The sequence below is a fragment of the Emys orbicularis genome, chromosome 7 (assembly GCF_028017835.1).
Source record: "Emys orbicularis isolate rEmyOrb1 chromosome 7, rEmyOrb1.hap1, whole genome shotgun sequence".
Taxonomy (NCBI): Eukaryota; Metazoa; Chordata; order Testudines; family Emydidae; genus Emys; species Emys orbicularis.
This window is the reverse complement of record NC_088689.1, coordinates 83,616,326-83,677,300: the sequence shown is the minus strand read 5'-3', so window position 1 is coordinate 83,677,300 and position 60,975 is coordinate 83,616,326. Positions and strand designations below refer to the sequence as shown.

The 60,975-nt window shown below is 55.9% G+C and overlaps 3 protein-coding genes across 6 annotated transcripts in view; 1 reads left to right on the top strand and 2 right to left on the bottom strand.

Moving 5' to 3' along the window:
- Positions 1-5,718: 5,718 nt before the first annotated feature.
- On the bottom strand, positions 5,719-18,184 carry PCBP4 (poly(rC) binding protein 4). Of its 2 annotated transcripts, XM_065407505.1 has the most exons (12): positions 18,074-18,184; positions 16,347-16,370; positions 15,984-16,016; positions 13,550-13,666; positions 12,942-13,073; positions 11,765-11,893; positions 11,026-11,100; positions 10,587-10,631; positions 9,632-9,707; positions 8,887-8,939; positions 7,429-7,598; positions 5,719-6,034 (listed from the first exon to the last, which is right to left on the bottom strand). In XM_065407505.1, exons 1-12 carry the CDS (start codon positions 18,182-18,184, stop codon positions 5,719-5,721), a joined length of 1,281 nt encoding a protein of 426 aa, XP_065263577.1. The 2 variants fall into 2 exon arrangements, with proteins under 2 accessions (XP_065263577.1, XP_065263578.1); XM_065407506.1 differs by lacking the exon at positions 11,765-11,893 and having other exon boundaries at positions 18,074-18,151.
- Positions 18,185-43,843: 25,659 nt separating this feature from the next.
- Positions 43,844-49,155, bottom strand: ABHD14B (abhydrolase domain containing 14B). Of its 2 annotated transcripts, none has more exons than XM_065407508.1 (4): positions 49,067-49,155; positions 47,754-48,019; positions 46,825-47,066; positions 43,844-44,949 (listed from the first exon to the last, which is right to left on the bottom strand). In XM_065407508.1, the coding sequence occupies exons 1-4, from the start codon at positions 49,153-49,155 to the stop codon at positions 44,767-44,769; spliced, it is 780 nt and encodes a 259-aa protein (XP_065263580.1). In that variant the 3' UTR covers positions 43,844-44,766. The 2 variants fall into 2 exon arrangements, with proteins under 2 accessions (XP_065263580.1, XP_065263579.1); XM_065407507.1 differs by having other exon boundaries at positions 47,754-47,990; positions 49,045-49,111.
- Positions 49,156-52,557: 3,402 nt separating this feature from the next.
- The window catches only part of ABHD14A (abhydrolase domain containing 14A), a 9,233-nt gene continuing 815 nt past the window's right edge, over positions 52,558-60,975 (top strand). The window contains exons 1-5 of one of the 2 annotated variants that reach the window (XM_065407562.1): positions 52,558-52,623; positions 56,947-57,217; positions 59,378-59,493; positions 60,002-60,237; positions 60,839-60,975. The exon at positions 60,839-60,975 is cut by the window's right edge and continues 815 nt beyond it. In XM_065407562.1, coding sequence (XP_065263634.1) covers positions 56,958-57,217; positions 59,378-59,493; positions 60,002-60,237; positions 60,839-60,975 — 749 coding nt within the window. In that variant the 5' untranslated portion in view covers positions 52,558-52,623; positions 56,947-56,957. Of the gene's footprint in view, positions 52,624-53,638; positions 53,997-56,946; positions 57,218-59,377; positions 59,494-60,001; positions 60,238-60,838 lie in introns of those variants that run through there. The other variant, XM_065407561.1, reaches the window with a different exon arrangement.

Genomic DNA, 60,975 nt, shown 5'->3' with positions numbered 1-60,975 from the left:
CACCCCTGCAGCCTCTGCTCCCCCCGCCTGCCCTGCCCCTGCAGCCTCTGCACCCCCCCACCCCTGCAGCCTCTGCGCCCCCTGCCTGCCCTGCCCCTGCAGCCTCTGCTCCCCCCGCCTGCCCTGCCCCTGCAGCCTCTGCACCCCCGCCTGCCCTGCTCCTCCTCGCCCTGCAGCCTCTGTGCCCCCCGCCTGCCCTGCCCCTGCAGCCTCTGCACCCCCGCTCACCCGGCAGAGGGAGAGCTGCGGGCTCCACGTGGAATCAGTCTGTGGGGGAGAAGGGAGCGACTCTGGCTGCTAGAGGCCCTAGTGGCTGCGAGCGGCTTTCAATCAGGCCATGCGTCCAATCAGCCGCGCCGCACTCCGCAGGAGGGGAAATCCCGGACATTTCTACTTCATTACAAATCCCCCCCCCCCACGGCCATTTAAGGCTGAAAAAGCCGGACATGTCCGGGGAAACCCGGACAGATGGTAACCCTAACTTCTCCCCTCATCTGAGGCTCCTGGGGTCGTCCCCCCACAATCCCCCGCCCTAACCTGCCACCAGTTCTGGAAGGGGGAGGCAAGCTGCTCCACATGCTGGCAGTCAGACCCCGCCCCAGGCCCTGTTGTAACTAGGTGCCCCAGGCAGGAAGCAGAGCCGTTTCCCTGGCTGCACTCCTCAAACACGGGGCTGCCTGGCGGCCAGGCGAGGAGCCAGGCGCACCCCCCTAGCGTGCTGCACATGCTCCTGATAAGACAGCTGCGTTCTCCCTCTTATCTGCTGGCTCGCTCGCCCCCCCACCCCCATCACACACAGGCATCTGCACAGTCCCAGCGCCTGGCCGTGCGCCAGCCCCCACCACCCAGGGAGGTTGAGCCCAGGCAATCACAGAGGGTGACCAGGAAGAGAACCTGTTCCCAAGAGGGTTGGGGCAGTAGGAACAGCCCCCTCCCCTTAGAGAGTGTGCAGGGGGGAGGAGGGGGGGGGGAATGATGACCATAATGCCTCCCCGCACACAAAAGCCTCACACAGATGATGCCGCCAGCAGAGAAGGGGTTAAACTGAAACACCATCCCCTCCCTACCCCTGAGCAATAACAGTTGCACCAGGAAAAAAGGGAGCTGACCAGGACCACCCCCAAACCGCTCCAGCTCCCTATGGGCTCTGGGAAGCCAGGCCTAGATCCTCAGAGCTATTTAGGTACTGAACTCCCATTGATTTCAATGGGGATTTAGGGCCTAAATCCACGTGGGAGTTAGATTGGGGCCTAGATCCCTCTGAGGAGCAGGGCCTCGGTTTCCCCCCAGAGAGCAAAGAATGGCTGCTGCTTGCACAGCCCTTGTGCGGGGGCGTCGCACGCCATGGGGGTCCTGTCCTTTTGAGTGGTAATTCCGAGCAGAACAATGCAGCCCGACCGACTGCTCTCCAAGGCAGCAGGGTGGCTGTGCCACTCCACCAGCCTTTTTACCCAGGTTGGCAGCCACTCCACTCCCGTCAAGTGCCCCCGTCCCCACAGCTGGGGGGTCGAGGCCCACTCCAGTCTAGAGCAGTGAGCAGCTGGCTTGGCAAGCCAGGTTGCTTTGGAAACCGGCCCCATGGGGCTTCACAACCTCTGTTGTGTTACTCTCCCCTCCCCTTCCCTTTGCATAATTTTGTTGCTATTTAATTAATTAAGGCAGCTGCAGTAGTGTGGGTCTGATTGCCTTAGAAAGCTCTTTGTCTGGCAGGTTTAAAGAGATTGGCTTCAAATGTGCTGCTGATAGGGTGCCCTTGAAGGGGGCCTTGGGGTATCCCAGCCAAGACTCCATGGGGGATTTGGAGAGTCCTGCCAATATTCTGCCAGGGGATTCCAGCTCATACCCTATAGAGAAGGGTCTCAAGGGGATGACAGCTGATTGGGTCTCTGGAGGGGCTTTCCAGGCCATCCTGATCGGGGGATCTCGTCTTTGATTTGACACATGGGCTGACAGGTCTAAACTTCTGGACGCTGCCAGACTGAATGGGCAAAGGGACAGAGCCGTGAGTCTGCACTGCCCAGGCCAGCATCCTGCCTTGGCCTGGACTTTGCAATGAGTCCAGTGTGTCTTGCCGGCTGGGATCGCTCCCTCAGACTCGCGGTCAGCCCCTTGAGTGGGCTTGCTGCTATTCCTTCTGAACGGAGCCCGTCTTCTCTCAGTGAGCCCATTCTTGCCCATCCATGTGTAAGGAGCCCACAGAACCTCATCCTAAGGAATACTGAAGGAGCCGGTAATGGGGTGGCCTGTCTCTTTAAGGGTGGGAGGCCTGCTGCTGGTCAGCCCCATCAGTAGAACCAGCTGGGTAAGGAGGAGCTGCATCTATAAAGAGCAACAGGACCTTGCAGAGAGGGGAATGTACAGGGAGAAATAAGTAGAGGCTTCTGCAAAGGTAGGGGACAGTTGATGGGAGGGACTAGGCTACAGCCAGGAATCCTGTGTTTTTAGGGAAAAGGCTCTAGGCAGGGAAATTTACCTGGGAGGCCACAGTGGGATAGACTGGAAAGATGGACTTGGGGTAGAGTTGAGAACTTTATTTTGGGACTGATATGTAATGGTAATAAATTCAGCTCTGAGTAGAGATAGTGCTGACCCAAATAAGAGGAGTTATGATAGTCTGAACTGAAGACAGGGGAAACTGAGGCAGGCTGCCTGTAGGGGGACCTCAGGCTATGATGGGGTGCTACCCATTCACACCTCCAGCTCCCATCATCCTTCTGCACTACAATTCCTAGAGGGCTTTAGTTCTGAGTTGAACTGGTCCTGTACAAACAATCATGAGCCAGCCATCAACAAACAAAAAACAAATGAACAAATAAAGGATTGGCTTAAAAATCATGAATATTTTTGGTAAAGTTTGGGTTCATTCTTGTCCCTTTCTGGGTCAAGGTCTCAAGCTTTTCTCCATTATCAGAAAAGCCAGACACTTACTTTAATTTTTAAATGCGAAGGGAGAGTCTCCCAGAAGTGAAGGACTCCAGGAGTTGAAGCTTTAAGAAAAACACCAAAAAGTGTGAGAGTTGCTGACTCGCTATGGCCTGCTTGGGAAAAACCCTTTGTGGCCGGATGGAAACCTTCCCAAATGGTGCGACGGCCACCTCAGAGCTGTTCACTGCATTGTGAGGGGACGGGACAGTGAGTAACAGCTGCGCATGCAGCATGGTGCTAATTGAGCTGTTATGTTTGCGTCAATCTCTAGTCAGCACTTTAATGCAGGCAGGATACATCTCCCAGTGTGGACTTTCCCCTGCCCCATGCCAGCCTTTCCCTGGAGCTGTTCATGTGAGTCATCCTTTAGCCTGCGAGGTCTCTCGCTAGAGAGTCACCGAACCATTCCCTTTTGCTAGGTCTGAACGGATGTTGGACCTTTCACTTTAGATCTGAAGGAGCCCACTAAACCCCACCAGAGTCCTGAGGTCACAAGCCTTGTCTCTTTATTAAACTGGTGATAAGTTACAAAGAAGGAAAAAATAGAGAATTCTATGTACAGCATTTTCCAAGACAGCTGGGCTAGGCGGGCGGGGGAAGCTTTTTGAGGGGCTGCTGGGGGAGATGTTCACCACCAAGTGGAGGATGGGGTGGAGACAGCTCATTGCACAGTTGGTGGATCTCTGTTGGGAGAGGCGGGGATAAGGGGTGATTCCTTTGTTGTGGAGGCCAGGGCCGGCTCTGCGTTTTTGCCGCCCCAAGCAGGAGGGGGGGGGGGAAAGATTCATTCTACGGCGGCAATGCGGCAAGTCCTTCGCTCCGAGAGGGAGTGACGGCCCCGCCGCCAAACGGCCGGACGTGCCGCCCCCTTCTTCATTGGCCGCCCTAGGCACCTGCTTGCTAGGCTGGAGCCTGGAGCCGGCCCTGGTGGAGGCAGAACTTCAGGAGATGCCAGGCCAGATCCCCCGTGGGTGTTTGACTTCAGTGGAGGGATACTAATGTATCCTGGCTGGGATCAGGCCCCTAGACTCCTTTGCTCTCTGCTGTTGATCACCAGGATTTGGCAGTGGGGACTACAGGCTGTTTGGATCATGGTGTTTCTAAAGTGGGAACCATGGTCTCAGACACCCAGGACAGCGCATGTTCAGTGCCAGGTGAACACAGCTGATTGCTAAGGAACAGTCTCCTGTGCAGTTACTTGACCCTATGCTCCCACTCCAGACTCAGCCAGTTTGTTAGCACCTGTAATCCCTTGTTCGGAGTCACCAGTCTCTCTGCTGGTTCAATGCACACAACCCGGCTGGATGCTTCATGATGCACCTGCTCCACCATGGAGTACGTCTAAGAATGAAACAGCCCAGCCCTGCCTCCTCCGATCCCCCTAGCAGGAAAGCATTTGAGCAAGGAAGGCCTGTCTCTCTCTCTCTCTCCCCCCTGGTTTGATCTATTAGGATAACTGGGGGAGGAGAGGGACTTTATTTAGGGCTGTTAGTCTGGTTTCCCTCTCCCAACCCCAGGCTCCACCATGAGGGAGGCACTGGATGCACCTCCAAGGGTGTAACTTCCCATCAAGGAGGAGACTGTGGGTGTCTCCATCCATCCATCACGTGGTTTTGTGTAGTCTGGGTAAGAGCCCTAGTAATGGACCCTTGGGAGGGCAGAACCTGGGAGCTTCCTCCAAGGAGAAAGCAGAGCCAGGAGTTACTCCATGGAACCACTGGGGGAAGGGGCAAAATATAGGAAGCTTTGACTGGTATCTCCATCCAATCACGACTGACTCCAACAGCCAATGAGTCCTTGGAACAAATGAGCCCATGCATTACCTGCCAGAGCTGGGGTTCTGCCCCAGGGATAGGCCAGGAGCGTTCCTGATTAGTCACCATCAGTTTCCCAGAGCTGTAGTTACTGTAGCAGCAAATAAGCCACAAGGCTAGCCCAATATATACCTGACCATGCCCCTTCCCAGAGTCACAGGAACCTGTGTGTGTGTGGAGGGGGGGTGTCTCCCCTGTCCCGGCAGAGAAGAGGGGCAGGCGCTGTGATATTCTGAGCATTTGCCTTGAATTCCCTTCAGGCCAGGCACCTTTCTGCTGGAGGGTGGCCCTCCAAACCTGACCCAGCCCGTTGCCTGGTTCCCAGCAGGGCTCTGTGTGTGGAGGGGAGGGGAGGCCAGGGCTCGGGGCTGAGTTTCCAGCTTGGTACAAGTCTACGTACTTGGAGATCATAAAAGCGCTGACTCCTGGGCAGAGTGTGACCAATTCCAGTTCTGTCCTTTCCAGCAGCCCCCAGCCATCCGGCGGCAGCATGGCATGGGCCTCGAGCTATGCTCAAACTGGCCTCTAGCCTCGCCCTGTCGCCTGCCCGCCCACCCAGGGTGAGCGCAGCCAGCACTATGCTGTCAGGTGAGGGTGCCCTCCAACTCCAAGGGCTGGGGGGGATGGGAACTTCCCCTAAAAGTTACAGCACTAAAGCTAATGGGGGCAGAGCCAGCCCCCCCCCAGGAGTGGAGAAGTGGGGGAGGAAGGGGGGGTGCAAGGCTGGGACAGGCCCCCCCCCCCATCGTCCAGAGGGGCCGCACCAGGGACGGCAGGGCTCCAGGCTGCCCTCCCCCTCCTCCACGTTCTCTACCTCTCCGTCCACCCCCGCATATAGCTCGGGATGCCCCAGCATGGGGTGGCGCTGGCTCAGGTGCCTGCCTTGGAGTGGCGCTGTTGGTGTCCCACAAACTGGGGGGGGTGGCATCCTGTGATCTCCCCCTTCCTCTCTGGCCTGCCACCCTCCCACCCATCAGCCTCAGTACGGGGAGAACTTCTGCCGCTCTGCTTTCTTGGCGCCGTTGGCTGTGGAGATCTTGGTCGTGTAGGTGGTGAGGCTGCCGTTGTGCCCCGCGGCCGAGGAAGGGGGCAGCGTCAGGAAGGGGACGGGCTTGAGGCCGAAGAAGTTGGACAGGGAGATGGCATAAGGGCCACCCAGCAAGGTGGGAGGGGGCGCGGCTACCGCTGTCAGCGTGGGGCCCGGCGATGGATTGAGGGACTGGGAGAAGGTCATGCTGAGGTCAACGGGACTGGAGATGGGGGGCGTCTGGGAGGTAGATTTGGCTGTCTCTAAACTGGAGGAACAAGGAGGGAGAGAGGCAGTGAGACGCACACAGAGTGGGGCTAGAAAGCAGGGTGGGGTAATACCCTCATGCATGTAACACCAACCCCCTGCAGTGGGGATTGAACCCTTCACCTCTGGCTAAACAAATGAGCTTCTGCCAACCCGAAAAACCAGCTCCCTGATCGTTCAGAGGCCATAGCTGACTCATAAACTCCTATACACCGGTTAGCCACTAGAGAGCGACAGAGAACCATGCCATGTAATGGTGGGTTACACACACACACAGCTACATGTGGAGTTTGCCAGATTGATTTAGGGATTTTAAACTGAGTTAGTTAAACCAGTGCCAAAATTTGTGCAGATGCTCTTAATGCAGTTTAATTTAAGCTGATTAGGAACTGATTTAAACTAAACCAAAATAAACTGCTTTTAAGCCAAACTAAGAGCATCCACAGAGGGGTTTGCACAAGCTTAACTAAACTGGTTTAATGAAACCAGTGCAAGCTTGTGTGGAGATAAAGCCATAGGCCCTTCTGTCCTGAAGGCTCCCAGCGCAGTTTGCATTACAGGGCTGTATCTGCACCTGAGGCTTTTTGCGAGATCTCTCACCAATGCAGACGCGGGACGTATAAGCGTAGACAGGGCACCAGTGTTTGTACCTGATCCAAGCAGGTCTAGAGGGATCCCTCGCCTTCCCTGAAAGGCAGCCGCTGCACAAGCAGTGCTATGCAGCAGTCTGTGCCTAGGAGTGGGAGTGCAGAGCAGTTTCTGCAGCTGGCTCTGCAGGGGAAGTGTTTGGGAGGCAGAAGGGAATGCCCATGTTGTGATTTGGCCAGATGTGGGATCTTCCAAGCGTCAGGGCTCAGTTTCACATCTCTTCTGAAAGGCAGCAAGAACTGGGGCTGGTCAGAAATTTTCCATCAAAATACCTACCGGGGAGGCTGTGGTGCATCATGGGAGAATGTAGTCTGGCCAGGGAGCCTGGCCTAGAGAGGCGAACGGGAGCATGAGGCTTGTGAACTACAGCTCCCTTGAGACACCGCTGCACATTTCTGAGGGGGGGAACCCATTTTCATCCCGCTCTAAGATGGGCTGGAGAAAGGTTGGGATGAAAGAACTGCTGGGCCCTAAGGCTCAGGGTGCGTTGGTCTTTGACACTCCAGTCTTTGTGCATGTGACAAACACCCTTGCCAGTCTGACTGGCAGACGCCCATTGTATAAGCAGGAAGAGCGCTGGGACACTGCATAGATTGTGGAAGAGGTGGCCACTCCCCGCCCCCCAGTCTCACTGAGATCCCAGCTCAAGGAGAAGGACTGACACAGAAATTTGCTTCTGCTGCCCTGCAGACCAGGGTCTGGGCTGCTCGTTCCTCTGGCCTCCCCAGTGGGGGTGCTGGTCCTTACCAGGCTGTGATGAGGTACTGGGCAAGAGTGATACTGACTGGGGTCCCCGTGATGGTCACATGGCGCTCGCTGGAGCCCTCGCTCTGGTTCCCGATTTTGATGTGCGCTCCGGACATCTGCCGGATCTCGCTGATCTTGCTGCCCTGGCGGCCAATGATGCAGCCAATCAGCTGGGGAGGAGCAGAGAGGGGTTAATTCGGGGGGGCTGGGGTGGAAGCAGCAGTGCTGGACAGAGCGGCACCAGGAGAAGGAGCTGGAGCGCCCTTCGATAGCATGACACAGGAGCTGCTCTGCTCGGCCATGTTGTTTGGAGTGTTTCAGGAGTAGGGGGAGTTGCTTTCTTAGCACCCCACCCACTTCCAACCTGCCCAGTAGCTGTGCCTGCCCCTCCCCATCGCAGGGCAGTGCCCAGTGAGGCCCCGCAGGCGTGGGCCTAATGAGAGGAGGAGGTACGGTCTCCCCCAAACCCAGAACCTAGCACTGAGCACTGGATGCTGCTCCCCCAGCAGCTAGGCCCCAATGCCCCTGATCGTGGAATAGGTTGCCCCTTGACTGCCCATCCCCCATGTCCACTCCACACTGCCCCCGTGGGTGTAGTTCCATGTTCTCACCAACGTGGGTCAGCAGCAAGTCTTTGATGCTGCACTTTGTGTCTTTTTAAAAGGCCCGAGGCAGTGGCTGGGGTGTGATGACTTTAGGGGGTGGAGTGCAGAAAGGTCAGCACTGCCCTCGCGCCCCTCCTCCCGCTTCCTGCCAGCTGTAACAGAGGCAGCTCTGTGCTTGGCAGCCTGCGCTGGCGGCTGGAGAGCAGCCCTGGGGCACCGGTGCCTGGAATGAGGCCGCGAGGGTGGGCGTGGGTAGCTCTGGCGCATTCCTCTCTGCTGGTGACGTTCCCCCCCCAGCCCCATCTCTGCTCTCTGGGCTGCACTCCCGAAGAGCAGGACCGTGGGCACAACTAAGGCTAGGTTGGCCAATGGGGAGGGGGCTCAGAGGGTGGGTAGCCCTTTTGCTGCTGCTGCACCTTTGTGCCGGGGGCGGGGCCTCCGTAGTGAGGGCTGAAGCCTGACTAGATGGGTGGGGTGGAGAGGCCCTGGTGTCCAAAGCTGGGACACTGGCTCTTTAAGTTGAGATTTGATCACGAGGGTAAGGCAACGCTGGGGCTTTGCCATGGTCCCTGCCTCACGGAGCCCATGCCTCGATCCAGGTATCTCTGCTGCACGGAGCAGGGGGAAGCTGGATCCGGGATTTGCCTTTGCCCCACTCCAATGCCGGGGTCCAGCAGCAGAGTCTGATCTGATGTTCGGGGAGGGGGATTTTTGGGAGCTGGGGTGGGTTGGGGCCATTCCCCTCTGCGCTTTACTGCCAGAGGGGGCAAAGACTCCCTGCTGAGGCTCCAGGGCAGGCATTGCACTGGTGGGAATGGGAGGAGGCTCTCGCAGGAGAGCAACGGCAACTTACGTCATTGGGCACCAGGAACTCCTGCGAGCTGCTCTGGGGGCTGGCGTCCAGGCCTGGCCGGAGAGGGAGAGAAAAGGCAGCATTGCTGGGGCTCTGCTAGTGATTCCCCTGCCTCCCTCCCTTCCATGCTCTGCTCCTGTTAAAAGCCACTGGGCTCCAGGCACAGGGAATATCTTTTCCTGGGGCTTGTCCATACCCAGCTGGGGGGGGGGGAGGGGGGGACTGACCAAACATCCCAGACACCCCTCTCTGCTGCACCCTGCCCGGAGGGTGCCGGCCACCCCAGCACCAGGGATTGGGGGGGTTAGGGAGAGTCTAGTGGAGTTGGAGGGTTTCCCCGCAGGGCTCTGGGCTGCTGGCTGGCCCCCTCTTCCCTCCAGCTGTCTTGGGAGCAGCAAGCTGTGGTCAGATGAGGGCAGCAGCCATGGACCCTCTCCCAGCACACCCAACCCCCGCCATCCTCCGGAGACACGGTCCCAGATCTCGCCATGCTGGGAGGTGTTGAGCCACTGCAGGTCTGGGGCTTTGACAAACAGACTTTGTTTCATGACGTCTATTTGGTTCTGTAGAATTGGGCCTCTCTCCTTGCCTGGGCCTGGCATAGCCCGTGTTCATCAATGCCACCCCCAGGGGTGGGCAGAGCGGATGCCCCTGCTCGCCAACAGAGGATTTTGATGATGTGCGTGCCCTCCATGAGCAGATCACCTGCTGGGGAGGCAGGGTGGGGTGGGGCTGGTTTTCTTACCTGGGACCAGGGAGGGTGCCTGGCCCAGAGAGGTGAAGGCAACGGGATGCCCAGAGAGTTGCTGCAATTTCGTCACCTGCTCCCAGGGAAGAAATTAGGGAAATAAATGCAAGAGCTACGTCTAAAGAGTAGTCGGGTCACCCACCATCCAGCCCTTTGGCTGCCAGCCGGTTGGAACCACAATGGGTGGGTGGGACAGCAGAACCCCCCAGGACAGGGGCTTTTCATAGTAACAGCAGCCACCAGCCCTGTGTGACCATGGCCACAGCCCACCTCGTGTTCAGAGCTGCACGAGGTTCCATCGGCCAGCTCTGCCATGCCTATGCGGGCTGGCCCTGAGCTGCAGGCCTACGGAGACGTGCGCCCAGTGGTGGACGGGCCTAGCACAGCTGGCAGCAGAAGCAGCAGGCCTCTGGCTCGTGGCAGGTGGAGTTGGCTGCATGGAGAGGAGGACACGGACATCTCCCAACAGGATGGCTCCGGGAGCGAGGGGCTCCCATGCTATGTCTGCTGCGTGGACCTGACTAGGGGAAGGAAGTGATGGGGGAGGGCCAGGCATGGAGACTCAACATGGAAACATGCCCCAGAGATGAGAGAGCTGTGCTGGGAAGACAAGGGAGATGGGAGAGATGGAGGGACACACAAAGGGCCAAACTTGCCCCTGGGACCAGCACACCAAGGCTGGATTTGGTGCACTGATGGCCAGGGGCGGGGTGGGGGTGGGGAGGCTTGCATCTCCCAGGTTATATTTCCTCCCTGACAAGGGTGTGGTGCATCCACGTTCAGCAGGGCCTTGCGAAGGCCGGCTCTTGCCACCCGCTCTGCTGCCGTGCAATAGGACAATGCTGAGGCTCAGTTCAAGGGCATATGGGAGGAGACGGGTCCCTTGGGAACTCCTGGCACTGCGGAACTGAGATTGAGCCCCGCCGTGCCGAGGAGGCAAAGCCGGACTCACCTCGGCTTGAGGCCCCCCGCTGTACTGGCCCTGCATGGAAAAGCCCTGGGGATGAAGGAAAGCGGAGGAACATCAGCGAGGCGGCTGGCCAGGATGGGAGCACCAGGGGTTGTTCTGTGGCCGCTAACAGTGTGGTATGAGAACGTTCCCCCTCCTCCAGCCCCCAAACTGGGGTGTTCCTTGCTAGCCAGTCCCAGCCCCGTTTAAAGGCTGGTGAGATCAGGAGCCCCCTGGTAACTAACGCTGCAGAGGGCTCACAAGGAGAGATGTCTGAGAAGGGCAGAGCATCAGGTAATGTGTCGCCTCCTTAATAATAAACAGGAAGAGAGGAAGGGGGTTGCCTGGGTGTGGGGGGATCTCCTTGGTGCAGAGCTGAGGGAATCCCGGGTGTTTTTGCTTGGGAAGTTCCTCCCTCCCTCCCTTCCAGCTGCCCCCTTACCTGGCTGGCCGAGAGGAGAGCCGTCCCCAGGGAGAGGGAGGGATGGTAGGGAATGGTGGCCCCTTTTGGCGGCGACTGAGGAGGGGAAAGCAGAGGAGAAATCAGCACGTTCTTCCAGGGAGACCCAACCCCCTTTCCCGACCCTATGCCCAGCCGGGCAGCTGGCTACATGCCGTAGCCATGCCCGCTGCGGGGGCCCTGCCCTTGGGCTGAGAAACGGCCAGTGGCACTGAAGTCGGTGGAAGGCGAGAGGCTGGCTGGCTTGTGCGTTGGTGCAGTGTGGTGTGTGCCCATGGCCTTGTGTTCAGTGGCAGCTAGGGCCACATCGTCTCATGGCATCAGGGTGGTAACTGGGGAGAGAGAGGCTACAAAGCAGAGTGACCAGCCTTTCAAGGGACAGTTCCAGCGGGGGCTGGGCTGTCGCATCTCCCCCAGCCTCGGCTGGCAGGACATTAAAACCACCCCAGAACGTCTTGGCTCTGACCCAGCCTTGCCCTGGCAGATGGTAGACATGGATGCAGTGGGGAGTGGCATTGCTGGGAGGTGGCAAAGCTAAGATATTGCACAGCAACTACCACGACATCCTCCCAGAGGGCAAACACAGCAACGGCTCCAGCCCCGAAGCACAGGGAAGGAGGCTGCCAGGAAACCAGCCCCCTGGAGCCTGCCTCCCACTCTCCAGCATAGGGGCAGAGGGCCAAGTCCATATGTCTAGTCCCCCCGAGCCCAACGCGGGTACCTCCAGGATGACTGCGCAGATCTGCCGCACACACTGGATGATGGCATCTGGCACGCCCGAGACCGTGACCGCCCGCTCCGTGGAATTGGGCAGCAGGTCTCCTGCCACCTGGACCTGTGCTCCCGTGGTCTGCAAGGAGAGATGCCCCCTTGGCAATGGCTGTGTGCGCTAAGCGGCTGCCCACGTTCCCTGGAACAACGTGGGACGGGCAGCTAGTGCTGGTACCACCTGGGTGGAGGGCTCCCCCCACTCTGCACCCCCACGCACTGGAATCAGGAAGGCAGCCACATGGCCAGTGCGGGCTACGCCTTTTGCATGGCCACCGAAGGCATCTCACCACTGAGTTTGCTGCATCCAACCTCCTTGCACTGGCATAACCTGCCCCTCCTCCACTGCTGGGGCATTCCCATGCTCGCCCCAACTGACCAGCAACACCCCGCTGGCTCTAACAGCTCAACAGGGTGCTTAGCAAGAGGGTTTGTTTGGGGCTGAGGCGGTGGCAGGGTAATGCTGTCTCCCGCAGCAGCACCCCCATCAGGGGCAGTGCTTTCCCTGCCCCTGTCCTGTGATGCATCACAGGCGCATCTACCTCAGTCCAAGGACTGGAGATTTCATGGGGCTTCCCCACAAATGGGTCTGCTTCAGATTTTTAAAGAGCCAATAGCTAGCGTCACAGCTGGGAATTGAATCAAGAGCCGAGGGTAAGTCTACAAGGGAGCTGGAGGGGCAATTGCTGGCTTGAGCAGGCTCGCCTGTGTGAGCAAGGGGCTAGCTACCCTGAATAGGATCCGGTCTGAAACCTCCAGCGCCAGTGTGGACGTACCCTAAAAGTGTGAGTGACTACAGTGAGTGGTAGAGTGGAACAAACTCACATCCTCTGTGGCTTGGTCACAGCAGGCGAGAGCTGTCATCCAAACTGTCCCGCGGGTTACACAGCATGTCTAGGACAGACATTCAGGCTTTCTCTTTAAAGGAAGGGGCTCGGGGATCGTTTCACAGACTCTGTTGTGTACCGAACTAGGAACCCAAACACAGCAGCTGGACACTGGCATGAGAAACAGGAAGCGAAACTGACCAGCCTGGTTCCATCCCTCCAGGGAAGAGATGTGCAGAAAGTAAACAAACAGCCTCACTGGGGAGAAGCAAACAGGTTTTGCAAAGTGCCCCCAGCCCTTACCTCACGGATCTCCTTGATTTTGGCGCCAGCTTTGCCAATGAGAGAACCGCACTGGCTGGCCGGGATGACCAGCCGCAGTGTCACCAGCGGTTTGGACACAGCTCCTCCGTTGGTGGCTCCTGTCCCCAGGTCCTGAAATGAGAGAGGTACAGCATTGGAATAGAATGAATATCACCATCCTGGAGCCAAAGGCCATGGCATGGTGCTCTCGGTGGAGTCTGTTGAGGGTCAGGGTCAGCGCAGAGCGAGGGTGTCCCTGTTCCCCCTCCCAGAGCAATGAGGTCCTACTGCTCCTCAGGGACTATCTTCAGTGTTCAGGTTGGATTTGTGTAAATACAAGCCCAGGCGAATGGCTGGCTCTGTAAAGATCAATTCCCCATACAATCAGCCTAAGTAACAGATCCCCGAGGGACCAGAATCTGACCCCTCTGGAGAGCAGAGATGCTCAGGGTTGAGGAGGAGCCATGGATTTCAGTTTAAAAGGGCTTGCATGTTCTGTTGTACCTCTGGGGGGCCCTCCAAATCACCCCCCTCCTTGGCCCTTCATTCTCAGTGGGCTGATGTGGTGCAGGGTGAATACAGCGTGGCGGCAGGGGCAGGTACCATACCTCCTCCAATTTGAAGGCGATCATGGAGACGGCTCTGAAGACAGCATCCGTGGATCCTGTGATGGTGGTGATCCGCTCGGGACAAGATCCCTCAGAGATGGTGATCCGGGCGCTGCTCTGAGAAAGCAAACCAGACAGCAGGGTGAGAACTCTTCATAGGGCTATCTGGCCAAGTCTCTAATCATTTCCGTCTCTGCCAGCCCTCTATTTCTGCTGCATCCTGGTTGAGATGGGGTGACATAAATTGAACACAGTGTTCTAGTTAAGGGCTTTCCTTTGAGTTGTACAATAATTTCCCTATTATCCTCCAGCCCGTTCCTTAGGCACCCCTGTTGCACATTGAGTGGATGTTTTCACTGAGCCGTCCAGGTCTTTTTCCTGACAGTTTATTTAGAAGCTTTCCACATGTGTTTGGACTGGAAGCATCTTTTTGATCTGTGTTTGTACAGCGCCTGGCACAATGAGGTCCCCATCCATGAGGCACTACCTGGGTGCTGGAGCTCCTAGGCATTGCCACAATAATAATAATAATTAATTCATCATAATTAATGGATATTTCAGATTAATCCCTCCAATTTACATTACTTTGCATTTGCAGTGAAATTGAGTATTGGCAATTATGTTGCCTTGTTTCCCTTGCGTGGTTAGGTCTCAAGTTCCTCAGTCTCTTCCAGTCGTAATCTAAATAATTTGGTGTCATCTGCAAACTTTGCTCACCCCCCCTTTTCCAGATCATTGATAAATATAATAATCAACACAGATCCTAGTGAAGAACCATGGGGCCCCCTGCTGTTAATGTCTTGCCAAGATGAATGTTGGCTGATTATTCTTACTCTGTTCTCTCTGTCAAGTTCTGATCCATGACAATATTTTACCTCTCACACAAAGCCCTGTTTGTTTCCTTAATAGCCTCTTGTGAAGACTTTAGTCAAAGGCCATTTGAAAGTCCAAATAAACTATATCAACCAGTTCTCCTTTATTAATATGACCGGCTCAAACAATACCAGTAGATTAAAGGAGTGTCTTTGGTTACACTCCGCATAGCATGATCATGGAGGTGCTTTAAATTATATTTCTGTTTCACATTTCAGCCAATTTACCTGGTACCAAAGCAAAGCTCCCTGCTCTGATTCCCAGAATCCCAGCTGTACCTCTGGTATAATAGATTTTAATGAAAACTTGCATATATTTGCTAGCTGCTCAGCAACTTCATTCTTAAATCCCATCAGAACTCTTGGGAATCTACCATCTGGGCAAGGTGACTTGCTGCTCTTTGATGTATCCATCTGTTCCAGCATCAATTCTTTAGACACCTCAGTCGCTGATAGTACCTTACCTTTCTCACCAGAACCGAGTAGGCCCATGGAAGGTATTTCCTCAGCATCCTTTGTGATGAAGACTGATGCAAAGAAATCATTTAGTTTCTCTGCAATCTTCTCATCATCCTTAATTGCTCCCTTTGCCCGTGGTGGTCCAGCAACCCACTGAGGGTTTTTTGCAGGCTTCCTGCTTCTGATATATTTCATACATTTCTTGTTATTTGTTGCTAAGACTGTGGCTATTTGCTCTTTCCTCTTAGTTCCTTTATTTTTATTTCCCTAACTTGGCAAGGTGCAATATATTCTTGCCCCTTCATCTGACACCAGTGTCCTGTTCTGACATCAGTGACGCCCTTGTGCTACTGAGCAGTAGCAGAAATCTGGGGCCTTGCAGGTCAGCTTCTAGTGGAGAATTCAGTGATGTGGAGTCTGGGTATACTCTAAGTGTAACTTGCTTTATTTACACCAGTCCTGAAATGGGATGGTCAAACAGCATGCAGGTAAATCTCTGCTTCCAATAATTTTATCCCAACACCAGTGCCAGGTTCCAGGGAGCAACTCTGCCTTGAGAATTGACTCCAGTCAGAGCCCAAGGCAAAGCACATACTCATCTGCCACTCATGCAGTGTCCTCTCTCACAAAGCTGCCTCTGCACACAACCTTTCAAAACCAGCCCGTCTCCCTAAGAGTCAAAACTTGCTCGCGAGCTAAGGAAGAGAACCTGGAAGGCTATGTATAACGGCACCACCTAGTGGTATCATCCTTAACCATACATTTGAGGCTCCGCCCCCTCGCTTTCCCTGAGTCGCCTGGGGCTGAGTGCTCTCGTGCTAGGCAGCAGGCTCACCTCTGGGAGTGTGTGCTGTGTGTATGTGGAGGGGAAGGCATCTTCCAGCCACTTCTGTAGTTGATTAAGCCTGGGCATAGGCACCATTGGGCTTGCCAGGTATTTGGGGCTCAGGGCTGATGTGGGGTGGGGGTTATATGAGGAGGAGGAGGGAGGTTTGAAGCGTATTCATGAGCCAGAGCCAGCTTTGGTCAGTTGCACAGGACGTAGCCTGGCCCCGTGAGAGAGCCCAGGAGTGCGAGAGGCGCCGCCATCCCCCACCACTTACTTGTTCCCGTATCCTCTTAACGGTCTCGCCTTTCTGTGGGAATAAGAACAGGGAGGGCGGTTAGATTCCCACAGCTTCCGCGAGACCCCGAAGAAACACCCCGGCTGTGGGGAACATCTGCCTCTTACCCAGGGCCGGCTCCAGGCACCAGCTTACCAAGCAGGTGCTTGGGGCGGCCACTTCAGAGAGGGGCGGCACGTCCAGCTGTTCGGCGGCAATTCGGCGGACGGTCCCTCACTCCTGCTTAGAGCGAAGGACCTCCCGCCGACTTGCCGCTGCAGATCGTGATCGCGGCTTTTTTTGTTTGTTTGTTTGTTTGGCTGCTTGGGGCGGCCAAAACCCTGGAGCTGGCCCTGCTCTTACCTTGCCGATGATGCTGCCAACCTCCTGCGGAAACACAAAGAGAGAAGAGCAGCCCAGTTAGGAGGAGATTCCTGAGCACACAGGGGACCCGCCCGATCCACCCTAGGGAGTAGGCGTGCCCCTGAGCGGCAGCATGGCTTGTTCTGGAACTGCAGGTGGAGGGACACCTTGGACTCTCATTGCCATTGGCAGGCATTGCTGCAAGCAAACCCGAAGGTCGCTGGGACAGACGTTAGCACCAGGGCAAAATGCCCGTCTCTTGTTTTCAGCTGGTTCCCAGTGTGCGTTTGCTGACACTTTGGCTGCGGAGTATTTCGCTGCTGGGCTGATGCTCACCTGGGCTTTGTCCCAGGCCCTACAGCGTTTCTCAGATGTGGCCACCAGGGGCTTTCATGTGGCCACCACAGCCTCCTGGGCAGTGATGGCTTGCTGAGAAAAGTGATATTAACAAACATGCAAGTATCACTTTTCCTAGCAGACTTACTAGTTAGCTGGGAGGCTGTGATAAGCCATACTTGTATGTTTGTTAATATCACTTATCACAGCCTCCCAGCTAGCTACTAAGTGTGCTATGAAAACTAAGTGATATTAACCAACATACAAATATCACTTTTCACAGCACTATTTTTACTATTGAGACTACCAAAAAAAAATAATAAAAAACCCTACATAAATAAATGACAATGATTTGGACATGTAAGTGTGCATATTTATATGTTTTTCCTAAAGTTAATGAAGTATTTTAGGAAAAAGTATCAGTGGGGCCACCAGCAAGAGTTGGTGGCTGAACTCTGTGGCCACCAAAAAATGTGTTGTGAGAACTCCTACCCTAGCACAATGATCTCAATCGCATGCACTTCTCTGGGCGAGTTCAGAGGCCCGTGCTACACCAGTCCCTAAGAGGATGTGTCCCGGGTGGAAGGGCAAAGGAAGGAAGGGTGGATTTTGTGGTTCTCTCAGAAGATCCATACAAGCATCAGCAGGGGAACAGAAAACTCTCATGTGTTTTAAAAATGGATTGAAAACAGAAAATTCAAGACATGCTATTGAAAACATTAGATTCCTTTTTTAAAAAGTTAAAAAAACAAGTTGACAGTGTCCCTTGAACTTAAATTCAGCTAGGTTTTTTTTTTTTTTTAAATCTAACTATCTAGCTCTCTGTCCGTCTGCATCATTTAGGTAGGTAGATGGTGGTTGAAGCCCAGATTTTGGTGCACTTGTAATGGCTCCATGTTACACAGCCATGTGCAAAAATAGTAATTTCCCCTCTCAAAAGTTCCCAGCAAATCCTTGCTTCTTTCCCTGGGCAACTGCCCTGCCTTGAGTTTTGCTTTTTTCCAAAGCCTGATAAAACAAATCCTTTCTTGAACTGAAACTTGACGTTTCTACAGTTTTGCTACAAAACGTGATCTCGGACTGACATTCCGATGAATGTTTCATGGTTCTGCTCTAAAATGGACCTCTGCTGGAGCACAGACGGCCCAGGGTCAGGCTTTGATTGTTGTTAAATGGGATTAGTTTTGGGAAAGCAAAATGAAACGTGAGCCCTGCAAATTCAACACCAGCTGTCTGTCTGAGCCCAGTGCAGACCCCAATCGCCCATGCTGCTCCTCTGGGCCAGCCCCAGGGATCCCAGCCTGAAGGAGCCCTCTGCCCCAGGGTAGAACTCCTAATGTTGCTTTCCCAGGAGAGCCCGGAGGGAATCCCAGCCAGAGGGGCACACTTACCTTCCCGTGCATGAGCATCCGGAGGGTGAGAGTAATGTTGAGCTCTGGCTCCTCCAGGCCGGTATCTGAGCCACTCATCCTGTCTGGCGACGCCATGGTATAGGAATGCATGAACCGGCTTCTGGGCAAACCAGCACCCGGGGTCTAGTAGGGACCCAAGCAGCTAAATCTGCAGAGAGAGGAACATCAATGGGTTCAGCAAGCCCCTGCGTGGACCTTGGCCGCTTGCTTGCCCATAGTACCGTCGTAACCCTGCTCTGCGGGAGGCTCACGGTCAATATTGCGGCAAAGCCCAGGCTGGCTGGGCAGGCTGTGGCTTCACCCCAGCTCTCCCAGAGCACCCTGCAGAGCCATGAGATAGATGCATGGGCAGAGCATGCGAGTAAATATGGCAGCTGGGCTGCACTTAGCACTGAACCCGCCCACGACCCTGAGCGTTAGAGGCTGCGTGACTGAGCCAGGGCACTGGGCATTTGGCAAGATCTAGCCGGGATGGCAGAGGAGTTGAGGTGACTCCTCTGCTTGTCTGCCCAGCGCCTTCTCTCTGCAGTGTTCAGTGATTGCCCTGTTCAGACCCTTTCTGGGAAACTCAGCCCTTAAAGGCACAACCTCCTCCTCCAACCTTCCCCCTTAACCTCCTTCTTTTAGGGATCCTTTCTATGGGGATCCCCTCCTCCCTAAGAATTTCCCACACCCTCCCTTCGCTGAGTTGTCGCCCTGTCTCTGGACATCTGAGATCACTCGTGGCAGAGCCTGTCCTCGCTCTCTGTGCACCTGTGCAAGGGGATGGCCCTGGGTAAGTGATTTATAATAATGACCAGGACTGGAATACTGAACAGAGCCTGCATCACAGCAGTGGGGTGGCCAACAGTTGCTACCATCCGGTGGCTGGCGTGTGCTGAGCTGGTGGCATTGGCCCCGATCCTAGGCAACAAACATCCAGCTTTCAAAAGCAACGGGTACAGCTGGCAATATGGGGCCCACTCGGCAGAGAGGCCAAGGGTTCGATGGGCCACACCCACTCCACGTGGCACTCTGTCTCCATCTTATGGTGGCTGAGCCACAGAAAGAGGCTTAGGAGGCCTCAACAGTCGGAGCTAACTCAGGTGCGTCTTTTAGAGGCTCCTGCATTTCGAACCAGCTGGTCTCAGGTTTGATCCCTGCTGCTTGATGAGCCAGCGAGGAGCGTCATGTTACACATGGGGCCGAGCCTATGCTCTGACCCCAGACGGGTGCAAACAGCTGTGTAACAAACTGTGTTAGCTAATGTATATTAAAGAACGGTAGAGAGGCAGCTGTTGTATATTTAGTTGTGTTATAAGAAAATGTCAGAGGGACTTTTCCTGCTTTCTGCTGGTGGCTTGTTGACACAGCTTTTGAAACACTGCTAAAACAATTGTAAAGGCTGTAAAAATCAGAAAGTTGGTCTGCGCCGAATCTATGGCGGATTCTTGGGCTGTATAGCTAACAGAGCAAAGCAACCCAGACAAATGTGTGATTTACGAGCCAGGTGCAGATCTCCCCGGTGAGACAGACTAGGGAAGATGGATACTGTCTGGCCAAAACTAGCCAGTAACTCCAAGGGCCCAAGAAGCAAATAAGTAAGAATAAGACCGCTGTTGTAAGAAGCAATGGAACACAACGAAAAGCCACCTAGACTGTGTAAGGAGGAGGGTAGCAGTAGCTAAAGAAAGATCACTAAGGAGGTACCAATTAAGAGTGCTAGCAGGAGAAGTAAAAATGTATCAGTTGAAAAGCTTGTGGGTTAGCATGTATGAAACGCTAGGCTAGACTAGACTGTTTAGAGCTGAGGTTGTTTAATAATCTGCCCCTGGGTGATGTCACGAGACAAGGTATAAAGGATGTGTGTTCACCAAAGAGAGGTTGGAGCAACACAGGAGCCAAACCAGGGACTGGCATAGAGCGAACGCTGACAGAAGCAGGCTCCCTGCACCCCAGGATTGGGCATTAGGTTCCTGCTCGGTCTCCTTCACTTCGGCGTTATGCTTGATTAAGCCAGTGCGATGTTGTGCTGAAATGTTCTTATTAGAGCTTTCAATAAGTTAAGCTGAGCAATTGGCCTGGACGGTGCGTTCCACCCACTGGGGTGGCCTTCTCAGGGGGCTGAGGAAGGGGCAGGGCAAGCATGTGGCCAAGGCCTGTCCTGAACCTGGTCTGTGGCTAGAGGACTTTGGTCTCCAGGCCTGGCAGTCCAGACCCTTCCCCAGCACTACGCTCATTCAGTGATGTGGAAGAGACCAGATCCCCAGGGGTTAGCCGAGCAAAGGGGCTGGCATGAGTCCAGGGGGAGGCGGGCTGGTGAGCTGGGGAAGGCGGTGAGTTTGAGGGGGCTGCCATGAGGAGATGCTGCTGACTGAAGTTGTGCCAATATCGCATTAGGGGAAATGAGTGGGAGTCCTGGGCGGCGCGGCTGGGAGTGTTTGGAACCTGGGTTTTAGTCCAGCCTACGCAGAGGTGGAAGGCTCGGGCAGCTGCAAAGTTTGTTTTGAAATCTGGTTTGTATGCTGCCCCCTCGCTCTCTGTGCCCCCCCTCCCCTATCTGTTTCCCCAGTGCTGTCCCCTGGTGCAGTCCTGGGGGCATAAAGGGACAGCAAAGGCAGCTGATCTGGGGATAGGGGATGTAGTCAGGAGCAGAGGAGTGGCACGGGCAGTTGCAGCCAAGTGTAAGTTAGAGCAGCCCTGAGACAATCAATTTAAAACCAGGAAATCTTCCTGCTGCTCTGACTTGCATGAGGGACTGGGCCAAGGATCTGGGACGGTGGCTTAAAGCCGTCTCTGCCTCTCCCCTTCCCTCCTGTGCTGAGTGGAGCGTGGCCGAAATGGACGATGGGGCCTGCATCGGTCAGGGAGATTGGGTCTGGGTCTCTTCCTAGATCTGCTTGGTTCTGTCTGCACTGGGGAACCAATGTACCAGAACCCTGGGCCCCAGAACACGCAGGGTCCTGGGTGGGAGTGTTGCCCCTTTTGCAGATAAGCAGGGGCTGGCTCACGTTCTGCACAGCATAGCAGTAGCTATGACGGTGAAGGGAAGGACGCAAGGGGAATCCAGCCTCCTCTTCAAGGGCACAAGCTGATGGCCTGTTGCAGGGGCCTGGCAGGATTCCCCCTCCACCCCTACGGACAATCAGCGGGTGGATTGGCACATCGGGACTGCCAGGAGAGATGCTATCACTGAGGAGGAGAGACGGAGTATGGCATTCTGGTCACCTTCCTCTGAAGCATCAGCTATCGGCCTCTGGTGGAGTCAGGACACCAGACGGGATGGAGCATTGGATTGTCCAATCTACTGATACTTGTCGTCTCCTATTCGTATAGCTGGGACATTCATTCCGACTCCTCCAGCCGTATCCCCTACCCAGGCAGCAAACATTCCCAGGTGGATCCCTGCATCTTTCTCTGCGTGTTGCTGCCCCCAGCCTTTGAGCACTGTCCATGCCCTGCACTGTGCTGGCGGTGGGAGGATGCTCCAGTCCAGGGGAGAGGGTTTGTGTGTGGGTGTGTCTGAGATGTAGGGGATCCGAGTGACATCACTTAGGTGAGGAAGGTGAGGGAGAATGGCGGGGGGAATGGATGGGTGGATGGGAAAGGGCAATCCTCTGAATTATGGTTTGACTAAGCCCAAGGCCCCCAGCTACGTTATGGCTGGGTTCAGCTTCCCTTGTGGTGGGCAGAAGCCCTCTCAGCAGGGCTGTGGTTCACCACCATCAGAGTTATCCTTGCTTCACTGCAGGCTCTTTGCCGGCTACAGTCTCTCTGTAACCCCTCTCTTAGCTTCCCAGGGCTCAGATCCCTGTCGCCTCTGCTGTCCTGCTTTATTTTGGCCTTGTGAGCCTGCCTGGGAATCCAGCACCATGCCCTGGGAGCCATCCGGCTCGTCAGCGCTGTCAGCAAGGTGACATACATGGTCCTAGCACTGATTTTGCCTTGACCCAGCAAACAGTGGGGCTGGCCTGTGAGGGTCCCCAAGAAAGCATCCGAGATAGTGGATGGCAAGAGAACACAGGCAGCTTTGGGGGAGCGGTGACTGAGGCTCTGCATGGCCAGAGGGCAGTGGGGACACCAAACGAACAGGCTGATCAGCTGAGAGGTTTGCTAATAAAGGGGCTAAAGAGAGAGCATGGAAACAAGGAGCACTATTAATGCCAGCGTTGGAATCGTGAGTCACCTGCAAGGGAACTTACTGGCTGCTGCTAAAGGTTTCACCAAACCTATCAGGCCAGCTCTTGCCCACATTGTGCAGTCGTGAAAAGTCTGAAACGCCAAGGAACAATCGCAGCTCTGCTGCGTGGGGAGGCCTCCTGGCCCATCCTCCATGCTAAGGAGAGACGCTGCTCAGAGGTGCATTATGGGAGCTGGTGTGCAAGGGAGGGGGTGTGACGCTGGCCATAAAGGAGGATCTGCTGGCCCCAAATCCTGTGTGTGTGAAACACGTGTACACGTACATGTGCTCTTTGCCCTGCTGTTGGCTTAAGGAGCAGAATTCCATCCCCTTGCTCCCAGTGTGCAAAGCCTGTTTTATGCAGGGTCTGTTGGAGGGCAGCAGGATTTAATACCATCAGAGCTGCAATGTTTGGGTGATTGTGGCACACACTGTGTATCTCTTACGGTTTTGTGTTCTATACTCTGTAGCTGTAATGTCTGAGGAGCCTGCCTGCTTGCCAGTGCCACTTTGGAAGGCAGAGTTGATGCTGTACATTACAGAGAAGACCTTCCCACCCTTCCCCTCCTACACTCCTGGAGACTTTACTTTATAGCTCAGTGGTTTGAGCATTGGCCTGCTAAACCCAGGATTGTGAGCTCAATCCTTGAGGGGGCCATTTAGGGATCAGGGGCAAAAAATCTGTCTGGGGATTGGTCCTGCTTTGAGCAGGGGGTTGGACTAGATGACCTCCCAAGGTCCCTTCCAGCCCTGATATTCTATGAGGCTGCTCTACCTTACGCTGGCTAGCCCCAGAATCTAGGAGCTACACAGCCAGTTTTCCCTACCCCCTCTTATCTGGGCCAACACCAGTGCAACACAGAATAGGGAGCACTGTGGAGGGCAGTGAATGACTACACAGCATGACAGACCATGCAGTGTGGGTGGACTACAGCGTGTCTAAAAGATGCCTTACGAAATGAGCATATTAGATAAAGCTCTGGGTTGATCCCTTTTGTATCCGTGACCAACCAGTGAAACACCCAAAATAAAGACAGCCCTTGCGCAATCCAAGCCAGCGCTAACAGGACATGATAGGGGTGTCTGGTTACTCCCAAGCAGACCTCAGGCAAAGCTGGATGTGTTCAGTAAAACTGCTAGCTCTGTACCTTCCCCATCCACCCGAGTGTATTAATGACAGGCTCCCGGAGGCTGGGACACAACAGCTGACAGTTGTTTTTGTGCCACCAATGCTCAATTGCCAGTGTGTCCCTGGACACACATTGATTTCCCACAGACTGCACCTTGCACCCTGTGTGTCTGAGCACAGCGGCTGTTGTTTAATAACTTCAGTTTGTGCAGGGCTGTATCCTGCCAGGACATTTTTCCATCCCATGCTGCCAGCCCAGCTCCAGGGTCAGGGATTGCCAATCAGACAGCTGCTGCACACCCAGGACCTGGGAGAGCATATGGGTGGGCGTTCCCCACAACAAAATACTCCGTTTACTCCCAGTTAAAGCAAGTGTCTCCACCACAACCACAAATCCAGAGAATTGCCAGCTAAGACATCCACCAGTCACATGCCCTCTAGCCATAGGCACCATAATAGCACGGGCCTTGATTTCCAGAAGTGCTGAACAGCAAACCCTCCCCCTGATGGAACCTGGAGCAGTTCCGTACTTCTGACTATTGGGGTCAAGTGACCCAATCATGCACATGCTAGCTCACTTCCACACTCAGACTGGCATCATATCAGCAAGTGTAACCCGCCTGCTTTACACTGCAGCATTTGACTTTGTTTGGCCTAAGGCACAGGAGAGGAGCCATGGGGAGACGATGCGGATTGCAGCTGGCATACTCTGTATCTGCCCATCTGAGCAGGGCAACTCAGCACCAGGGGCCTAGAAACGCCCTGAAGTAGAGCGTGGTCATTACCAAACATGTTCAGTAGCTGTTTCTGAAGTTTTCATTGTGGGCAAGCCACCTGACTGGCCACACCCAGTCACTTCTGAGAGCTCAGCCAATCAGAGCACAGTGGGGGATGGGGGAAAGGTATAAATAAGGAGTTAAAGCAGGGGTGGGCAAACTTTTGGGCTCAAGGGCCACAGCTGGGTATGGAAATTGTATGGTGGGCCATGAATGCTCATGGAATTGGGGGTTGGGGTGTGGAAGGGGGTGAGGGCTCCGGCTAGGGGTGCGGGCTCTGGGGTAGGGCCAAAAATGAGGAGTTCAGGCTGCGGGGGTGGATGAGGGCTCTGGTAGGGGGTGCGGGCTCTGGGGTGGGTCTGGGAATGAGGGGTTGGGGGTGCAGAGGGTGCTCCAGGCTGGGACTGAGGGATTTGGAGGGCGGGAGAGGGATCAGGGCTGGGGCAGGGGGTTGGGGTGCAGGCTCTGGGCAGTGCTTACCTCAAGCAGCTCCTGGCAGCAACAGCAATGTCCCACCTCTGGCTCCTAAGCGGAGGCATGGCCAGGCGGCTCTGCGCGCTGCCCCGTCCGCACCCCCCCCCCCAGCTCCCATTGGTCGCAGTTCCCGGCCAATGGGAGCTGTGAAGCTGGTGCTTGGGGCGGGGGCAGCGCGCGGAGCCCCCTGGCTGCCCCTACATGAAGGAGCCGGAGGGGGGACATGCCACTGCTTCCGGGAGCCGTGCAGTACCACAGCATGTGCAGAGCAGGGCAAGCCCCCAAGCCTGCTCCCTGGCTGGAGTGCTGGAGCAGGGCAAGCCCTGGACCCTGCTCCCCGGCGGGAGCTCGAGGGCCGGATTAAAATGTCTGAAGGGCCGGATGTGGCCCCTGGACTGTAGTTTGCCCATCCTTGAGTTAAAGGCAACCCTGATGAGGAGGTGCTTGCTGGCAGGTTCTAGTCCTTGTAACATGTTGGATACAGGTGAGTGCTATTCTGGCTTCTCCTACTAGGGAAGCTCTCCATTAAGATAAGGTTTGATCCATGAGGCCGTGTTTTATGGACCTGGAGGGAGAGCTATGGGGAAGCATCTCTCACCTAGAGAGGCTACGTTGTCTGTGGAACTTCATGTAGCTATCAGCTAACTGTTCGAAGCAGGGATTCTGTCTCTGTTCAACAGATAATGGGGCAGATCTTACCTCACCTGGCTGGGCTTATGGGGTGCAGATAGTGTGAGTGCCTTATGGAGATCCAGGGACTGGCTATTTTATATGCGGCTCCCAATCCATGTACCACTTTGGATACCGATGACAGGTTTCTGATTCACCAGCAAGTAAGGAGCAGTCCGCTATTAGCATGTGAGCTGGACCGGGGCTAGCTGTGGAGATCCCCAGATTGTCTGTTTGCTGGCAGGGTTCTGAAGTGTTTGAAAGGGCTGAGATGCTGCTATTCTCCCCGGGCTCGGACGAGTCCAGCTGACACACACACTACATAGTATGGTCACTCTGTAAAGACTGAGAACTCATCTCCTAGAGCAGCTCAGAGGGAATGGGTTTGTGTGCGTGTACTGACATAGAGAAGTGTAGCTGTTATGAGTATATGTAACAGCATCAAAGTGTATGAGAAACACCATCAGATTTACTGCCTAACAACTTGAATTTAAAAGTCATTCTTAGTATTGGGCTATAACTTACAATGTTGTCTCGTTTCAGTGTGCATGGAATGTTTGTTTACTAAGAAAGTGTAGCCTGTTGTCCCAGGATATCAGAGAGGCGAGGTGGGTGAGGTAATGTCTTTTATTGGACCAGCTGCTGTTGGTGAGAGAGACACCCTTTTGAGCTTACACAGAGCTCTGTGCAGATACAGCACACAGAACTCCGGCCTGAAGAAGAGCTCTGAGTAGCTCGAAACATCTCTTTCATTAACAGAAATGGGTCCAATAAAAGAGATTCCCTCACCCCCCTTGTCTCTCTAAGGCCTGGTCTATACTGCGTACTTACTACGGTGCTCAGGAGAGTGAAAAATCCACACCCCTGGGCAACGCATTTATACCGACCTTAATCCCCGTGTCGGCAGGAGAGCTTCTCCCACCGCCATAGCTACTGCGTCTTGCAGAGGTGGAGTTATTAAGCTGACGGAAGAGCTCTCTCCCGTCGGCTTAAGGCCTCTTTGCCAGGCACTGCTCTACATTTGTAGTGTAGACCTGCAAGAAACTGCACGGCCGGCCGTCTCTCTGAAGTTGACTGGGAACTATTCATACCTACCGGGCAGGGTTTACAATAGCCCTGAGGTTTAACTGAGTCACACTGTGTGAAATGACAGCACTCTGGTCTGTGCACCCACAGAGAGGTAAGCTGAGGTGCGGGAAGAAGGGGACTGTAATAGTTATGGATAATATTGCCTCATCAGCTCCATTCCGCAAACAAACCCAATGCACACGCCACTACCTCTAACTCCCGTCCAGCCCCATGTCCCAGCGAGATGAATATGTATCCAGCTGGGCAAGCAGGTACAGCCTGTCGTATGCTCTGGGTTGCTAGATGTGCATGCACAGGGACGAGGCTGGTGTGCAGGAGTGCGATGGAGAGCAATCCAGATGGGACTGGAGTCTCGGCCAAAGGTTCTGGTGGATATGGGCTGAGTCTGGGGCTGGCAGATTTTTCGGAAGCAGGGTCTGTTGCAGCTGGAGGGCCTGAGTGCAGATTTACTTTAGATGCTGTGAGCTGCCACACAGCTCCTTGTGCCAACTCCCTAAAGAGTACCGCCAGCGTGGGACGCTCCTCCACCGGTGCACAGCTGACTGTGCCAGTTCTCCATTTCTTCTGCAACAGCCTTGGCACAAGACATGCACAGAGCAGAGGCAAGGGGCAGGCCAAAAGAGGAAAGGGTAGTAAAGGTTAGACCCGCACCTCAGCCATCCTATGCCCTGCAAAGCCCCATTGATCCAGAGGCACAACCTTGAGGGCTGCCCTAGCTCGTACCTGGGTCCCCATTAAATCCCTGAATAGGGGGAGGCACAATCTTCCCTTTAGCCTCTGCACTGGTACCTTCACTAGAACCTGGGTGACTCTGCCCCATGTCCTACCAGCCCACCCCTAACCCTCGCCCTCCCTGTGCTCGGCCATCTCTACTCTTTGGAGCAGCAAGGTAACGAACACGACAAGGATTGGCCTTTCCCAAGGGCTCAACGACCAGCTAACACACTCGGGCCCAGGTGTTGCCTGGCACGCCCACAGTACATCATATTTTTTTATCTCTGGGACGTTGCCATCTGTGTGAAGGTGCCTAGTTCTGGCCCTCCCTTGATGATCATGCCTCACCCTTATACAGCTCTTTCCATCAGTAGATTGCCAAGCGCTTCACCAAGGGGGTCAGTATCATTATCCCCATTTTACAGATGGAGAAACTGAGGCACGGGGCAGAAAAGTGACCAGGGTCGCCCAGCAGGCCAGTGGAAGAGCCACTGATTTATTTGTCCTTATTTACTTGGTTGTTAACTTGTCCAGCTATGCAAGATGCCTCCCAGAGGCAGTGGTGTGCGGTGCAGCCCAGTGCTCTGGGTACGTGCTGGGGGAATGCCATGCTGGGGTGCTCCCCAGCGGTCTGCAGGTGTTACTCCCCCTGGGTGAGGAGCGTCGGGGTGGCACCCACCTACGTTTCTGGCATACTCACCAGCTGCGCTGATGTCAATGGCATGTTACTGGATGAGGGCAGCACAGTGGCAGAGGCAGGGGTGGTTAAAAACTAAACAGGGCTGGACCCACCAAAACTGTGGGCTTCCCAGAACACATCAATTCCCCCTCCCACATTCCCCTTCTCCTCGGCCGCATGCTCCCAGGGCTCTGAGCTCTTGCTCCCTGTCCCTGTTCAAATGGATTCTTCCTTCTGTCCCTCCTCAGGCTCTTTGATCTTCCCCTTCCACCTCTCCCTGAACAGGCCCTGGGTTTCTCGCTGTTCTGGGCTCTCCTAGACTGCCAGGCCTAGATACCTAGGACCTGGCCCTAATCCAGCTCCCTGTGTCCAGTGAGTGCTGCAACCGTGCCTAGGTTTCTGTTAGCACCAGCTCCCGCCCACACCCTTTGCATTCAGGCTGATGGCAAAGTTGCTGCCTGATAAATGTTGCAAGATCAACATGGGGCTTTGCTCCTTATATTTGGGAAATGTTGTTTGTCATTTAAAGAGTTCAATGTTAAAAGTGCCCAGACAGTAAGGTGATGGGTGCTATTGAAATGCCTATAATAAAAACAGCTGAGCAACACACAAACCTGGCCTTGTTAAAGGAAGCCAGCTAATCTTGCCTTTTCCTTGGTGAGATGTTTGCATATCCAGGGTCAGATGGACTGTACTGGCCGGGGCTTCCCAAATGTGACCTGAGGCTGTGTTTGCAGCCAGCCAGCCTTTCACCCAAGTTCTGTGCTGCCCATCCGAGTGAGAAGTTAGTCCGGAACTATTACGACAACTGGGCGCATGTATACGGTGAACTGTTCCTGTTGATCATTGGGCCAGAAGCATCTGGTGCTAGATTGTAGGTGGGGTTTAGGAGTATGGGCATGTTTTGCGACTGGTGGGGTGTGGGATTCTGGGCAGGGTTCTGGCTTGTGGGTGGGGTTTGGAATTGTAGGGGTGGCTTGTAATAGTGAGGTTTGGGTGTGTGGATGGGGCTGAGAGTGTGGGCGTGTATTGGGTTTTAGCTTGTGGGCAAGATTGAGGTTCATGACTATATCTTGGTTTTATGGATGGGGCTTGGACTTGTGGGTGGGGCACGTTAGAGCACCGCCCACTTTTTCTCCCATGCTGCCCACTGATTGTGGGTCAGAGGGCCCCTAGTGTCTGGCTTGCTATATTTTGCTTTGCCTTTGTATATGACAGATCTGTCCTTGTAGCCAGCTCGCCCTCCTGTTCTGGTCTCCTTTCTGGGGAGACTGATTCTCCAAGAAGCCAGCTTTTCTTCAAGGGCCCATCCCTGGGCTTCCGTGTGCATTTGTTTGTCCCCCACACCCACATGTAAGCCCGCATTGCCCTCTGTGCAACCTTTACCGAGCCCCCCACCCCTTCCCCGGCGCTCGGCACCACCGCTGCCAATAATCTGTGATGTCCTCGCCAAGTTTCAGGGGAAGCATCCATGGAATGCAAACCCACATGGGAGCCGGGGTGCTCGATCCAGCTCTCACCTGGGTCCCGCTGCTCTGAACCACCCTGACACGGTTGTACTCGGGGAGGGGGGGGCAGAGGGGGAGGGGCCTTTGGGTGGCTTAATATCCAGGGTCAAAATAGTTAAGCCCCTGGATTCCCTTCTGTGAATCCTAAAGAAAACCAGGCACAAAATGCTAGTTTACCCAGCAAGAAGGCAACAGCTGTGTAAATGCAGACATGGTCAAGCCGCTCCTCTGATCTCGACCAGTTGTCCCAGCCGGCAACTATCCCATCAAAGGGTCTCGGGGGGTGGGAGGGCTTATTTGGACTCCAACTCAGGAGATGGCGTGCCAGGCTTGGTTGAAGAGGATGATAATGCAGGCTGGGAGAGGGGACAGGTCTCTTGCATGCAGCAGTGATTGTGTGGGGTGCTAAGGGGGTCTCTCCTTCAGCTCCCTTCCTGGGCAGCACTCCAGGGGCTGGATTCTCAGTGGAGCTGCACCAACTTCGATGGGGCAAAGCTGATGTATAGCAACCGAGAGCCAAGCCCCACAATGCATTCCTGCCAGGGCCTAGCAGTTCTGAACAGCTCCCCCATTACAGAGCCCCGGGCAGTCCAGGGTTGGTTGGCGTGGCTGCTGAAGAGGGTGAGGTCATCTTGCTTTCCTGAATTGTGTCTACAGCCATTCCACCCCCCGAGAGCCAACCAGGTCAGTGGGCGGCTAGGAGACCTCAGACCTGCAGGAAGTGTATGTGTGGGGGGTGGGGGGAGCAGCTGCATGTGCCACAGTTCAGTGCCAGCGGTGCCCAGGAAGGCAATGGATGCCAGCGTAAGCGCACACTCCAGCAGGCATTGCTGAGCGGGTGTGGCAGTGCTGCAGGCATGGGCTGGCTGCTGAGTTCCCCTGTGGACAGGCACTGACCATGCACTCATGGGCTAGTGTTCGTAAAGGAACGCGGGTTTTCCATGGTCCAGGAGATGTCTATGGGGCTGAAATAACGTGATAGGGGTCTGCTGGGCCATGTAAGGGGTGGGGAAATGCAGCCACAAGATAAACACTGCTGCAGTCAGACCAAATGGGGATCAGCAATGGCAGCCCCTGCAGAAGCCAGCAGCACATGGGGCTGCCCTGGCCACACCCCTTCCTGCCTCCCCCTCCCAACTTGCAATAGCCCAGGACAGCCCTGGCCAGATGCCCCCCGTCTCCCCCAGATATGGGAGCTAATTCCTAGCTCTGCAGCTGGGTAGGTGCCCCCCAGGGTGCAACTTTGCATGCACTCTTCTCAGAAGCCCACCAGGAAACCAGTGGTGAGATACACCGTCTGATCCCAAGGGGCGGTCCCTGCTGGGGGACTCCCACCCCTCTCATGGCTCCTGTCCATAGGCTCTGTGGGAGTTCTTGCCTCTCTGTAGAGCAGATGATCTGGGTAACCCCCTGCATGTAAGTGACAGTCACCCTCCTCCAGCCTCTAGCCCCAGTTACCCCTCGAGACCCCGGTTGGTAGTTGGGCCCCGCTCTGAGCTCCCCTTACGCAGGGGTTGATCCAGAGTCAGGCCAGCGAAATCAGCGGTGTTAGCACTGGAGACCCATTACTCTGAATCTTAGCAAGGTGGGTTCTGCCCGCTCGGGCTGGGGATGGGAGGCGGAGCCCTTCCGTGGCTGGGGCCTTGTCTTAGCAGAAGATTTGGGGGGCACGTGGGTTCCCCTGGAAGTCAGCGGAGTGACGTCGGAGTGCATCTGGTGCACAACCACAGAAGGGGTCTGCTAAGACCCCTCCTGGTGCAGATCAGAGGCCCCCTTACAGAGATGATCCCTCCCTCCCTCCTCGCTTGATCTGCTTCAGGTTGACTTAAGTAAGCTGGTGTCCAGCTCTTGGTTTTGTCCGCAGCAGTGGGTTTTGCAGAGGCATTCCTGCCTCCTAGCTGGGAGGGGAGAGGTAGTCCCCCTGTTCTGGTGGGTGCCTGGCTCCCCAGGGATGGGGAAGCAGTGTTTGCCGCTGCAGATAGTGGGCGCGACTGGCACCCTGGGACGGGAGCAGATGGCATGAGAGAGTAGGTCATGGGATGAAAAGGATCAGCAGCCCACGCCTCTTGTTGCTGCCTGATCCATTGGCAGGGCAGCGCTCTGTGCCTGGCCCGTGGAGCTCGGAGCCCTGATCAAAGTGCCCAGCTTACTGTCAGCAGGACAGCCAGGGGCCAGCAGCTTCCCTTGGGGCTTGTATGATCCAGCTGGAGAGAGAGACAGACCTCTGCTCGCATACCCCAAAGCCCTGGAGAGCTGGCTCTGCTGCTGAGGGACGGGAACAGAGTGGATCTGCTAATGGTGCGACAAGCCTCTAAGGCAGTTCCGACTCCCTACAGCTCTCAGGCCGGGGAGCTCCTCAGCTCCCCCAGTGAGCAGGAGTTGGGGGTCTGCTGGCAGCAGCAGATGGCTAGACCTGAAGCAGGAGGGGTGGGCTGGACACAGGGTTCCGAGCCTACTGCACCCAGGGGCATTGGGAAGTGTTTTATTTTTAACATCCTTCCTGCCACCTCCTGATCCTGAGCTCTGGGGCGTTTCTAGGGCAGGGGCTGTGGTCTCTGCAGAGAGCTGTGTCAGCTCCAGGCCTGCCAAGCCAGTAGGTTTGGGTCCCCCACAGATGTGGCATATTGACCAAGATGACCGGGTCGAGTGACAGGACGATTGGCTGCCCAGGAGAAGAGCATCTCTGGCCGTATCCCCCTGCTCCTGTGGCAAGGAAGAAGGGGTGGACGGAGGGGTCAGGTGACTGGATTTGCTACTGATGTGCTGTGCAGCTAAGGACAAGGCTCTGTGCCTCAGTTTCCCCATCTGTAATACAAGTGTTATGGAAAGAATGGATGGCCCAGTGGTTAGGTGCTAGCCTGTGACTAAGGAAAACTGGGTTCAATTCCCTGCTCTGTGTGACCTTGGGCAAGTCACATAGCCGCTCAGTGCCTCAGTTTCCCTATCTGTGAAATGGGGTGATAGTACTTCCCTGCCCTGCTGAGGATGAATATGTTAGAGGCTGTTAGGTGCTCCTGTGTTATGGTAACAGGAGCCAGAGGAGCACCTTAGACAGTGCTGCTCCCCTCACTCAGGGCTTGTCTTCATGTACAGTTTTCAGAGTAGCAGCCGTGTTAGTCTGTATCCGCAAAAAGAACAGGAGTACTTGTGGCACCTTAGAGACTAACAAATTTATTAGAGCATAAGCTTTCGTGGGCTACAACCCACTTCTTCGGATGCATATAGAGTGAACCATATATACCGTATATATATCTCCTCAATATATGGTTCACTCTATATGCATCCGAAGAAGTGGGTTGTAGCCCACGAAAGCTTATGCTCTAATAAATTTGTTAGTCTCTAAGGTGCCACAAGTACTCCTGTTATCTTCATGTACAGTGCCACAGCTGCAAGATGCTTTGGGAGAGCTTCTCCCGTTGGTGTAATTAATCCACCTCCCCAAGAGGCAGTTGCTATGCCGGCAGGAGAGGCTGCTCCCGGGGTAATGTTGGTATAACTGTGTCGCTCGGGGGCGTGGATTTTTCACACCCCTCAGCGACGCAGTTAGACCCATGTAGGTCTGTAGTGTAGACCTGAGGAGAGTTAACTTCGTGAGCGTTTGCAAAGTGCCCTGAGCTCGAGGGTGAACGCAGCGTGACTATTCCTGCCATGTGGGTCAGCTGTTGGGACCTTATTGCATGGAAGCCACGGTGCTTGGGGCCCTGTGTCTGAAATATGGCCCTTGTCTTTTCCATAAGAGCAGCTCGGTTGGGGGCAGGAGGGGAGCATTTATGGCACAAGCAGGACTGAGAGGTTTTACGTTCCCCCACCCCCATCTTGTTCAGCTTGTTTTCTATGCTAGACTATCCGCTCACATCTGCCTTTGTTTGCTGTTTGTCTTTGCTCCTGCGTACCGAACAGCAATGACTAATCTACACTGTGGAGAAAGGAAGCCTTTGTGAGAGATCCAGCCCTCTCCCGCCTCCGCCCCCCCTTCACTAAAGGGTTAGGACCTGGGGGGCACTGTAGCAAAACAGGGGTGACCTGGCTTGACGGTCCCGGTATCTCTAAAATATCCTTTGACTCCCCCCAACTCTGTCCTGCCCTTCCCAGCACACCACAGAGCCGCTACAAAGGCACCAGCCTAGTTTGCTAAGGATTGCTTGCAGGTTGCCCGCCAGGGGCCATTAGATCCAGTGGGAGTCAGCTGAGCCCAGCACATTCTTCCCGTTAGGAGGAGGAGCCCAGAGGCGAGCTGGAGAAGCAGCTCTCTGTGTGCGCGCCGCTTAGCGTGCGCTACTGTGCTAGGCATGCACCGGACCTTGTGGCATTCTGTCGTTTGATTGGATGTCTGTGCTGCCTCTCGAGTCAACCCCGCCCCTTCCACCTAGGGCCCTGGCAGCCCAGGCAGGACCAGGTGTAATGACCCGCCGCTCCAAGCGCATCAGTCTGGGGTAGCAGGGCTGACAATGAGCTGCCTTTCCCTGCAAAGTGCTTTGCAATCCTCATGGCTTCCCCAGGGATAGGTCACTATTGTCCCCACATTAGATGGGGAAACTGAGGCACTGATAGATAACATTGCAGGCCCAAGGCAACAGTGGCAGAGCCAAGATTAGAACTCAGGAGCCACTGGCCCCCTGTCCTATGCTCAGATCACTAGATCATTGGGTTTTAATCCTTACATTTTGTGCACCCCTAAACTGAACTGGGATAATTGGTGTCCTAATAGCCAGCATAGAGAAATCAGGCCAGTCACTGGCCATCTGGGTACAGGGGCTTTCTGTGTGTGTGCATTTTGTCCTGAGGATCTGAGTTCTAATCTCACAGTTGCCACCAGGAAGTGCCGATTGGGGAAGCCCTTGATGGCTATGCAGTGTATACAGAACACCAAGTCTCTGTGCCCCTAACCCTCTCTGAGCCCCAATGTTCTCCAGCACACAAAGGGTAACACAGAGCTCCCCAGCTGCAGTGAAAGTTTGTGCGTGTGGGTAGCTTCCTCTTTAGCCCTCCCCATCCCGCCCCCAGCTTTCACAGGAAGGAGGGTGCTCTCGTCCTGGGGCCGAGAACAATTCCCCATGTGTTCCTAGCCCGGTGAGGAGGAGGGGGGAGTCATTCGCAGGATCACTTTACAGATGCTCTGAAGGCTGGTCCCTGCTTCCCTTCTGACATGAACGAGGCAGGCTGGAGGATGTGAGGCTTTCAAAGGACAAAGGGGCAAATGATTGTGGCCAGAGGGGAATTAGAAACCCTTGGGCAGCTCAGGGCTGAGAGAGTCTGCTGGGGAGGAGAGTCCTGTGATGAGGTGGGGAGGGGGTCTTGGGAGTGTCCCCCACACCTGGAAAGGGGATGGGGAGGAATGTTCCACTGGTGCTGGGAGAGGGGAATGGCCATGGAGCATCCCATTGGAGCTGATAGGGAGTCTCCTGGGAAGATGTCATGTGGTGGGAGGTGTCCCTTGGAAAGTTCTGTCTTGAGGTTAAGCGGTAGGGGGTTCTCTGCAGGATCTGGATTCTAGCTGGGGGGCGGGGGGAAGGTCTGGTCCTGGAAGACTCATGTAGAGCAGAAATGTGGGGAGGGGGGTGAAACCTGCCAGAGATTTCCCCAGTTTGTCATGTCCATTGCAGGGAAAGGATGAAGTCACGGCTTGGGATGCACCCGTCTCATGCAAAGCTTAGCTGATGGCAGTGACGCTCTATCTCCACCATCTCTGGGACCCATCCCCTTACACACCCCTTTGGCTGATAATATTAGAGTGGGGCGGTAGCACCGCTCTAATTAAGGTTAAGACTCGCTTACTGTTTACCAGCTGATTTTTTTCTAAGTGCCCTAAAATCCTCATGCTGACTCAGATTGTCTTGAAAATCGATGTGCCTCATGGAGATGTGGGGTAGGGTCGGTGGTCCAAATTTGAGGGCCTTTGAGTGTGGGGTTCCCAAGATACAGCTCCCACCGAAAGAATGTGGCATCAACCTTTGGTGGTCCTTATTAACCCTTCTCACGCACAGCTGGGCAAACCAATCTAAGCAGGCTGATCTAGTGGTGGCTCATCTTGCTCAACAGGAAACCTCACCTGGGAAGTGGAGGGGCTCAACTGCCTCTACACCCCTCCCTTTGTGCCAGCCAAATGGACACATGGGCCACGTTCACCTCATTGACTTCCCTGGAGATGCACCATAATATGGCTCTGTGGATCATCCAGAGGGAGTTTTATATAGGTGGGATTTTTGGGGGGCCCAACTGTGGGTAGGAGTGCCCTGCCAGACATGGCACCTCCCTTGTGGGCTCAGGCTGCCTGGCACAGTGCCCAGTGCTATGCACATTATTATTATTTTTATGTCATGTGAGTAGTGCTTGGGTCTGTGTGAGCAAGGTGCCCAGCAATGCCTGCAGCGAATGGCATTTGGGTGGCTAATGGGAACAAAGGACAGAGCGGGTTGGAAGAATGAAAGCAATCTGCAGCTGTGGAGCGGCAGGTGGCGCGTGCAGGCTCCCCCACAGGAGGCCAGGGCTGGGTAACCAGTGGAATGAATTGGACGGCCTCATCGCTGACTCCCCTGGATCTCTGTCCTCATTGATTCAGCACAGTGGTGATCCCAGCTCAGGGGCACCAGGGGGTGGCAGGAAATAGGAATGAGGGGCACTGGCAGAGCTGTGGGGGGGCTCAGGCCCAGAGGAACAGGAGATGCAGTGAGGTCAGATTTAGGGCCACTGGATGGTGAGGCCAAGACAGGACTGAGAGGCACCAGCTGAGCTGGGTAGGAGGGACCCAGAGCTGGAATGAGACTGCAGGGCCGGGCCTGTGGCCCGCTAGCAGGAGCTGGGTGCAGGTCTCAGCAGCGGAGCAGAGCATGGGCCCCACTGAGCTGGAGCAAGGTGCTGGGAAAGGAGTAGCAGGGGTAGTTGGTTAGGACCGAGGAGCATTGGCAGAGCTGTGTGAGTGGGAAGCTTTCCGAATGCCTGGAGTGCTGTGTCCGGCTGCAGCCTGCGCTGCCAGCCCCTTCCTTGCTTGGACACTAAAATAATCCTCTTGCTGAGCCCTGTGCAGCCCCTGGCGATGGGAACAAATCTGTGCTGAGAGACAAAGGTCCTCTGGAGACCCTGTTGCTTCCTGGCATGTGAGTCTGCAAGTGCCCCCGGGTGCTGGGTACCTGCCACTTGGACCAGGGACTGGCCCTCTGGCACCTTATATGCTCCCTGACCTCTGGAACTTCTCGGCTCCAACTAAGACAGGGCGGGGAGGTAACTTGGAGGCGTCATCAGACTCTTCTGACTGGTTTCGGGGAGCAGCTCCCTTCTCCCAGCCCCCAGAGGCGGCTTTGGAGCTCCTTGCCAGGGAAACACATGGCTCCGAGAGGAGGAAAACTTTAGCTCTTTCTCCTCTCGAATCCCCGCGTCACTGAGCAGCCTGGGACAGGGCTGGAACATTGTGTCCCGCTCAGCGAGCCATGGGGCATGCAAAGCAAAGTCGCCTCATGTTCACCTCACGGAGCAGATGTTGGGGCTCGCATATCCTCCCCTCACCCCCAGTTCCATTGCCCAGTCACTATTTCACCCCCACCCCGGGCAGACTATATAGCTCCCTCGCTATCTCAATCAGTAACACCGTGCACCCTGCCTCTGCTGCGGTGCCACCGCCGGGGCTCCCTCTCTGCCGTGCCGGCACCCCCAGAGTTACAGATCTCCCCCATTCGCTTACCTTTTCTGTCTGTCCCCAGGCTGGCTGCACCTCTTAGTCCCACATTGTCACCCGGAGAGGCGCTGGTAACAACTGGGAGTGACATCAGCCAAGAACAATGAAATGCTTGACAGGCGAGGCACAGGCCAAAGGCTCGGGAATATTCCCCCCCCCCCATCCCGCCCAGCCTCTATCCCTCCCTCTAGGATCCAATTACAGCGGATAAAGGAGACACTAAAAGGAACAATGCATACTGGGTAAGGCCATCTGCCAAGGACAGGGACATTCCATCCCCCACCCCCACCGGCCCCCCTCCGCTGGCATATGCTCGCCCTTTGTAATTGCATTCTTTCCTGGTAACCGAGCGGCCGGTGCGGCCGGCCCAGCGTCAAGGACACCGCCAGCGGGCCAGGCACGGGGTCCCTGGCACAGGGCGGGCTCTTCCCTTTCCATCGCTCTCTCCCCTCCTCACTGCCTGTCATAGAGCAGGTGACTAGTGTACCACCCAACCATCAACCCTCGGGTGCTTGCTGTTGCTAACCCAGGTGGAGGGGAATTCTAGGGATGAGGGCCTTGGGTAGGTGAGGGGCTGGATTGCATCCTGCACTGCACAGGCCTAGGGGGCGCTGTATCTCTGTTCTGGAGATTCCATGCAGGCTGCTACTGGCCAGGTCTGGCATGTGTGACTGGGCCCAGTGGCCGTTCACCAGGCTGTGATGGATAGGTCGCCAAGGGATGGAGTGGATCCCATGGTCCATAAAATCAAAGCAGCATCGTGGGGCTTGGAGGGAGAGGTCCTACAGGGGTGCTTGGCAATTCTCTGGCCACCCGTAGCTCGCAAAGGAAGAGGGCTTTGATGCCCAGGCGCAGCTCAGATCCCGGAGCTTCCCCCTTTACACTAGACACCCGGTGACAATAGGAAATGGCATTGCTGTAGCTCTTGAAGGCTTGCAGTGCAGACTGGAAAGGGCCCCAAGATGTCATGAGCCTGTCATGAGATGTGACCCACCGCTGTAACCATGTGGCTCTGCAGCCCCCCAGGTCCAGATCCACAAAGGTATTTAGGCTCCTAACTTTCACTGCCACAAAGGGAGTTAGGAGCCTGAATACCAGCCCTTCAGATCCTGGCTGTCAGTGCTGTCATGTGGCATGACCACTTAGTGACTGGTGCAGACACGTCTCCCCGAGAGCTGATCCCATCGCGCCTTCCAGACAGCAGCTGCTCCCAGGCTGCCGCATGGCTCTGCTGAATGTTTCTAGTTTCCTGGCTGTCGCATTAGCTTGCTGGTAATACTCATCTTCGCAAAATAGGCCCTATTTCTTCCACTAATCCACTCGCTGGTGCAGCAGGGCTAGGGATCGGGCAGGGCTTGTACGAGTTCCTGCATGGTTCGGTTGGGGGTTTTCAGCCTGTCCAGGTGTTGCCTTTCCAATGTGTATACATGCCATGGCGGGATGGTCCTGCACATGTGCCCCCACCTGCTAGGGTCATGGCAGGCAGCGTGTCCTTGGATGCAGTCCTCATAAAATGGGCGCTTCTTGCAGAGAGGTGGCAGTCATGGCTTTGGTTGAGTTTTCCTTGTGAAGGGCCAGGCTAGGGGTAATGTTCCAGTGGCCCAGTATTTCCCAGATTTGTAGGCGCTGCTATTGGCTCTTGCTTTTGCATTTTAATGTGGCTCTCTGCCATGTTTCGTTTCAACGCGCTTGTATTTCAGCCTCTGCCGGGGATGGTGGTTGGGCCCTACCCAGGTACATATCCTCACCATTTGGTCTTCCCAGCCTGAGGCAGAACAACGATGTAATGAGGCTCAGACGAGCCCTGGCTGGTATGGAGACTGCACAGGGACTGTGAAGATGGGCTCTCACTCCCCGCATTATAGCAGAGGTCCACCACCATCTCCCCACCATCTCCCCCCGGCTGGGGCTCAAGGAGCACGGATGCTGCACAGTGTCTCTGCCTCCAATGCTCAGCTGATGGTGAGCAGCGATGAGTTGTCACCCTCCAGTGAAGAGGATAGTGCGGAAGAAGGGCCAGGACCAGGAGGACACAGGGCTCCGACATGGACACCGTTACTGCTGAAGGCCCCATGGATTCACATCAGTTGAGGATCTGGCCCATTGGGTTTTTGTCATTGGGCAAAGGAATGATGAGAGGCGATGGGCTGCCCTGTGCTTGGGTGGGGTGATTTGGAAAGTGATCTCCCTGTGGTTGCACAGGTACTGGTAATACCCAGCTGGACGTGCTGGGTACTGACCGGATGTGATCCCTGTGGTCATGTAGAGTTGACTCCATGATTTGATTGCTGGTGGCTGGTTTTTGCAGGGTTTGAATGTTTCAAATGCAGTTTGGCAAGTGCCCTGATCGGGGAGAAGATGGGGTGAGCCGGCCCCACTTATTTCAATAGCAAAACTGCTGTTGACTTTAATAGGGCAAGGATTTAACCACATTAGTGACTGCCTCCACACTGTGCCCATAGCCTTGCTGCTAGCGGGGGGCATGGAGCCCCGCAGCGCTAGCCTCGGCTCTGCAACAGGGTTCCTGTCTGAACTGTGCTTGGGGCCCGCCCGCCATGTTGACTCTGGCCACTGTTAGCTTGAGGGCCTGCCTTTGCATTTGCCCTCATGCCTCCCCATGCAGCCTCCTCTAATACCTTGTCTTTTGCTGCCCCCACTTTTTAATCTCACTGCTCAGTTTGATGCTCCTGAGCAGCTGCCCTCGGCTGGGCTCCCAGCGATGCTCCAGGAGACAGGCTGGCCTGTGGGACTGTTATGGTGCCACTGTGCTTTCGGAGTGGATTGGAGAGAGAGCTCCTGTGGGGCTGGGTCACTGCCTACTGCCACCCTCTCCCCGGGATGTGACTAGGACAGAGGCTGCCCGGGGCCTCTCCTGGTCTGTCCGCTCTATCCCTCCATTTGGAGACCTTTCCTGATGGCTGCTTGTCTCTGTCCCTTCACATCATGTGTGGGAGGATAGGCCTGGGGGCTCCCTTGGTGAACACTGGGCATTGGCCTGGCTTCCTGAAGGCCTGAGGAGACCAGCTGTGTTGCAGTTGTCGCAATGTGGGCATGTCACTGCCAGCTTAGCCACACACCTCAGTTTGCTGTTGCTTGCTCTGCAATGTCCGGCTGCTTTTCCCCCCCACCTGTGCCTTTCAAGTGCCCCTGGGGGTGAGCAGCGTGCCCTCAGCACCGTGATCTCCTAGCGCCGCCTTTTCTTCTGTGGTGTCGAGGATGCCTGGAGCCTCCCTGGAGTTTGGAAGTCACCCGTGCAATCGGTGGCTCCTGAGGGGTGGCTATTAAGTGTCTCGCAGTCGCTCCTCCAGGCCTCTGTGCCACTCTCACCGTTCCCCGGTGGCCCAGCTGTGTCTTAGATGCCCCATTGCACAGGTGCCAGTTTCCTTCCCCAGCAGTGGCTTGCCATAGCACTGGCTGTCATGAGCTGCCCGCTGGGCTGCTTTCCAGGCTGCTCTGCGGGGAGAATTAGCCTGGCACAGACCAGGCAGACCTGCGTGAGGGACGCTCTCTGACCCTGCCATGACCAGCTGGCATCCTGGCTGCAGGCACACATCTTAGAGCAGGATATGTCAAGGGATCAGCATACCCTACCGTGTAGTGCTTGCGGCACGCGCCTTCCAGCCGCGCTGTCACATCCCAGCATGCAGCTTCTGTTCTGGAGTCGGTTGGCCATGCGGACCCTAGCACTGCGCACAGTGGGGCCATGGCTGTGGGGCAGTGAGGGGGGCTGGGGGGCTGGCGGACTAATAAATTCTGTGACAGGCCAGTGTGTCTGTGCTTTGGGACAACCTTGGTATTGTTATTTGTATGCTAGAAGCCCATCAAGCCCGCACTAGGGCCCCATTGTGCTAGGTGCTGTTTCCATATGAGTCCCTGCCCCGAAGAGCTCATGCTCCAAGGACTAGGCCTTGTGATGCAAGCAGGGCGCTGTGTAGCTCTCTAGCATCAATGCACTGTGGGGAACCCATGCCACGTGCTAGGAGCCACGGATGTGGAGGAAGGAGTGGGCAGGGAGGGGAGGATGAGAAGGGAGGGATGGGTGGGGAGTCTAGAACCTGCAGGGAGGGGAAGTCTGGAGTCGAGTACGCAGAGGGAAGATGTGGAGTCTAGAACCTGCAGGGAGGGGAAGGCTGGAGTCGAGTAATGGAGGGGGCAGGCAGGGCGTGGAGATCGTGCAGTGTAGGACGAAGCTCTCCATCCTTGCTGCAAGCTAGCAGGACGCGCTGCGCCGGGTACACAACACTCCCGGGAGGAGAGCCTAGAAATGTTCCCTGGTAATTGGAGCGGCTGTTGGATGTAGGAACACAAGGGACGAGGCTCAAAAGAACAAGGAGAGCAGAATGTAAGTGCAATACACAGGAGCAACAACTGCTCCAAAGGGGTAGCCGTGCCCCTGCCAGCTCCCACATGGGGAGGGCCAGAGCTCTGTGTGCCAGGCCCCTGTCTCAATCTAAATGCACCAGCACATGGCACCGCCCTGGGCTACACAGAGCATTGGAGGTGCAAGGAGTCCTCCCCACTTCTGCACTGGGGCAGGGGTGTTCTGAAAGGGGATTGTGGGGGCACAGGCCCATCCCTCTCTGTATCAGCCAGCAGATCTGGGCCAACCCCAGGAACTGGCTCCAGAGGCATTTTAACCCCCGGGATCTGCAGGCCCAGCTCTCCTGGCAGCGCTGGAGACTGCAAGGCCAAGACCATAGTGATAGGATTGCTGCTTGCAAGGCTGGATGCAGGTGCCTCATGACGCCGCAGCCACAGATACTGGGCAGAGAAACGAGAATGCGCCAAGTTCATCTTGGGCAGAAGAGGCCACGGCTCGGGCCAGCTCACACCAGGGCTGTAACCAAGTCTGCCAGCCCTGTGCCTGTCTCACCCGCTCCCCTCTGTGTGGCCTTAAAGGGGTAGCACCCTTCTCTGCCTTGCCTTTATTTTAAAAAAATCCAAAATCATTTTAAAAGGCTCAGAATGGAAATGGGAGGTCGGGGTTGGACCCTTAATGGAGGGTCACCCCCCAACAAACCCCCAAATCCATCTTTGCTCAGCTCTACATGAGAGCTCGTCTGTGCAGCACCCCCCAGGCCTGACCCCTGGTGGGGGTCACTGGGCACTGTTGGGATCCTAGAAGTATTACTTGCTGAGTGTTGGAGGTGCCTGGCCCTTCCAGCCGGGCTTGCCCTGGCTGCCTACGCCGTAGCTCTGGGAACCACGCTGTCTGGGGGAGCATCTGCTCTTCTCCGATAGTGATGGGGACATTCACGCGGGCAAAAGGTGCTGGATGGGCAGTCTGCTAGCAACCCCAGTGCAGGGGCAGCCCCACTTTGCCCTTGTTCTTGAGAGCACCCTCTAGTGCTGCGAAGATGCATTTAATCTCCGTGGCCCATTCAGTCCTTGGCCAGCAAGAACGCTGTGGACAATCTCCCCCTAGAAGCAGATGGGGGCCTCCCAGCTCCTGTCTCTTGGGGCCAAGGCACAGCCACTGCTCTCCCAGGGCTGGATGTGCTTTAGTGCCATGGCGCTTTAAGCCCTGAGACTCGCAAAGCTCGTGGCCCTTCCCCCACCTCCTCCATCCCAGGGCTTGGTGGCCACGTGGCTGTGACGGACACCCATGGACTGGCCAGCAGCCGGCCTGGCTGAGCTGGGAGCAAATCCCCCGCAGGGCCTAAGAGGATCAAGCTCAGCATTATTTAGCCTCCTCCTCAGCCATTCAGGGTGCAAGCCAAGCATCAGAGCCCTCCTCTGTCTGGCTGGGCTGAGTGCTAAGGAACCAGGCCAGGTGGCTCTGGAGCAGCCATGTGGCTGGCGGCTTTAGCCTGTGCCCCATCTGTTCAGCTCGGCCCCTCACTCCGTAATCCCCCGGACATTTAAAAGAAGCTATTTGCATTGTTATTCCGGGATGGGGGGCGGGGGGGGTCACTTGCCATTTTCCTCTTAAGCCAGGGTGAACTAGATCAACCAGCTCCATTGTCCAGGGGCTGATGGGAGAGCAGGTCCTGTAGGAGCAGGGCTGATGCAAAGGGATGTGTACCTCAGAGGCCGCTGTTGCTGCTGGGGGCCACATGCTGCAGCCAGTTGGCTCCGGAAAGGGGCAGGGGATTCCCAGGGAACTTCCCTGGGGGAGTCGGTGAAAGACTGGGGCGTGGTGCTAATCAAGGAGCCTGTGCACGGCTTTGTTATCGTATGGCCCAGGACCTTGCCACGCCTGGGCCTGGATCATGCTTCCCGAGGGCTGTGTCTGTTTATCCCACGGAGCAGTGCTCCTCCTGTTCCATTTTCTGTGGACGTCTTCACAGGAGAGACTGCCTTTCGGGGACCCCCTCCTCCCTGTTTAATTCTACCAGGAAAGGCTCTGTGGCTTGCCAGTGGGCCTGGGACCTCAGGCAGAGAACCAGTGCTGGAGAGGGAATTGCTGTCATATCGAAGGCTCTGGCCATTGTAGAAACTGGGCTTTGCTTGCGGGTCAGGAAATAGGAGTTCTGAATCCCAACCTTTGGCTACAGCCACTAGACAGGCTTCCTTCCTAAAGCTTGGAAATCAGGCTTCTGGTCTATTCCCTAGACAATGCTCTTTCCCAGGGCTGGGAATAGAACCCAGGAGTCCTGACATCCAGTCCCTTACTCTAACCTTGTGACACGCTGCCTCTGAAATAATCAAACTGCCCTGCACCCTTCCAGCAGCTGACCCAAAGGACTGTTCTGCTCCAGCATGCTGCAGACCCCACTCCCTCTGTCTGCTCTTGCTGGAATTTGAGTCCTCTCCATGTACAACCCTATTCCTAACTGCCGTGGCCATGGGCTTCCTGGGAGAGGGGGCCAGGTGTCAGCGCCATGTGGGAAGGAGGAGGTGGGGACTGGAACAAGGGATGAAAGCTGCATGGAGACAGAGGCCCAGATCTGAGTTTTATTTGCTCGTGAAGGATTAGGTGCTGTCGCCCCAGTTTGGGGTTCAGGAGGAAGCTCCTTGAATGATCCCAGGCTGGCAGCGAGTTTGGCCTCTGGCTCCCAGGGGCTGGGTCTCTCCTCACAAGCCAAGCAGTGCTGGGGGCGGGTGTCAGCGTGTGCTCCGGTGAAGCTCACAGCAGGATTAAGGCACATCAGTGGGGCTAGGGTAGGGCTGAAGTAGCGGGGGGTGCTACAGGCAGGATTGAGGTGTGCAGCAGAACTGGGTTGGTTGGGTTGGAATTGCAGGGAGGCTGCAGGGCAGGAGCGGGGGCACTGGCAGAGCTGGGTGGGGGCAGGGCAGGATTGGGGGCACTGGCAGAGCTGGGCGGGGGCAGGGCTGGAGTCGCAGGGAGGCTGCAGGGCAGGAGCGGGGGCACTGGCAGAGCTGGGTGGGGGCAGGGCAGGATTGGGGGCACTGGCAGAGCTGGGCGGGGGCAGGGCTGGAGTCGCAGGGAGGCTGCAGGGTAGGAGCAGGGGCATTGGCAGAGCTGTGGAGCTAGAACTGGCAGGACGGGCTTGCACTAGAATGTGCAGCTGGGGAACCTGCCCTCAATACCCCCATCTCACCCCATGCTAGTGGGCAATCAGCTTCTACAGACCTTTCAATTCTAATCATTTTAAAAAGAAGGAAAAGGAGCAAGCACCTGGCTGCCAGGAGGGCGCCTCTGGCTGCGTGGCCGCCCTTTGCAAACCCCCCAGTGTGCTGCAATTGTCCGAGATTGGTAAGAAGCCATCGATTAAGTACCCGCTCTAGTGGGAGAGAGAAGCTGTGGTCCCCAGATCCGCCACAGGAGGTATGCACCAAAGAGCCAGCCGTGTGCCTGACAGATCGCGCACTGAAGGGCTGGGGCAGAAGAGAGGCCGCTCATCACTCCAGGCTCTTCAGGAAGTCCAGCAGGCCCAGGTGCCACTCCTCCGGCTTGTCCAGGTAACAGGCATGTCCCGCTCCTTTCAGCAGCAGCACCTTGTGATTGGGCAGGTTCTTGAGGTTGTTCAGGCTCATCTCCCCCAGCTCGGCGTCCTGGTCCCCATACACAATCAGCGTGGGGGTCTAGCGGGAGGGGACACAAGGCACAAGAGCTCAGACAGCGGGTACGGGCGCACTGCTCACTTTGATCACTGAGGCCAGGGGCACAAGAAGGAGGCTAGGGCCTGGAAGAGTGAGCATCACTGGTTCTGGGCACTGCTTTGTGCCCCCCGTGGGTCTGGGAATTTCCCCTCGAATGGAGTTGTTGGGAATGATCCCTTTCTAGGGCCCAGCGCCTCAAAGATAGTTGGGTGCTTACCCTGATTTCAGTGAGAGTTATCTGCTGACCCCCAGGATTCAGACCAGCACTGGAGATGGGGGGCTGGAACCTTGAGGGGCTGCTGTCTGGAGTAGGCTGAGATGGCAAAAATGGCAAACCATGAAGCTAAAAACCAAGGTGTGTGTTGGAGGGGGATAGAACTGGAGGCTAAAAGCAGGGATGGGCAAAGGTCCAAAGGCTTGGAGCCTGGGCGAGGGTCATGTGATCTGGATGTGCCATGGATATTTTAGATCTGGAGGAATAGGACACATTTTCTTGGGACTATTTGTTGTATTCCTTCACCCTCATGCCCAGGCCCCAGACTGTCAGCTGGTGCAAATGGGCCATAACCATAGGCTACGTGACCCAGGGAATTCCCACAGGGTCGGGGAATCCTCCAGCCGTACAGGGTTGCCGTGACAGCTCTCCCACCATCCTGGCTCTCGGAGAAGGGGATGAAAAGGAGGATTCCGGTGCTCAATCCTGAGTGCCAGAACTGCCCTGAGAGGCTGTGCACTGGCCCAGGTGCTGGCTATCCCAGGATAAAGATGCAGGGGAGACGTAAAGATGGCATTGTCACTTTGACTCCCCTCTGCCTGCTTGGATGCTGCTTAGGATCTGGTCCCACTGCACAGAGCCCGAGAGAATAGAAACATTCAAACTAATACACTGAAAAGCAGCAGCTAAAACGCCTTCTCTGTGCATAAAAATGTCCCTCCCAGCCCTGCACTTCCCAGAGCTGCACGCAAGGACTGGGTTTCCCAGGGGGGAGCTGGGAGCGACCCATTGCCAGTGGGCTCAGGCTCCCTGCAGAATTCAGACCCTACCCCCGGATCAGTGGTGCGGGGCTGAGGATGGCCCTTACAGCAGGGTTATTTTAGGAGGCGGGGATACAAGTTCCACACTGGGGGAGAAAGAAGGAACATTTTCTCCAGCAGGTTGATTTTAAAAAAATAAATAAGGGGGGGGGGCAGTTGGAAACTGGTGGGGGCTGGAGCATTAAAACAAGGGCAAATGAGAGGGATCAGAGAGCACAGGGTGGGGGAGGTGGTGTAAGGGGCACGAAAGCTTATGCTCAAATAAATTTGTTAGTCTCTAAGGTGCCACAAGTACTCCTGTTCTTTTTGCGGATACAGACTAACACGCTGCTACTCTGAAACCTGGGAAATGCAGTTTCTCCCAAGGCTCTGCCAGCTAGTGGAGGAGCCCAGGTCACAAGGGTGTAACGCCACTGTGTGAGGTGGGGTTACACCAGGAATGGATGTGGCCCAGTGTAAATGTGCGGGCCAGCACCGAGGCCTTGAGTCGTAAGGCCGGGCTCCAGGTGCCTGTCTCTGTCCCTGACTGGGAAGAGGCCCCCTTGTGGTACACGGAGTGCTTTGCCCTGATGGAGCTTGAACATTACTGCTGGACGTTCCCTTCCGTGGGGGCTTGGACTCGGATTCTCCGGCTCCCCCGCTGCTGCAGGTCGGCTCTGCACACACCTGCAAGCTCGATTCCCTTCACCCACTTCCTGGTGTCTGCCCAGTGCCTTAGCTCTTCCACCCCATCCCCCAGCCTAGTGTTCTCTGCCCCCGCCCGGACACCGGGGTCCCCAACAAAGGAGACTTGCCCCTTCACTGCCAGCCCATGGGCTGTACCTTTATGCTGGCGTACTGCGTGGCGGGGAACTTCTCGGTGCAGATGGGCGCCACTGGCACATAGGCCTGAACCAGCTGGCTGTGCTGGAAGAGGAATGGGAGCGAGTACATCCCGCTGAGGGATGGGCTGATCACAACCACCTGGCCCAACTGCAGGGCCTCACAGACAGCCTTCTGGAAACCCCCCGGGGCAGGCTGCCCAACAGGGGCCGGAGCTGTCGCCTCCTTGGAATGGCCGAACCCTGGACCACGTGAGACAAAACCCCTCTGTGTTACAGATGTTGCTGGCAGGCCCCTCGCGAGAAATCTGCAGTCCTGGTGCACCACATTCACTGGGGCCCTACCCCTTCCCATTTCACCCCAGTTACAGACTTGGGGGGGGGCAGATTCTCCCCTTCCCGCCCCTCCCATCAGCCCTGGTCCCCGGACAGACAAAAACAGTATAGAAGGGGGCAGAGAGATGGCGACAGTCTGGCCCCCAGTGTCACAACAGGGTCATTCCTCAGCTTTCACTGGCAGTATGACTCAGGAGAGGTGCAGAGAGCTATGGAGGGGGCTGGGAGCCAGGACACCTGGGTTCTGCTCCACAGGCCGTGAGAGGATGGTGTCTGCTAGTTAAAGGAAGGAACTTGAGTCAGAACACCTGGGTTCTATTCTCAGTTATGCTGCTGACTCCTGGTATGTGTATGGGTCAGGCATGAAACCTCTCTGTGCCTCAGTTTCCCCCATCTGCTCCCATATCACAGGGAGTTACGGGGTGTAGGGAATGCTTGTGAAGGCTCTCCAGGGAAGGTACTAGAGCCATGCACAACATTAGTGCTCGCCCGAGGACCTTATCCCACCCTGCCACCTGAGGGCTGTTCTGCCGCCCGGCCCCACCCATGGGGCTGTGCATTGAAGGGATTCCCCCGGTGGCTGAGCAGCTGTACCTGGCAGATCAATGGCCACAGCGCGGTAGCCAGCATCCGCCAGCTTAGACAGCGTCTGCAGGTTGAGCCAGGTCTCGGATGAAAAGCGAATGCCGTGGAGCAGCAGGACAGACAGCTTGGGGGCCTGCTGGGCTGGATTGGCCTGCTGGTAGAACAAGGTTTGCCCATCCACCGTGATGGTGCCCACAGTCACCTGCGGGGCGGCCATGGCCTCCCTGCTCGTGCTTTCCAGCAGTCCTGAAAGAGAGGAAAACCTGGGCTGAGCCCTGTGCCACCCCAGAATGGACTCTGGGCACAGTCCCTGATCTAGGCACAAAGGACCCTATTTACTTAGCTCTTCACTGTCTCACCTCAATGCTAGTGAGTGGACAGTATAACACTAGGGGTTGCTGTCCATTCACTGGGTTGGTCTCATCAGGTATGTGGGGGAGGGGAAGGGGGTACACTAGGAAACTTTGTTTTTGGAGGGGGGGATGAATAGGGGATCACAGGGGGAACAGAAGAGCAAGTAGCAGGGAGCCAGGCCAGTAGCAACCCAGGAACAGACTGGGCGTGTCTGAGCCAGATCGGGCAGATTTTTAGAGAGAAAACTTATTATCTGACCCAATACCAGTTGGCTAATGAAAGTGAGTGAGTGCCCTGTTCACCCTTCCACAACACTGCAATCAGTGGGGCTTCAATCAAATTGACAAATTAGGATATTCACAGCTGATTGATGGCAATACTTAGAAGATAGTTCACTGGTGGAACTCACTGCCCCAGGATCTCACTAGGGCCAGGAACCCAGCAGGGTTTCACAGAGGATCAGAAATGTACAATGACAGTAAGATCACGCACTGTTCGGTTAGAGAGAGGGTTTTAAGGAACCTTCCTGAGCCAGGGCAAGACCTGCTCAGTGAGCAGGCTCAGGAAGAAACAGCCCCAGAGGGCAGGGTGCCCCGTGGCTAAGGCTGCAGGGGTTTTGGCCCCAGAGGGCGGGGTGCCCCGTGGCTAAGGCTGCAGGGGTTTTGGCCCCAGAGGGCGGGGTGCCCCGTGGCTAACGCTGCAGGGTTTGGCCCCAGAGGGCGGGGTTTGAAGCAGCTGGTTCTGGCCTCTGTTGGAGCCAGGGTGCTGGTCTGATGGCCCCGGTGCTCAGAGCCAGGCGGTCCCCCAGGTCCTGACACAGATACAATGTCCAGGTCTCTGCCCCAGCTCTAGTGCGTCCTGGGGCGGACAGGAGGTGTCCGAGAGCAGGGACCCTGGCAAAGCGGCCGCTCCAAGCCCTTCCCCAGCAGCGCGCGGAGGGCGATACCTGCCGAGAGAAGAGGGGCGACTCCCCAAAGGCCTGCGCTTCCCGGGGTCGAAGGTAGGACAGGAAGCCAGGGCGCGAGTCGTGACGCGAACCAGGGGCGAAGACAGGCATGGCTACAGAGTGCGAGCGCTGGCCCATGGGCGCAGTGACCCCTAGTGGCTAGCAGCGCCCGTCTAGGAGAGAAGGGTAGGAGACGGGGGCAGGGAGGAAATATACCAGTGCAATGACCTGGCATCAGCCCCCCCCCAGTGCTAGCCCCGCTTCCCATCTGCACTGGGGCTTGCAGCACTTTAGCTACATCCCCACGACAGACAGGGCCTAGGAAGAGAAGAGAATGGAATAGGAATGGTGGGTTAAGGTGCAGCATGTTTATTATAAAGGAAGTTTCCTTTATGTGACTTCTGAGTGGTCAGCAGATTGGCTGCTTGCAGAGGGAGGTGTAACTGTTTCCAGCTTTGCATGGGGAGGGCAAATCTTAGTGTTGCCAACTCTTGTGATTTTATTGTGAATCTCACAATACACTGCTGTGTTATTTTTCAAGCCCCAGCTCCTACTCTCCTGTTGTTTCGGGAGAGTGCCAGCTTTCATTTTCCCTCCACATCCTCCCTCAAAGTTGCAGCCATGATAGGAAAATATTATTCCCATAGCAGGGTTCTGAAAAGTTATAATGAGCAATTGCAATGGAAAGAGCTGGTCTCATGGGGTGCCCTCTTCAGGGACTGCTGGCCAGCTGTGTGTTGGGCTGACATACACAGGAATGATACATAGCCAGTTAGTTGTTATTTTGCCACTGGCTTTGCAGAGGCAAATAATCCAGCTGTGAAGAGAAAGAAGGGAGACAGCTCTAGGATCTCTGCAACTGTTCCAGTATTGTCCAGGAAATGCTGTGTGCAGTGCACAAATATTGCCCAGAAGGGTTAGTGATTTTGTTGTTGTACAGGGAGCAGGAAAGAATCCAAGTCCCCCAACCTGCACTTCCACATATGTGGTTCTCCTGTGCCACTTCTATGTGGTTAGCCACTGGTGTCCACCACGTACTAGAACCTCCCACACCACTTCAGCATGGCTAGCCATGGCTATTCCATGTGTCCATGTATCAGGGCCTCCCATGTTACTTCTGGAATGGGTAGCCATAGGTGCTCCAAGGCTGCTGGGCATTCCTTGCTACTCCTGCATGTCCAGCAGTATCTCTGTGTAGCTCATCTCAGTGGTAGCTCACTGCAACTCTGATGCTCTCAGGGACGGGAACGGGACACTGTTGTGTGAAATTCAGGTGGGGTGTTGAGCCGTGAGAGCCAGACTCTGTTTGCAGTGAGGTTCGGATTGGATATTGCAGTTGGAGGAAGAGATCAGCTTGCTCCATGCAGGGGCGGCTCTAGGCACCAGCAAAGCAAGCACATGCTTGGGGCAGCCCATTTGCAGGGGCGGCAGGGATCCAGCATGGGAGCTGAGAACCAACAGGGGGCCCTGGGAGCTGTAGTTCCTTGGTTAGCTCCTTGCCTATAGAGCCAGCCCTGGAGCAGGGAAAGAACTATATTTCCCAGCATTCCCTTGGCCACTACCAACAGGAAAGAGGGGGAGGGAGTGAGGTAGCTGAGACCTCATGCTACAGCCTGATGTGAATGGAGAGCTGCACTGTAAGTAGGGATTCCATGTTTTAACATTCAAAAAATAGGACACTCCATGGGGAGGGAGGGTAGCCCCACCCTGCCACCATCCACTCCCTCCCACTGCCCCCCACAGAAACCCCAACCCATCCAACCCCCCTGCTCTCTGATCACCCCCTCCCAGGACCCCACCCCCTATCTAAGCCCCAATGGTCCTTGTCCCCTGATTGCCCTCTCCCGGGACCCCACCCCCTATCTAAGCCTCCCTTCTCCTTATCCCCAACTGCCCCCTCCTGAGACCCCCCCAACTTCCCCCCTAGGACCCCACCCCCTACCTGTCCCCTGACAAATCCCTGGGACTCCCATGCCTATCCAACTGCTGCCTGTCCCCTGACTGCCCCCCCGAACCTCCACCCCATCCAACCCCCCCTGCTCCCTGTCCCTTGACTGCCCCCCCGGAACCCCCTACCCCTTCTCCAACCTCCCAGCCCCCTTACCGTGCCACTCAGACCAGCGTGTCTGGCTCCGCGCAGCGCCAGACACACTGCTGCATACATGCTGCCATGCTCCCCTGCGGAGCCACAGCCCCCCCCAGCACCTGCCTTCCAGATTTAAACACCTCAAAATTCAGGAGTGCTCAAGCTCAGTTTGGGCGGCCGTTACTTCATTTCTCCCAAATCAAATATACTGATCCACTGTAACTTGCTGTAGAAAAAGTAGGATAAAATTGAGCAAGAAATGCTTCCCAGTGGTTATTGGGACTGGAATTGCTATTTTCAACAGCCATTGCCTTTTGTTGTTTGTTTGTTTAAAAGGAAGACAGTGATATTGCATTGACAAATTCCCCATAGAAAGAAAGAGTGGAACAAAAGAATAATAAAGGCACCTCAACTTTTCCTCATTTATGGAGGACAGTCTTATAATATGCATCCAGATATCCTCCAATCACACAAGCTGAAAATTGTTTCACTTTACTGCAGTTCTGTAACCATATGGGAACCAATCCTGTCTGTGTTCTGTGCACATCTAAAATTCCTGCTGAATGACCTGCCCTGGGAGCGAGTTACCAGTGACCCAGGGCTGCGGCGGAAGGAGGTTGCAGGTCGGGGGGCGGGGGGGAGAGCCTAGGGCTGGGGCAGCAGGAGGTGTGGGGGGGGGCAATGGTGGGGGGGTTTCCCTCAGTTTCCCCCCGGAGATGACCATTGCTGCTTTGTGGTGGGGTTGTGAGATTTGTTGTTTGCTGTACAGTAGCATTTGGGTACCCTGAGCAAAGCTCAGGGCAGGGCCCCATTGGGCCAGGGCCTGGAGGTTTTAGGTAGAGTGCTTTTAAAACAGAGTAGGGGAGTGCAGGGCAGATTTTCCAAGGGTGTGTATGATTGGCTGTGGGGAAGATCTGCAGGGTAAAGGGTTGTAAAGAATCACAAACAAGGGAGGGAGGAACAAGCTCTAGGATAAAACCAGGGACACGTTGAAGGGATGGCCAGAGAGGTGGGGCAGGACTAGGGATACCCCCAAACCTCCCCACCCATTCTGAAACTCCAGAGGGAGATGAAATCCTTAGAGACCAGGCTCAAAAATCCCCTGAGGGCCTGTGTAGCCTCACCCTCCAAACCGCCCCCATCGCCTGCCTTTGCAGGGTGCCCACACGGGGACAGGGAGGAGGAATAAAGGGGCACCCCCAGGAGCCCAAAGGCGGCTGGGGAGGGTGATTTCCCCCGGCTCAGCCCTGTCCCAGTCCACCCGCTCAGAGGCTCCCCAAGCGCGCAGAGTGCTGGTTGCAGCAGCTGGGCTAGGGACGGTCCGGCTCTGGGGACGAGCGCGGAGCCGTCTGTCCGCAGCTGCGCGTTCTCGCCTTCCCCCGCTAGGTGGGACTGTGGGGCTCGATTCGGGCTGGCAGCGCGGGGGGGGGGCGCTTCACTGCCACACCAGCCCGGACGAAGGCAGCGGCTGTCGGGCGCTGCGCAGCAAGGCGGTAAGTGCGTGCGGTCCCCGGGGACTGGAACGCTGGAACCGCCTGGCCAGCTGGCCCCGCCTGCGCTGGGCTCCGGCGCGCCTCGGGGAGGCCTTGGCGGGTAGCGCGCGGGCTTAGGCGTGCTGGTAACAAGGGCAGGCCCCCCTCTGCGGGCGCTGGGAGTGCTGGGGGCGCAGGCAGGCTGGGCCGGGGGCGGGCGATGGCCCCGGTGTAGGGGGAGCCGGGCAGGGGCGCGCCCAGGTGGCCCGTGCGGTACAGGGGGGTGCACAGGCCCGGAGTCGCTCCGGCGCACTGCGATGCTGCGGGGAGGGGCTCTAGCCGTGGGGGCCGGCTACTTTGGAGCGCCCGTGGCGCAGCTGGAGGCGGGGAGTGGGGAGGGGAAGCGCCTGGTAAACAAGGGCGTGTCCCAGGACACTTGGGCAGAGGTGGTTCTGGCAGCCCCAAGCTTCTCCCAGCGGAACTCCTGCTTCATCGCGCACGGGTGACCCCGTCACCTGCTCTGATGGGGAGCCCTGATGCGCCCAAGTGGGGTGGGGTTTTGTGGGACAGACTCTTCTGCTCTGGTTCAAAGATGCCCAGAAGGGAACAGGTGACAGAGCGTCTCTCTGCCCGTGAAGGCAAGCATGGCACGCGCCTCTCCGCAGCGGATGCCATGCCAGAGCGGCTGGACCAGGTCGTCTCGGAGCAGGCTGCCCTGGGTGAAGCCTTGGCCTCCCTCTCAGAGGAGCTGCGTAAGCTGGCAAAATGCCTGGAGGAGACGGCCGGCCGGGTGGAAGCCCTGGATACCAAGGTTGTGACCACGCAGAGCTGCGTGGTGAAGCACACAGCTCTGATGAGAGAGCTGGCCCGGGGCAGCCTGGAGACAGAGCGCCGGCTGGAAGAGCTGGAGAACAGGGTGCGGGCCCAGAACGTCAGGGTCATTGGGGTTCCGGCCACTGTGGGGGAGACAGACCTGATCCCCTTCTTGGAAAACCTGGTGCTGACTTACCTGGGCTTAAATGCGAAGGAAGCCCCTATGCGTATAGAAAATGCGTACCGGCTTCCCACGAGGGAAGCGGGCGGCAGTGCCCGGGTGACTGGCACTGTGCTAATGACCCTCTCCGATTTCTGGGCCCGAGAGCGAATTCTGCGGGCAGCACGGGCCTGCCGAGCGACCAAATTCCAAGGCCCCAAGGTCTCCTTCTTCCCTGACCTCAGCCCTGCCACGCACGCCCGGCGGCAGCGCCTTGTGGTGCTCAAGCAAGCGTTTGTGAAGGAGGGGGCTCAGGCCTACGTCCTGTACCCTGCCAAACTAAAGGTCTTGTGCCGGGGACAAACCTATGTCTTCAAGGACTGCGCGTCTGCAGCCCGCCTACTGGATGAGATCAGACAAGGTAGTCGGTAGCGGGTGCAGAGAGCAAGGCTGAGCCTAAATTGAAAGGCCCAGGGCCTGTCTGCTGGTGGGCAGTAAAGATCCTGGGGCACTTCTAGCAAAGCAGTTCAGCATTGAGTGCTGAGTTCCTTAGGGGCATGCTCAATAAGGGGTAGTCGTGTTTGCTCTGTCTGTAATGTGGAGGAGCCACTCAGGTAATTGGGAGCCTCGGATGATTGAGGTATGGCGTGTCCAAGACAGCTGCTTTCTCCCTGCCTAAAGCCTCCCCTGCTTTTGGTTCTCCTGGCTACAGTATTCTTCCTCCTCCGTATTTGTGTGCTTAGATTGTCCACTCTTGGAAGCAAGGACTGTCGCTTTGTTCTGTATTCGTACAACTCTTAGCATGGTGGAGGCCCTTGGCCCCACCATAATACAAATAATAAATGAGTGTTGCTGTGCATCATCAAGCCGCTATTATGTTTCACCCCAGAAGTGGCTGCATGTCAGTGGTGGAGGAAGTGAGCTTCCAGTGTCACTTGTAAAGTGCATTGGGGCCCTCCTGGATCAGATGCGTGTCAGTTACCATCACGTCAGTTACTTGCATCTTGATGACAGGACAGCTTTCAGCTTGAGTCAGGTGATCTGCCATATAGGCTAGTGCCTGTGGGGAGAACCTGTCCCCATTCAAAGGTCTCATTCCCTCTGTGTGTTTGTGCTTCTTTGAAATGCTGCTGACCAAACATCAAAAGCCCTTGAAAGCAAATAGCTCAGAGTATGTGCCCAGCCTCAGGGCTCCCATGCAGCTTGCGTGGCTTGCTGTCTGGACAGGCCTTTGAAAATCTCATCCCTAAGACTTAGCTGCTGCCCACAGGACACAGGGAATAATTGGGGCACCTGGAGGATGCTGGGCCCCTCAGTGCTGTCTGGGAACAATAGAGTACAGCAAGTGGGCCCCTCTGACGTAGAGCAATCACCTGTGGCATTCTTCTCATGCACGCCAAATTAATTATAGAAAGCATCTCCCAAGCAGCAAGTAGGGAGTTGTTTCTCCTTGCAAGCATGTCTTTGCTTGTGAGCCTCCTGCAGAGCCAACTCTGTACGGGTCCTTCAGTCCCCTCTACGCTGTGCAGGGGAGAATTCCCCCAGTGCAGGGCCTGCCAAGGACTCCAGACAGCACTGAACTTCTTAGGGTGTTGTGTGGGGCCCCTCTACGCTGGGTGCAGTGAATGCATTGCCCTGTGTGTCAATGGGGGTGTAATGACTGTGCAGGGAGGGCCGCCCAGCCCAGCATTCTGTTAATTTGCTAGCGGTGGCGGCCCGGAGCTCAAGGCTGGCTGTTCTCTCTGGCCATGCTCTGTCTTGTGATGTGCTGCAACCCAGGGGTTCAGATTTAAAACCTTGCTGTAGAAGGGGCTGGATAGTGCAGGAGATTGAATAATGGGCTGCGGAGTCTCTCCAGGGTACCTGCTCAAACACCGTCTGGGTTGGTGCTTCCTAGCAGGCAGGTTTGTGGATAACTGGCCCCCATGGAGACTGGCCTCTGCTTTCTCCCTTATAGCTGGGTCCCTCACACCGCGGGCTGGGAAGGGGGAAGCTTTCACTGCTGCAGCACCTGTGTTGTGGGTTAAGGGACGCTGCTGTCTAGGGCCATCTGTCATGCCCTGGCACTAAGCCCCCTGTAAGGAGGAGAGCCCCATGCCTGTAGGAGAACAGAGGCTGCCCCTGAAGATGTACCAGGTGACGTGAGTGCGAAGTTTCCTGAATAGTAGAACATGCATCCGGGAGCAGCTCCCTATAGTACCAGCCAGGTGCCTGCAATAGCCATAACTGGGGGGGAGGGCCAGTTGGGGGGCCTTTAGGTGCTACCATTCTCTGGGATCTGGAGGGAGTCTGCCACCCATCTCTTGGGATTTGACCCATGTTTTCTCAGGGCTGTTGCATGCCCTGCAGGTATGTTGGTGGGTGGGACAGAACATTGAGCTGGGAAGGTTCTGGGCGGTTGGGAGTGATGGGTGGGGCAGGGGGCGGTTGTGGGGGCAGCAGGAGGCTGCAGATGGGGAAAAGGCAGCAGGGACAGTAAAGGGGAGGCAGGGGGAGTGCGTGGGAGGAGATCAGTGTCAGGGCCTGCGTGGGGGTGGGGTGGCATAGAAACCACAGACTCTGGGGAGTGAGCAGGCTGTGAAAGCCACTGGGGGGAGGAGTCCTGCCAGTGCCAGGTGGGTCAGGCTGGACCCGTCTCTGCAAGGGGCACCTGTCTGTCAAACTCTTCCTCTGCGCAGCGACCCCCCAGCACTAGCTGGTTCCCAGGGGTAAGTGATTTGGGGCAGGGGAGAGGTACAGTGTGGGCGGTTGTCACTACCTAACACGGTGCAGGTGCTGGGGTCACAGCCCCAGCCCAGGGGGCTTTAGACCAGCCTGCCTCCGTTCAGGCATGACCAGGATGGTGACTAGGAGTGAGAGTGAGGCAGAGAGACCAATGCCAGCTGCTTCCCTGAGCCCTAGACAGGGTAGGACCCGGCCTGAATTGGCCTCTGACCCTGGGCCTGAAGTGTCTTGTCTTAGTGACCGTAGCACTAGTCTTTCTGCGCTCTGCCGCGTTCCCCCAAACGTCTCTTCTGGCCTATGACCATGCATGAGACTTCAGGGGTAAAGGAAGCCCTATCGTCCCCCCCAAAAAAGCTGGGGGCCAGAATCTACCTTGGTTCCTCTCCCCCCCCCCCCCATGGTGCCCTGGTATTTGGGTGGGGAAGGGCGCATTCCTGATTGGGAGGTTGCCCTGGGGGATAATGGTGCCACCTTAGTGTGCATGTGTCGCCCCTGGTCGAGTATCCATCCCTCTTCTCCTTGTTATTGTTGAGCCGTGAGGCCCTTGTTTCCTCTCCCATGGCTGGGCCTTGCTGTGCGTTGCGCTGTCTGAGCCACAGCACGGAGCCGGCGCTCAGCTGTTCACCTTCTCTCTCTGCCTCTTTCAGAACGGCTGACGATGGCTTTGATTCGCAACAGACTGGGGCTGCTGGTCCTTGGGGTTCTTGTCACCTTTGTCCTCTACCTGTTGCTCCCTGCCATCCAGCACGAGAGGTTCACGTCCAGGGCAGGCAGCCACAAGGCCCAGGCCAGGGCTGAGGAGAAGGGCCAGCGAGATGTCAATGTCACCGTCCTAACGGGGACCATTGCAGGGAGCCCGTCCATCTTATTCAGAGAAGGCTTCCTGCTCCAGAGAGCTGGGACTCCCAGCCCCAAAAGGTGGGTTAGTCTTAGAATCATAGAATATCAGGGTTGGAAGGGACCTCAGGAGGTCATCTAGTCCAACCCCCTGCTCAAAGCAGGACCAATTCCCAACTAAATCATCCCAGCCAGGGCTTTGTCAAGCCTGAGCTTTTTTATTAATGGAGATATCCGATCTCCTAGAACTGGAAGGGACCTTGAAAGGTCATTGAGTCCAGCCCCCTGCCTTCACTAGCAGGACCAAGTACTGATTTGGCCCGAGATTCCTAAATGGCCCCCTTAAGAATTGAACTCACAACCCTGGGTTTAGCAGGCCAATACTCAAACCACTGAGCTATCCCTCCCCCTCTTAAAAACCTCTAAGGAAGGAGATTCCACCACTTCCCTAGGTAACCCATTCCAGTGCTTCACCACCCTCCTAGTGAAAAAGTTTTTTCCTAATATCCAACCTGTTAGGGGGCTTATTCCTTCACCCTCTCACTTCCCTGGTCCTTCTCGCATGAACAGAGAGCAACAATACCCAAAGTCCAAAGGTGCAGACAATTCAATGTTTATTGGGGTGAACTTCCAGCAAGCATGATTCCAGTTTCCTTCCTTAGTGTCCCCTTTCCCAGCTCTGATACCACAGAGCCTTGCCTGTGTCCCTGTTCCCATTTCCTCCCCCTTAGCAAAACATGATTCCAATTCCCCCACCCTCACTCCCTGTTCCTATTCTCCCCCCCCCCACTTCCTGACTGACTGCAGACTATATAGTAAAACTTGAGTTCTGCTTAGCTATACCTTAACCAATCATTTTACTGAAATTTTACTAACCAATCCTAACATACTGTAACATGGTTATTTAACCAATTATATCCCACCACCTTAATTGGTCTACACCCAACAAAATTAATTATACAGCAGACAGAAACAATCACAGAACCAGACAGAGATTATACAGACAAACAATAGGGAAGTGGAGACTACAGTGATAGAACAATACAGAAATGAGGATTTCACATCCCAGCTATTGATAAGTGAGTTCTTGCCAGACAGGATGCTATCAAACTAAGTTTCCTTTTACATCTTCTAGGCCCTTCCCTTTCTCTGGAGGTGATAGGAATATCAGGACAGGATTGTATTCCTAACAGCCCAATAGCACCTTATTTCAATGTGACTAGTTTGGAATGTGAGGATGTGACCGTTCACTTCCCAGTTTATGGCTGGCCTCTGCTGCTTAGCCGAAGGCCTTAGCCTAAGAACCAGGCCTCAGACTTGAACAGTACGAGAAGGCCCTTACACTGGCAGACAGTGATTTTGATTCTTTCTTTTATACCTCTATAACTAGCTAAGTGATAAGAATACACCTAAATTCTTAAAGTATAGGCCTTTGCAGGCAGGCCTGAATATCTATATCCTAACACAACCTAAACTTCCCCCACTGCAACTTGAGACCATTACTCCTTGTTCTGTCTTCTGGCCACCAGAGCTGGAGTCAGCACCGTGGGTCACCCTAAGCAGTCTGTATCCTAGATCAGCTGTTCCGGACTCTGTGCTCTTATCCGAGCTCCTAGGATGAGCAGGGTCTGGCTCACCTGGTACGGGAGTGGGAGACTCCCAAGGAAAACGTGGGGCGGGTGATTCAGTAGCTGGTGCTACTCTCTGTAAGTCAGCTCTGTATGGTGTTGGGATGGGGGTGAGCTGTGCTCCTGGGGGAGCCCATAATGCCCAGTTCCTGACCACTTGTAGTCACTATATATCCTTTGCCACTCCTTGCAAGACTAGGGGTTTTAGCCCATGTGCCCATCCCAAATCTTAACTACTCTTAAATGGCCGTCCAGTTGAAACCGCGGGGCTGGTGTTTGTTCATTTCCTGTGCTACACAGTTTGGTGAGCTCTGAAACAGCTGCTGCGTTCCACCCCAGAGGTGGCTGCACTTCTCCGTTGCGGGAAATGACTCCCCTATGTGTTCAGCAGGGATCAGTCAAATCTGAATGTGGAGCAGCTGATCCAGAGGCCACCATGGATCTGAGTAGATAATGATGACAAACAAAACGTAGCATCTATCATCCTAACAGCCCCAAGCTCTCCTGCTGGTAAACTAGCACAGAAACAGCCTCCCCTGCCCCAGCCACAGCAGGGTGGGTCCCGCTTCCCTCCTGGAGGGTGCCCCTCTACCTGCTGTCATGTCCTCTGCAGGCTGGAGGTGGTTTTTCTGCATGGCCAGGCTTTCACTTCCAAGACCTGGGAAGACCTGGGGACGCTGACCCTGCTCTCAGAGGAAGGATATCGCTCCATTGCTATCGACCTGCCCGGTAGGAATATGCAACCCATGTATCCAAGTTAATTTCTGCCTGCAGCTATAGCCCCCGTCTCCCTCTGCCCGCCAGCCAGCTGGCACGTGCCAAAGTGACTGTACAGCTCCATGCCTCTTTAAGTGGTCAGTTCCAGGGAGTCGCAGGTCTAGTGATGTTCACTACATAGACCATGCTTGTGCCCCCGGATCTGTTCCTCCCCCAGGGTGCTGCCCGTATGCACTGGGCAGAAGGCTTCGGCAGGGATTTTGGTTTTGCGACACTGTTCCACATTGCCCTGGAGATGTGGCAAGACTAGCATATGTGAGTCCTGCTGGCATCCAAACCCAGCACGTCTGCTAATTAGCATGCATGTCCCACAAGAAATCTCTATTGCATTGGCTCTTCACTGGGGTGGGGAAAAGGTTTAGGATGGTGAAACCTTCCTACTGCTAGGGGCTCTAGCTCCCCATGCAGACGCCTTCGCCTGGGCCTTTGGGGCACGCTAACCCCTCCTCCTCCTCCGCAGGCTACGGCAACTCCCCGCCTTCCGATGCCGTCTCCACGGAGCAGGGCCGCGTCGCCTTCCTGCAGCATGTGCTGAAGGAGCTGGGGATCCAGAGGCCCGTTCTGATCAGCCCGTCCATGAGTGGCCGCTATTCCGTCCCCTTCGTCCTGGTGCACGGGGCACAGCTGAAGGGCTTTGTGCCCATTGCACCTGTGGGGACCCAGGACTACACGGCCCAGCAGTACCAGCAGGTCCAGGTACGTCAGGGAAGGGGAAGCGTCTGGCTCTGGGGCGTCTGGAGCTGGTCCCTAGAGCAGAGGCTTCTCAGCTGGTCGGTGGGAAGGAAAGGGGGTGGGGAGGGTAATCAGGGCCTGACTCACAGAGGAACTTGTCCAGCTTTGTGACTGCAGCCCTGAGCTTCTCCAGTCACTGCAGCAACGGCTTGTTGGCTCAGCTGGCTGCAGTACAGCTCCCCTGCTCAGCTACAGGCTTCTCTGGGGCTAGGAGGCTGTGTGTGTATGTGGGGGGAGGGGGACGTTGAGGAGGCTGTGGGCCCCGCTCCCTGGGGCGCTGTGTGTGGGAGAGGCAGCCCCATGCTCTCTGGGGCTGGGGAGCATGGTCCCAGGCTCCCTGAGGCTCTGGGTTGGGGGTTTGGGCCCCAGGCTCCCAGGGGGCCCTGGGCTGCACTCTGCCTGGACACGTCTGCCCTGTCTCAGGGCTACACTGCTCTCCAGGTCACTTGAGTCCCTCGTGCCATACTCTTGGGGCAGCGCAGGCGGGTGGGGGTCTGTAGCCCGTCTCCCGCTGCTGGGGGGTGGCGAAGGTCTGACGGCTGAAGTTCTTCCCATCTCTCTGCAGACGCCGACTCTGATCGTCTATGGTGAGCGCGACACCAGCCTGGGTGCTCAGTCCCTGCAGAGCCTGCGGCAGCTCCCAAAGCACAAGGCGGTGGCACTGCCTGATGCTGGCCACGCCTGCTACCTGGAGAAGCCTCG

What these genes read in the sequence shown, in the direction of transcription:
- ABHD14B (XM_065407508.1), bottom strand. Translation starts at nt 49,155, where the DNA reads ATGCCTGTCTTCGCCCCTGGTTCGCGTCACGACTCGCGCCCTGGCTTC. An exon ending in GAAGCGCAGGCCTTTGGGGA is followed by an intron (nt 48,020 to 49,066) that starts GTCGCCCCTCTT and finishes GGGGTGGCACAG; the next exon opens with GGCTCAGCCCAGGTTTTCCT. An exon ending in CGCAGTACGCCAGCATAAAG is followed by an intron (nt 44,950 to 46,824) that starts GTACAGCCCATG and finishes CCCTCCCGCTAG; the next exon opens with ACCCCCACGCTGATTGTGTA.
- PCBP4 (XM_065407505.1), bottom strand. Translation starts at nt 18,184, where the DNA reads ATGCATTCCTATACCATGGCGTCGCCAGACAGGATGAGTGGCTCAGAT. An exon ending in GGATGCTCATGCACGGGAAG is followed by an intron (nt 16,371 to 18,073) that starts GTAAGTGTGCCC and finishes GTGTTTCCGCAG; the next exon opens with GAGGTTGGCAGCATCATCGG. An exon ending in TTAAGAGGATACGGGAACAA is followed by an intron (nt 13,667 to 15,983) that starts GTAAGTGGTGGG and finishes TTGCTTTCTCAG; the next exon opens with AGCAGCGCCCGGATCACCAT.